Consider the following 60,068-nt stretch of genomic DNA (forward strand, 5'->3'; position numbering starts at 1 on the left):
GCCAAGCGCGAGGTTTTCTTCCGGTTTTTTCTTTATTTTTATGGGCAAACTATAAATATTAGGCTTCATTATTTGTAGGGGACATATTATTTTCTAGTATTAGACCCTTAGTTTATTTTCTCTTAATCTAGTTTTCACTCCAATTTGTTCCAAGCACTTATTTTTAGTTTCAATCAAAGCTCCAATTTTTAGTTCATCCTTTTGTTCTACAATTAGGTATTGCTTTCTATTTTTCTTTATTAATTACTTTTGATCATGTTTTCCATTATGTTGATTACTTTGTTATTTGTTATTATGCTTGAGTAATTTATTTTCTAGGGTTTGGGGATCCTTGAATAATATGAAGGGACATTGAATAATTGTGATTGTTGGCATTGTAATTAATTCCTATTGATTGGTTTATTTCACTATACAATTAGATTTGCGCAGGTTAATTGTGCTAGTTATGCAATATCAAGTTAAGATTCGAGAGATGCAATTTGATGTTTAGGCTTGTGTCAATAGGTGGAATTAGAGTTAATACGTAGCGAGAGCCCGTTAATTCTAAGTCTATGATTAGTATCGATTCGAGAGAGCATGCTAGTCTAATTAATTGCTTTGTTGATTATCGTGATTGTTTATTGTCCTGGATTGTTATTTGTTGGTGAACCTATACCCTATATTCCTTAATATCTTGATTCTTAATTGTTTAATTATCGCCGTAGTTTTAGCAAACCATCAACCAAACTCTTGTTCCCAATAGTCTAGCCTAATTGATTAATAGTAGAAAGAACACGGTTTCCCTGTGATTCGATCTTGACTTCCCTTGCTACCTAGCTAGTGGACTTAGGTTATCTTTGATTAGGTGATACGACTTTAGCATGTCAAATTTTGGCGCCGTTGCCGGGGAAACGGTTTTTTTTCTATTGTTGATTGTTTATCCTAGATTATTGTTTGTTACTATTCAAGGAACTCACGTTCCTTGAGACCGGATCTCACATTGTTTTGTAGTTTCTTTGTCTATGCCCAGGACCGTAGGTACTAGTAATCTTACTCCATTCGATCCTGAGCCCGAAAGAACCTTTCGTAGACGAAGAACTTTCATTGCATAGTGTGGGAATTATTCTGATTCTGATAATAATATTGGCGATCTTTTTACTTCAGATACAGATTCAGTATCAGAGATAGAGATGGGTGACGAAACTCCACCGCTGCAACCTACCCCACGGCTTACAGACTATTCTAAGCCAAGTTTGTCTGTGCTACCAAAGGCAATCATGCCTTCTATTGCAGCTGAGACCTTCAAGATTGAGCCTGCATTGATTAACATGATTGAGAGACGCCAGTACGGTGGCGAACCAGGTGAAGAACAGAATCTTCACATTCAGTCCTTCATCCAATACTGTTCCACCATCAAGCAAAAGGGATTGACTCCAGAGCAAACTATGGAGATACTCTTCCCATTCTCTCTGAGTGGGAAAGCTAAGTTGTGGATTAATGGGTTGAATCGGGCGGCTTTAAAAATCACTAATTGGGAGTCCTTAGCCCTTGCTTTTTATGTTAAATATTTCCCACCTGAGAAAACAGCTCGTCTGAGGGATCAGATATTAGGTATCTCTCAACAAGCAAATGAGAGTTTGTTCGAGGTTTGGGAGAGATTCAAGGACTTGCAGAGAGAGTGCCCGCACCATGGTTTGGATGATTGGTTCTTGATTCAACAGTTTTATAATGGTCTGGGTAATGAGTCTAGATGTCTTTTGGATTCGGCTGCCAGTTGGAGATTCATGCAACTTGAGGTGCCTATAGCTATGGAAGTAATTGAGGAGATAGCCATTCATAATGCCCAGTATGGGAATTCTAGAGGTCTATCTAACAAGGGTGGTAAGCATGATCTGAATTCTATAGAACAATTAACTGCCCAATTGACTGCTTTACATTATAAGTTTGATAATATGCAAGCAGCAAATGCTCAATCTGCCCAACCTGTTAGTGTAGCTGCTATGAGTGCCCAATCTGCTACTGTTTGTGAAAGTTGTGGAATGTCTGTTCATTATGCACAGGAATGTAGGAGCTCTATTGAACAATGTAACGCATTTCGATCCTACAAACAAAATAACCCATTCTCCAACTCTTACAATGAGGGCTACAAAAACAACCCTCTACTATCCTACAGGAGCAACAACATCCAGAACCCTCACCAAGTCCAACATCCACCACAATAACCATACCAACCCCCACATCAACAATCCTAGCTACCAACCACGGAACAACTACAACCAACAGTCTAGTGGACCACCTGGGTTCCCTAGACAACACACATCACCTCCACCACCAAAACCTCAAGCCACACAGCCTGACCCTATGTTAGTAGAGATGAGAAATATGATGCTACAAATGCAAAAATCTCTAAGTGAAAAGGATGCGAAGATCGATGCTCTTACTGCTCACAACAAGATCATTGATACACAGTTGGAACAGATGGCTACTACTATTGCAGGGAGACCCCCAGGCCAACTTCCTTCACAGCCCGAAAATAGGGAAACTGCAAATGCTATTACATTGAGGAGTGGTAGGGGTTATGATGGTCCTTTTATTCCAGATGAGGTTGATTCTGGGGTGTCTGCTAGTGGTCTGGTTAGTGAGGAAGTCCCAGAGATAGTCATGGATGGTAAGGAAGCTGAAAAGGCAGTCAAAGAGAATGAGGCTACAACTGAGGTTAAGAAGGGGACAGATATTCAAGTACCACCTATTGTACTCCCCTTCCCAAACCGGCAACTCAAGAATAAGCTACACAAGCAGTTTGGCAGATGTTAGGTTATGATACATATGATATTACATAAATCATGCGGAAACAACCATTAACCCAGGAATACATATTATTTACACATAATCATATAGCATAATTTAGATGCATACTCTTTGTTGCGTGCCCTCCCTAGCTGCGCCCGAACCGAACAAGAACAAGTCTTTAGGACTCCAAGTGTCGTCCCTCCGTAGATAGTCCACAGCACGTCCGGATCCGCCTTAAGATTGACCAACTAGAATCGCCCTTAAGGTACTAGAATTTTCGGCACTTTTGAGCAAGATGTGTGGCTGAATTTTTCTCTCAAAAACTCACTTTGAATACTTTGAAAACTCGTTATAAATTGTGAACCCAGGCCACATATTTATAGGGTTATGGAAAGGGAATTGGAATCCTATTCAGATACAAATTAATTAAACCTAGAATCCTACAAGAACTCTAATTTAATTAATTTATCAAATAGAATTAGGAATTTAATCATTAACCGAACTCTGCACGTTTTAGGAAACGTGCACGAACACAAACACTTACGCACACACACACGGCAGCCTCGATGGGCCGCCCATGCGTGCGTGCGAGCAGCAGCCCACGCAGCGAGGCCTGCGCGAGCCACAAGCCCACGCAAGCACCCGTGCGCGCTGCGCGCGCTGTGCGCGCTGCCACGACCTGCTGGGCCTGGCCTTGCGTTGGGCCTGGCGTGGCTGTTTGTGTGGCGCGCTTGGCTTGCTGGGCGATGGCCTGGCTTCGTGCTGGGCCCTCGTCTGGCAGGCCTCGTCCGATGCTTATTCGTACGATACGCTTCCGATTAAATTTCCGATTCCGGAATTCATTTCCGATACGAACAATATTTAACATTTCCGATTCCGGAATTAATTTCCGTTTCGAACAAATATTTAATATTTCCGTTTCCGGAATTATTTTCCGATTCCGGTAATATTTCCGATTCTGACAATATTTCCGTTTCCGGCAATATTTCCGATATGATCCATATTTCCGTTTCCGGTAATATCATCGTTTCCGGAGTATTCATTTCTTGCCTGTGACGATCTCAGCTCCCACTGAAACCAAGATCCGTCGATTCCGAATATCCATAGATAGAGTATTTAATGCCATTAAATACTTGATCCGTTTACGTACTATTTGTGTGACCCTACGGGTTCAGTCAAGAGTAAGCTGTGGATTAATATCATTAATTCCACTTGAACTGAAGCGGCCTCTAGCTAGGCATTCAGCTCACTTGATCTCACTGAATTATTAACTTGTTAATTAATACTGAACCGCATTTATTAGACTTATCATAGAATGCATACTTGGACCAAGGGCATTATTTCCTTCAGTCTCCCACTTGTCCTTAGGGACAAGTGTGCATTTCCTAATTCCTTTGTCGCTCGATGCTTGCTCTTGAACATAAGGTAAGAGTTGTCATCCTTATTATGTCCAGAGGTGTTCCTCGGTTTCAGAGTTCAACTGATCAATTAAACAGATAATCATAGCTTATGATTCATCCGAGCACGGCCATGCATTTCACAGTTTCTAGCTCTCCGAATGGCCTTGTACAACTTTTAAGCATCTCATCCCGATTTATGGGAGGACAATCCCAATCTTGCGATCTTGAGATTAGACTTCGTTTGATAGGTGATTACCTGAGCGTTGCCTTTATAGCCTCCTTTTACGGTGCGACGGTTGGTCAACGTCAAAGCAACCAGTTCTCAAACAAGTAATCTCAAATCACTCAGGTATTGAGGATTTAGTGTCTAATAATTTTAATGAAATTTACTTATGACAGATTTTCATCTCTTACAGTAAAGTTTCATAGGTCTTGTCCGATACTAGTCTTCCCAAAGTAAGTATCTATGCAAATGATTATGACATTGCCATGTCCATATAGTTCAAGAAACAGAACTACTAGTCATCTTGCATTCTAATCGTCTAACGTTTTCTATGCGTCCAATTTTATAGAAAACTCCGACTAGGGACCATTTTCAATCTTTGACATTCAAGTTCACTTGATAGACATTTCTTAGTCACAGGACTGGTCCTGACAGTCTATCTTGAATATATCGTCAAATTGAAGGGACTCATCATTTAATAAACCACAAATTAAATGGAAAAATGAATTCTTTTCATTTATTGTGAATGATTAACCAATAATGTTTTACAAAGATTTAAACTCTAAAACTTTAAAACATTAAACAGAGACATCAAAGCCATTCTCCAATATGCTTGATTCCCATAGCTGCAGTGTGCGAGTTGTGCTTCGCCTGCGGCAGAGGTTTAGTTAATGGATCTGATATGTTGTCATCAGTTCCAATTTTGCTTATCTCGACTTCTTTTCTTTCAACGAACTCTCGTAGAAGGTGAAATCTACGAAGTACATGCTTGACTCTCTGGTGGTGTCTAGGCTCTTTTGCCTGTGCAATAGCTCCGTTATTGTCACAATACAGGGCTATTGGTCCTTTAATGGAGGGGACTACACCAAGTTCACCTATGAACTTCCTTAGCCATATAGCTTCCTTTGCTGCTTCATGTGCAGCAATGTACTCCGCTTCAGTTGTAGAATCCGCAATGGTGCTTTGCTTAGCACTTTTCCAGCTTACTGCTCCTCCGTTGAGGCAGAAGACAAACCCAGACTGTGATCTGAAATCATCTTTGTCGGTTTGGAAACTTGCGTCCGTATAGCCTTTAACAATTAATTCATCATCTCCACCATAGACCAGGAAGTCATCTTTGTGCCTTTTCAGGTACTTCAGAATGTTCTTGGCAGCAGTCCAATGCGCCTCTCCTGGGTCTGACTGGTATCTGCTCGTAGCACTGAGTGCGTACGCAACATCCGGGCGTGTACATATCATAGCATACATTATTGAACCAATTAATGATGCATATGGAATCCCATTCATTCGTCTACGCTCATCAAGTGTTTTTGGGCACTGAGTCTTGCTTAGAGTCATTCCATGAGACATGGGTAGGTAGCCTTGCTTGGAGTCCGCCATCTTGAACCTATCAAGCACCTTATTGATATAAGTGCTTCGACTAAGTCCAATCATCTTTTTAGATCTATCTCTGTAAATCTTGATGCCCAATATGTACTGTGCTTCTCCTATATCCTTCATCGAAAAACATTTCCCAAGCCAAATCTTGACAGAGTTCAACATAGAAATGTCATTTCCGATAAGCAATATGTCGTCGACATATAATACTAGGAAAGAAATTTTGCTCCCACTGACCTTCTTGTATACACAAGATTCGTCTGCGTTCTTGATGAAACCAAAGTCACTGACTGCTTCATCAAAACGTATATTCCAGCTCCTGGATGCCTGCTTCAATCCGTAGATTGATTTCTTTAGCTTGCATACCTTTTTAGCATTCTTTGGATCCTCAAAACCTTCAGGCTGTGTCATAAACACAGTTTCTGTTAAATCGCCGTTTAAGAAAGCAGTTTTGACATCCATCTGCCATATTTCGTAATCGTAATATGCAGCGATTGCTAACATTATTCGAATAGACTTTAGCATTGCAACTGGTGAAAAGGTTTCATCGTAATCCATACCGTGGACTTGCCTGTAACCTTTTGCAACCAATCTAGCTTTGAAAACTTCAAGTTTCCCATCCTTGTCCTTTTTCAGTTTGAAAACCCATTTGCTTCCAATGGCTTGATAGCCATCTGGCAAATCGACCAAATCCCATACTTGGTTTTCAGACATGGAGTCTAATTCAGATTGCATGGCTTCTTGCCATTGCTTGGAGCTAGGGCTCGTCATAGCTTGTTTGTAAGTCGCAGGTTCATCACTTTCAAGTAATAGAACGTCATAGCTCTCGTTCGTCAAAATACCTAAGTACCTTTCCGGTTGAGATCTATATCTTTGCGATCTACGCGGGGCAACATTTCTAGATTGACCATGATTCTCACCAGATTCTTCTAAAGATCTCTGAGTTTCATCCTGAATGTCATCTTGAGCATTCTCTAGAGTTTGTTGTTCGACTCGAATTTCTTCGAGGTCTATTTTTCTCCCACTTGTCATTTTGGAAATATGATCTTTCTCCAAAAAGACACCATCTCGAGCAACAAACACTTTGTTCTTAGATGTATTGTAGAAGTAATACCCCTTTGTTTCCTTTGGATAGCCCACAAGGATACATTTGTCAGATTTTGGATGAAGTTTGTCTGAAATTAATCGTTTGACGTATACTTCACATCCCCAAATCTTAAGAAAAGACACATTTGGAGGCTTTCCAAACCATAATTCGTATGGAGTCTTTTCGACAGCTTTAGACGGAGCTCTATTTATAGTGAGTGCAGCTGTATTTAGTGCATGTCCCCAAAATTCTAATGGAAGTTCGGCCTGACCCATCATTGACCTGACCATGTCTAGTAAGGTTCTGTTCCTCCGTTCCGACACACCGTTCCATTGTGGTGTTCCAGGAGGAGTCAACTCTGATAGAATTCCACATTCTTTCAGATGGTCATCAAATTCATAGCTCAGATATTCACCGCCTCTATCAGACCGCAGTGCCTTAATCTTCTTGCCTAATTGATTCTCTACTTCACTCTGAAATTCCTTGAATTTGTCAAAGGATTCAGATTTATGCTTCATTAGGTAGACATAACCATACCTACTGAAGTCATCAGTGAAAGTGATAAAGTAGCTGAAACCACCTCTAGCATTTGTACTCATTGGTCCACATACATCTGTATGGATTAAACCCAATAGTTCATTTGCTCTTTCTCCAACTTTAGAGAAAGGTTGCTTTGTCATTTTGCCAAGTAAACATGATTCGCATTTACCATAATCCTCTAAGTCAAATGGTTCTAGAATTCCTTCCTTTTGAAGTCTTTCTAAGCGTTTCAAGTTTATATGACCTAATTGACAATGCCACAGATAGGTGAGATCTGAATCATTCTTTTTGGCCTTTTTGGTATTTATGTTATATACTTGTTTGTCGTGATCTAATAAATAAAGTCCATTGACTAATCTAGCAGATCCATAAAACATCTCTTTAAAATAAAACGAACAACTATTGTCTTTTATTAAAAAGGAAAATCCCTTAGCATCTAAGCAAGAAACTGAAATGATGTTTTTAGTAAGACTTGGAACATGGAAACATTCTTCCAGTTCCAAAACTAGCCCGGAGGGCAACGACAAATAGTAAGTTCCTACAGCTAATGCAGCAATCCGTGCTCCATTTCCCACTCGTAGGTCGACTTCACCCTTGCTTAACTTTCTACTTCTTCTTAGTCCCTGTGGATTGGAACATAAGTGTGAGCCACAACCTGTATCTAATACCCAAGAAGTTGAATTAGCAAGTATACAGTCTATAACGAAAATACCTGAAGATGGAACGACTGTTCCGTTCTTCTGATCTTCCTTTAGCTTCAAGCAATCTCTCTTCCAATGCCCCTTCTTCTTGCAGTAGAAGCATTCGGATTCAGAAGTGGGTTGACTGACCTTCCTCTTTGCAGATTTGGCGCCAGTTTGCTTAGTTGGGCTGGTCTTGTTGCCACCTTTCTTAGCATTCCTCTTCTTTCCAGATTTCTTGAACTTGCCCCCACGCACCATAAGCACATCCTGCTTATCACTTTTGAGCGTCTTTTCAGCGGTCTTCAGCATACCGTGAAGCTCAGTGAGCGTTTTGTCCAGACTATTGATACTGTAGTTCAGTTTGAACTGATCATACCCGCTATGAAGAGAATGGAGGATGGTGTCTATAGCCATTTCCTGAGAAAATTGCTGATCCAGCCGACTCATATTCTCAATGAGTCCAATCATTTTGAGAACATGTGGACTTACGGGCTCGCCTTTCTTAAGTTTGGTCTCAAGAATTTGCCTATGAGTCTCGAATCTTTCGACTCGAGCCAGATCTTGGAACATGTTCTTCAACTCACTGATGATTGTGAAAGCATCTGAGTTGATGAACGTTTTCTGCAGATCCGCACTCATGGTGGCGAGCATTAGACATTTCACATCCTTGTTGGCATCAATCCAACGATTGAGGGCTGCCTGAGTGACCCCGTCGTCTGCAGCTTCGGGCATCGCCTCATCTAGGACATACTCCTTTTCTTCCTGCATAAGAACTATTTGCAAGTTCCTTTGCCAGTCAAGGAAGTTTTTCCCGTTCAACTTCTCCTTTTCGAGAATTGATCGAATGTTGAATGAATTGTTGTTTGCCATATTAAAAACTACAATTGAAAAGAATAAACAAATAAATAACCATTCACAGTTTCTCTTAATAAACTTAAATTCTAGCATACATGCATAATTCAATGTTTATTAAGCATTTTATTCAAATTATGTGTTCCGGCAGGTGTGAATAAAAATGATTCCAAGATCCTAAAATCATTAAAGAACTAAGCACCGTTTGTCGACTTAATCCTAGAACATCTTAGGTAAGCAAAAGCCTTTTGCTAATAGTCTAGAAACTATTCTTGGTTGATAGGTACGTCTAAGAACTTATTAGGTAAACCTATCGAATTTGCCACGACATAAAAGGACTCCTTACTTATATCGTTGAGTTTCACCAAAACTAACATGTACTCACAATTATTTGTGTACCTTGCCCCTTTAGGACCAATAAGTAACACCTCGCTGAGCGAAAACTATTACTAGATTGATGTAAAGGATATCCAAGCAAGTGTATATTTTGGCATGGCACCTTTTAACTCAATTTTTAAGTTTGGAACTTAAGGCTCTTACTATGTTGGTTAGATTTTAAGTGAACTAAAATCCTTAATCATGCAACATAATCAAGCTTTTGATCTCATGCATTTTAAGACATATTTAAAAGCAATAAATAACTTAAAACATGCATAAGATATTTGTGATCTAGTATGGCCCGACTTCATCTTGAAGCTTTAACTTCAAAGTCCGTCTTGAAAATCTCCGTGGGAGGCACCATTTTCTTCAAATAGGATAAGCTATAACTAATTACAACTATTTGATGGTACGCAGACCATATTTGAATTGAAAAATAACTTTGGTACTTTAGACCAATTACATTCAAATTAATGGTACGCAGACCATATTTTCTATCCTATTTGGGCCATACTAGTCACTTCATAACCTGCAAAACAGTACATATACAATATATACCATTCACCCATTCATTATCATGAATGGCCCACTTAGCTGGTTAGTAAAACACATTATGCATCACGTAAATATTTGCAGCAATTAATCAAGGGCACCAATAATCTACCAATTATTCAGTCCTTATTAATTCTAATCAAGTTGTTTTAACCTTAAGGATTTGTAGACCTAATCAAGAGTTTATGACTAAAATACGCTCCCACTTAAACCAATAAATTCATATGCTTTACTAATTTTAAACATAAAAATGTATTTCTAGTCTAACCGGAAACATACAAATTTAATTAAAATTTAAAGCTCATATAAATTTATAATTGAATCCAAAAAGTTTAATTTAATTTCAGTCGTTATTAATTAATTCATGATTTTAATTTTAGTAAAATAATTAGAATAAATAACATTTATTATAATTACAATATTCAAAATTAAAATCCAAGAAAATAATTTAAATTATTAATTTTAAAATTAATTAAAATTACGTGAACTGAAATTTTCAAATTAAACATTCAAAACGATCTAATCGTAACGCAAACACCCTACGCATTGCACGCCCATGGGCCGCACGCATACAGCCATTGCTAGCCATATGCGCGCAGCCCATGCGCTCGTCGCATAGCTGCTGCATCTCCAGCGCAAGCCATCGCACGCTGTGGTGCTTGCTGCGCGCGCGCCAGCGCTCGTCGCACGCGAGCCATCGCTTGCAGTGCGCGCGAGCCATCGCTCGCTGGGCGCGCGACATCGCTCGCTGTGCGCGCGACATCGCTCGCTGGGCGCGCGACATCGCTCCCTGTGCGCGCGACATCGCTCGCTGTGCGCGCGAGCCATCGCTCGTTGTGCGCGCGAGCAACGCTGGGCGCAGCGCTCGTGGCTCGCGAGCTTGCGCTCGCTGCGCGCGAGGCTGCGCGCTCTTGCGCGAGGCAGTGCGCGTTGTGGCGCAGCTCGCTTGCTGCCCACACGCGACTGCCTTGGCTCGCCCTTCGCCCATGCCCATTCGTCCATTGCTCGTGGCCCACGACACAAGGCAGGGCTGCTGCCTTGTGCTCGTGCACTACGCCCTTGCTCATTGCATTCGTGCCGCACGGGCGACGAGCTCCCTTGCTCGTCGTCGCATGCCCGCATTATACAACACCCCTTAAGGGTTACACGAAGCGTCCATTGCTTTGTGCGTGCAAGTTATATGAACGAATCGCATAAAAAATTTAAAATTTATAAAATTAATGACAAATTAATAAATATTATTAATTTCATAATTTTAGGGCGAAAAATCGAAAATTTATTATCCAATTGATTTCCGATTGTTATGGATTCAAGTCTAAGTCATAAAAATTTAAAATTTATCATAAAATTACAATTTTTATGGTGGTTTTTAATCATAGGTTTCTAATTAAATTACAATTAATTATGAAAATCAAATTAATTCTAAATTATTCTAATTTTCAACAAATTAATCATAATTACAAATTAGATTGCATAATTAACAAGACTAGGCATTCAAACTTGTTAAACATATGCAGTAGGTCAATCAAAAATTCAAGATTTATCAACAAGAATCGCAAATATTTAATTTAACATCTTAAATTTACGAAATTTTGCATTCGAAAAACTAAAACCTTCGAAAAGTCATAGTTAGGCTTCGAATTTGAGAATTCTGGGTTCGGCAGAAAAATATTTTTTTTGTCAAAATTTTAGAATGCCTTTTACATGCGGAATTGACACAAAAATCACTCGATTTGGATGAGTAACGAAGAAACTGCCGAAAAACTGCGTACGTATAATTAAATAAACGCAATTTGCAATTAATTAACAATTACGAAAATTAATCACCCCTTTTAATTCTTGCAAATTTGTAATATTTAACCATGTTTATGCAATTTAGATTATGAAAATAATAAGGGGCTCGTGATACCACTGTTAGGTTATGATACATATGATATTACATAAATCATGCGGAAACAACCGTTAACCCAGGAATACATATTATTTACACATAATCATATAGCATAATTTAGATGCATACTCTTTGTTGCGTGCCCTCCCTAGCTGCGCCCGAACCGAACAAGAACAAGTCTTTAGGACTCCAAGTGTCGTCCCTCCGTAGATAGTCCACAGCACGTCCGGATCCGCCTTAAGATTGACCAACTAGAATCGCCCTTAAGGTACTAGAATTTTCGGCACTTTTGAGCAAGATGTGTGGCTGAATTTTTCTCTCAAAAACTCACTTTGAATACTTTGAAAACTCGTTATAAATTGTGAACCTAGGCCACATATTTATAGGGTTATGGAAAGGGAATTGGAATCCTATTCAGATACAAATTAATTAAACCTAGAATCCTACAAGAACTCTAATTTAATTAATTTATCAAATAGAATTAGGAAATTAATCATTAACCGAACTCTGCAAGTTTTAGGAAACGTGCACGAACACAAACACTTACGCACACACACACGGCTGCCTCGATGGGCCGCCCATGCGTTCGTGCGAGCAGCAGCCCACGCAGCGAGGCCTGCGCGAGCCACAAGCCCACGCAAGCACCCGCGCGCGCTGCGCGCGCTGTGCGCGCTGCCACGGCCTGCTGGGCCTGGCCTTGCGCTGGGCCTGGCGTGGCTGTTTGTGTGGCGCGCTTGGCTTGCTGGGCGATGGCCTGGCTTCGTGCTGGGCCCTCGTCCGGCAGGCCTCGTCCGATGCTTATTCGTACGATACGCTTCCGATTAAATTTTCGATTCCGGAATTCATTTCCGATACGAACAATATTTAACATTTCCGATTCCGGAATTAATTTCCGTTTCGAACAAATATTTAATATTTCCGTTTCCGGAATTATTTTCCGATTCCGGTAATATTTCCGATTCTGACAAAATTTCCGTTTCCGGCAATATTTCCGATACGATCCATATTTCCGTTTCCGGTAATATCATCGTTTCCGGAGTATTCATTTATTGCCTGTGACGATCTCAGCTCCCACTGAAACCAAGATCCGTCGATTCCGAATATCCATAGATAGAGTATTTAATGCCATTAAATACTTGATCCGTTTACGTACTATTTGTGTGACCCTACGGGTTCAGTCAAGAGTAAGCTGTGGATTAATATCATTAATTCCACTTGAACTGAAGCGGCCTCTAGCTAGGCATTCAGCTCACTTGATCTCACTGAATTATTAACTTGTTAATTAATACTGAACCGCATTTATTAGACTTATCATAGAATGCATACTTGGACCAAGGGCATTATTTCCTTCAGCAGATTCTTGGAAGTGGTCAAAAATTTGCAGGTAACGGTTCCTTTTACTGAATTGATTTTACAGGTTCCTGCTTATGTTAAATTCATGAAAGATATTTTGACCAGGAAACGTGCTATTTGTGAGGTAGAGACGGTAGCTTTTACTGAGGAATGTAGTGCTTATTTGCAAAACAAGTCTCCACCTAACCTTAAAGACCCCGGGAGTTTTTCCATCCCATGTAACATTGGCACTTTGTTTATTGATAAAGTTTTATGTGATTTAGGTGCTAGTGTGTCTGTCATGCCTTTGTCTGTCTGTACTAAACTGAATATGGGTGAGCTTAAGGTTACCAATATCACTCTGCAAATGGCCGACCGTTCTGTCAAATACCCCTTAGGTGTTTTAGAGGACGTCCCTGTTAGAGTAGGTAAATTCTATATACCTATAGACTTTGTGGTACTAGACATGCAAGAGGATTCTCAAATTCCCATTATCTTAGGTAGACCCTTCCTTCACACGGCGGGGGCGGTCATTGATGTTAAAAGTGGGAAATTGACATTGTCTGTTGGGGATGATAAGGTGACTTTTAATCTGAATAGTGCCTTAAAGAGTCCCATGCTAGAGGAAGAACAATGCTATCGAATTGATGTGGTTGGTTTTATTACGCGTGATAACGTCTCCCAAGTTCTCGAAAGAGATCCTTTGGAGGCAGTGCTTTGTTGTGAGTCTTCTGCAGGTGATAGCAGTTCTTGGAGTGCTGAAGTGGATGCTCTAGAGTTGGCTCTTGATGGTAAAGGGTCTGAACCAGGGAGCAGCAAATTGAAGAGGTTAGTTTGGCCGGTTTGTCCTGTTAAAGAGGTAAAGAAACCTGAACTTAAGCCTCTACCTGCTAACCTTAAATATGCATTTTTGGATGATGAACAACTTTGCCCTGTAATCGTCAGTACTGCACTTGATGCAGACCAGTTATTCCAACTTCTTATTGTGTTGAAAAGGCATAAAAAGGCCATTGGGTACAGTATTGATGATTTAAAGGGTATTAGCCCTGACTTTTGCATGCATAGGATACATCTAGATGAAAATCATAAAACATGCATTCAACCCCAACGTCGTTTGAACCCTGTCATGCAAGATGTTGTAAAAGCTGAAGTTATAAAATTGCTTGATGCGGGTATTGTCTATGCTGTCTCTGATTCTAAGTGGGTGAGTCCTGTTCAGGTAGTGCCTAAGAAAGGGGGGACAACTGTGGTCAGAAATGAGAAAAATGAGTTGTACCAACTAGGATAGTCACAGGTTAGCGCATGTGCATTGATTATAGGCGTCTGAATGTTGCTACTAAAAAGGACCACTTTCCCCTTCTCTTTATTGATCAAATGTTAGAAAGGCTAGCCTGTCACAGGTTTTTCTGTTATCTGGATGGTTATTCTGGTTTCTTTCAAATCCCCATACATCCAGACGACCAGGAAAAGACCACTTTCACCTATCCCTATGGTACCTTTGCATATCGTAGGATGCCCTTTGGTCTGTGTAATGCACCTGCTACTTTCCAACGTTGCATGATGAGCATCTTTTCTGAGTTTATTGAGTCTATCATGGAAGTGTTTATGGATGATTTTAGTGTCTATGGTACTTCTTTTTATTCTTGCTTGCTAAATCTGACTAAAGTGTTGAAAAGATGTGAAGAGTGTAATTTAGTCCTAAACTGGGAAAAGTGTCATTTCATGGTTGCTGAAGGGGTGGTCTTGGGACATTTAATATCTGATAAGGGCATTAAGGTGGATCGAGCTAAGGTCCAAGTGATTGAACAATTGCCCCCTCCAGTTACTGTGAAAGGTGTTAGAAGTTTTCTTGGTCATGCGGGATTTTATCGCCGCTTTATCAAGGATTTTTCTAAAATTGTTAAACCACTTACCCAGCTCCTCCTCAAGGATGCCCCGTTTGTGTTTACTGATGCTTGTCTTGAGGCTTTTGATAGGATTAAACAGGCACTGATTTCGGCTCCTATCATTCGTTCTCCCGAATGGGATCTTCCGTTCGAGATAATGTGTGATGCAAGTGATTATGCAGTTGGGGCAGTTTTGGGTCAGAGAAAGGAAAAGGTTTTGCATGCCATATACTATGCAAGTAAGACCTTAGATGAAGCTCAAGTTAATTATGCTACTACTGAGAAAGAGCTTCTAGCCATAGTCTATGCCTTGGATAAGTTTTGCACCTATCTGATTGGGTCCAAGGCGATAGTCTACACTGACCATGCGACTCTTAAGTATCTGCTCTCAAAGAAAGAAGCCAAGCCCAGGCTTATTCGATGGATACTACTGCTACATGAGTTTGATCTGGAGATTCGCGGTAAGAAAGGGGATGAGAATGTGGTTGCAGATCACCTGTCTAGATTGAGGTCTGATGATGGAAAAGTGTCTACACCAATAGATGATTCATTTCCGGATGATCACTTACTTGCACTTGCCAGTCAATCACCATGGTCCGCAGATTTTGCTAACTACATTGTAGGGGGTATTCTTCCGGCCGATCTTACATATCAACAGAAGAAGAAGTTCCTACATGATGTTCTGTTCTACTTTTGGGATGACCCTTATTTGTTTCGTGAGATTGCTGAAGGGTTGTACAAGCGTTGTGTTTCGGAATAGGAAGTCCAAGGTATTATCAGTAGGTGTCATTCTTCACCTTATGGTGGTCACCATGGACCGTCAAAGACTAACGCTAAGTTGTCACAATGTGGTTTTTACTGGCCTACTATGTTCAAGGATGCACAGGCTTTTATTATGGCTTGTGATGCATGCCAGAGGGTCGGCACTATTTCGAGGAGGTATGAGATGCCACAGAACGGGATCCTTGAGGTTGAGGTCTTCGATGTGTGGGGAATTGACTACATGGGACCATTCCCATCGTCCAAGGGTAACCTGTATGTCCTTGTTGCTGTAGATTATGTGTCCAAGTGGGTGGAAGTCGTTGCCTCACCTACTAATGATGCTAAGACGGTCATCTCTCTGTTCAAGAAGGTCATTTTTTCCTAGATTTGGGGTTCCGCGAGCTTTGGTTAGTGATGGAGGGTCACACTTCCATGACAAGCATCTAGATGCGCTCCTGCGCAAGTATGGGGTTTATCACCGCACTGGGCTAGCCTACCAGCCTCAGACGAGTGGGCAAGTTGAGGTCTCCAACCGGGAGATCAAATCTATCCTTGAGAAAGTGGTGGCGAAGTCCAGGAAGGATTGGAGCGATAAGATGGATGATACTCTATGGGCATACAGAACCACCTTTAAGACACCTATTGGTACCTCCTCGTATCGGTTGTTGTATGGCAAGGTGTGTCACTTACCAGTAGAAATGGAGTACAAGGCTTATTGGGCAATCAAACAGCTCAACATGGATGCAAAGTTAGCCGGTGAGAAGCGGTTACTTCAATTGGGTGAGCTCGATGAATTCCGACTATAAGCTTATAATAGTGCCCGGATTTATAAGGAAAAGACCAAGAGGTGGCACGACAATCACATTCCGCGTAGAGAGTTCGCGGTGGGCGACAAGGTTCTACTATTTAACTCCAGGCTTAAGTTATTTCCTGGAAAACTTAAGTCTAGGTGGTCTGGGCCGTTCACCGTGACTATGGTAAGCAAGTTTGGGTCAGTTGAAGTAGAGAATGATAATGGTGAGCGATTCAAAGTCAACGGGCAACGTCTGAAGTTGCACCATGATGGGGCCACTGTAGGAGTGGTTGAGGTCCATCACCTCAATCCCTCCGCCCCATAACCTGCATATTCGAGGTAACAAGGTCGAGCGGGACCTAGAAATAAACCAGCGCTTTGCGGGAGGCAACCCGTATTTTATTGCTTTCGATAGTATAGTTTTATTTTGTGTGTTTTGTAGTTTATTCTTTGCTTTAGAGTGGTAAGGAGAGGGTATTTTTATTGTTTTGGGTGTTTAATGATGTATAGGTGTTAGCTCCTAAGTACGAAGAGTTAGAAAACATCGTAAGGAGCAAGTTCGATAATGGCCCGACGGGAGAGAGCCGCCCGACCGGGCGCGTGTTGAAGAATGGAGAAAAGTCTCTCTCCGTCCGGTGGGCAGCCCTGCGCCCGACGGGTGGTCTGATACGGGTCCATGGGAGCGAAATCGTCCTCCGCCCTGTGGGCATCGGGCGAGAAGCGCCCGACCGGGCGCGTGCGGAAGGAACTTAATTGTCGCCCACCGCCCGACGGGCAGACGTGCGCCCGTCGGGCGAGTTTCGGGTTGCTGGCCCGTTGGGAGGGCGTTGGTCCGGCGGGGGACAGGAGATTTTGGCCGAATATACACGGGATCCCTCCTATTCTCTCCACTTTTCCTCTCACTCATCTTCTTCATCCTCTCACATACTCCATTAAACCCCAAACCCTAAGAACTTCAAACCTCCATATCTCCCTCATCTCTCACTCAAATTCATCAATCCACATACCAAATTCATCCTCATAACATCCTCTTCAACCTCCACCAAACAATTTTCACCCTTACTCACTCCCCACAAAAAACCCAATTTCCACCAAAAACCTCAAATACTCAAAACTCTTCAACAATGGGTTCTAGGCCAAAGAGGACTTGCACGTGAGCATCAAGGAGACAAGAGGAGGCTTCCACAAGCCGTCCACCACCACCACATCAGTTTGCACCCGATCCGGCTTTCCCGAACATAATCCTTGTTAGTGAGGAGCAACAAACTCGCCTTGCACACCTCAAGCTTCGGAAGGTAGTCCCAACTCGATTTATATGTCAAAAAACTTTGAATGATATGGGTATTGAGAGGGATGTTAAGAGATTATTTCATGGGGTGGGCATGAAGCATATGTTTTCCATGGTTAGGTTGACATTTAGAGATCTTACTCTTGAATTTCTTAGCTCCTTTAATGTCAGAAAGAATGGATACAAGGATGTCACTAGAGTTTCTTTTCGGTTGTTGAATACTAGTTTTGATATGTCTATTAAAGATTTTGGTGCGATATATATTTGGTTTGTTTGTTGAGCATAATAGGTTCCCCGGGGAGGGGCATCTTAATAGTACTGTGTGGGGGAAGTTGACTGGGGATTTCAATCCTAGTAGCATGCAACATTTGCACGCCTCTAGCGTGCAACACCCCGTCCCTTTTGTTTGGTTCCGGTTTATGGCCTTTACTATCTTTGGGAGGGACCAAAAGGAGAATGTGAGGAGCACGGAGTTGGAGGTGCTCGGGGGGTATTTTTTGGATGGTAATGAGGGCTATCGGATGAATTTGGCCCATCATTTGGCCATGTAGTTGCTTACTACTGCCACCCACCGCTACTTGACCGATATTGCTTTAGGGGGTCTGGTCACCCACATTGCCATACCGGTGGCAAACTTTGCTGAGAGGGACCATGCTGCGGTCCGGGGCAACAATCTGTTGGATATAGAGTACTTTGGGAGTCCTTACAGGGTACACTCTGAGTACGGGGAACTTCTTTCCGGTCATATGTCATGGATGTTCCAGAGGAACACCCTCTTTATTCTACCGGACACTACCGAGCTCACCGGTTTTGTGAGGGGTCAGTCCCATTATCTGTATGTAGGTGAGCAGGCACCACCCTTAGCCTAGCTCCAGCCCCAGCCACATCCCGAGGCCGCGCCTCGTACCTATTTCCGTAGGGGTGGGCGAAACTGAGTACACACTGTCCAACCTGAAACTCATTTTAGTGGCTTAAAACATAATTTTGTGTTTTATTTATTTCAAAGATAATACTGTTTCAATACGAATCAAATCATATTCAATTTAAGCTCAGTAATCAAATGGCAATAATTTAAAGCACATGAAATATTGAACATAACTTTGATGTTCATAATTGATAAATAAATCAAGAAAAGGTTTGGACTCAGTCACCAAGTGTTTCCCAAAGATTATAATGTTTATATTTTCAGAAGTTTTTAAATCCATTTATCAACATAACTAATCTCATCTCTTTTGAGAATCCATCACAATATTCTCAACCCGTATCTCAGAGTCTACCCGAGCTTAAACAACTAACACAACTCAACTTAGACTAATTCTCCATTCCGCAATGTAACATGAACAAAATCTCATGTTGAGGCTCACATCCAAATCACACATATGTATATTCCTTTTGACAACAATGAACATCAAAGTTATGTTCAATATTTCATGTGCTTTAAATTATTTCCATTTGATTACTAAGCTTAAATTGAATATGATTTGATTCGTATTGAAACAGTATTATCTTTGAAATAAATAAAACACAAAATTATGTTTTAAGCCACTAAAATGAGTTTCAGGTTGGACAGTGTGTACTCACTTTCGCTGACTTTGTACTTTGAACTTGTCCTGGTGGGGGGAGATTCCTATGTAGTGATTTTGCAGGTTTGGTAAATGCCGAAGTTGAATCAAGGCTCGTGAGCGGGGAAAGAATATGCTAGCTGGATTGTATAAATTGATAAGGTTGTAATAGTTTTACTTGTGAATTTCTTAAGTTAAAATAGGAGAGTTGTTCATGAGATTGATTTGATTCTTGGTGGATTAAGAGTTAAGTGTGATTAATGTTCAATAAGATATTCTACTTAGCATCTCGTAGAGAGCGGGCTGTTACACCTGCTCCCGACGGGCGGATTTCGAGCTGGTGACGACAACCCAGCAGGCCAAGCGCGCGGTTTTCTTCCGGTTTTTTCTTTATTTTTATGGGCAAACTATAAATATTAGGCTTCATTATTTGTAGGGGACATCTTATTTTCTAGTATTAGACCCTTAGTTTATTTTCTCTTAATCTAGTTTTCACTCAAATTTGTTCCAAGCACTTATTTTTAGTTTCAATCAAAGCTCCAATTTTTAGTTCATCCTTTTGTTCTACATTTAGGTATTGCTTTCTATTTTTCTTTAGGAAAATTTGGTAATATTAATCCAAGCTTTGGCCGGTTTTCTTTTATTAATCCCACCTACGACATATTTTTTAATAATCCCACCTTTACTACCCAACGACTTTTATTAGCCTTAAGTGACCGGTAATCGGTGAAAAAGTCATCGAGATGGTGATGAATTGATGATGATGACTTAATATATCGAGAGAGAGTACTTCCACGTAGGGACATATTACCGCCTACAATAGGTTTATGACGTGTTGGGCCCAATAAAAGTCGCTGGGTAGTAAAGGTGAGATTATTAAAAAATATGTCGTAGGTGGGCTTAATAAAAGAAAATCGGCCAAAGGTTGGATTAATATTATCAAATTTTCCTTTGCTTTATTAATTACTTTTGATCATGTTTTCCATTATGTTGATTACTTTGTTATTTGTTATTATGCTTGAGTAATTTATTTTCTAGGGTTTGGGGATCCTTGAATAATATGAAGGGATATTGAATAATTGTGATTGTTGACATTGTAATTAATTCCTATTGATTGGTTTATTTCACTATACAATTAGATTTGCGTAGGTTTAATTGTTGTAGTTATGCAATATCAAGTTAAGATTCGAGAGATGCAATTTGATGTTTAGGCTTGTGTCAATAGGTGGAATTAGAGTTAATACGTAGCGAGAGCCCGTTAATTCTAAGTCTATGATTAGTATCGATTCGAGAGAGCATGCTAGTCTAATTAATTACTTTGTTGATTATCGTGATTGTTTATTGTCCTGGATTGTTATTTGTTGGTGACACTCGTGGACAAACAATCATTTGCATCACCACATTTGCCTCGCGTATTTAAACATGTGACGCAATTGGCAGTTTTTAGTATTAAAATTAGTCATTTGCGTCGCAGAATTACTAATCTGCGACGCAAAATATTCACTCCTTTGCGTCGCAGAATTAAAAATCTGCGACGCAGATGATTCTAAGAGTCATCTGCGTCGCAGATTTGTAATTGTGCGACGCAAGGGAGTAAACAAATTTCGGAACTTTAATTAGTTTTTCATTTTGGATTTGGCCGCGTCTTCTCTCCTCAAGATTTACTCTAACCAAAGCAACGTCACTGACCTAAGTCTCACTTCACACCTCACTGCCGCTGCCATTCCCACCGCCTTCACTACCGTCGTTCTAGCCCGTCGTTCCGGCCCCTGCGTCGTTCTTCTGTTCAACCTCAACGTGCTGTTCGTCCTTATAGCGCATCCCACCACAAGGCCCCTGCCGTCGTTCTCTAGACGACGCATCGCACAATAAGGACAAGACCACGACGCTGGTCCCTGTTGACGCCGCCGACCACGCCGCCGACCACTCCGGCGGCGCCCCTGCTCAGTTGGTTTTGTTGAATTTTAAAAAGACTCCTAGAGAACCTAAAGAAAGTGTTCTCAAGCAAAGTAAGTCGAATTTCCCCTCCCTTTGTTATCGAATTTTTGGGATTTTATAAATTTGGATTTTTATTAGGGTTTGGGTTGATGAATTTTTGATTTTTTTGTGTGGGATTGGCAGAATCACCAGCTGAATTTTTTGCGGAGAATAAGAATATTGCAGGATTTGACAATGTAAGTTCCAAGCTCAATCCTTTACAAGTATTTAGTGCTTTTTTCTTCCTTATGTGTGTGATTTTTAATTAATTTTTGACCTAGGAATTGTTGTTTTATGGCCATCTAAGAGAAATGAATACGATCTCGCTTGAACTATATGATTCTCTTGTTGTTTGGTTGGACGCATAATTCGTCAATTGGTAGAAGGTACACCCGGTTGCATGCTAACAAATTTCATTAAATAATTTGGTTAATGAAAATAACAGCTTGCTGAAATAGCCAATTAATTTCTCTATTGTGAAATAGTGATACTGATATTTATTTCTTATTGCTCCTGCATCACTCGAATTGTATTGAAGTAATCGCCTTCTTCTACCGTGCATTCACTGAAATTTTACCAATAATGAGTCTCTACTCAATATTTATGGTACTGCCAACATGAAATTTGAGGGGAATTTGAGGTGTGTTAATAGGTTGTAGTGGAAAGTAATGCGGGTAATATCATTTCTAGAATTTCATATCGTGATATTGTTCTTTTGCAGCCTGGTAAGTCCCTGTATACTACTGTTAGAGAGTTGGTGGAAAATGCTCTCGATTCTGCTGAGTCTATATCAGAGCTTCCTGTTGTGGAGGTCACAATGTAAGTGGTTTCATTCTATGATTATGGCGTGTATGTAAAGTTGGCATTGTCCAAATTTGTTGATAAGCTTGGTGTTTGATCAAGTTGTTTTTAATTTAGCATCTGATTTCGTGCTTTTACCAACTGTTGTTATTGCAGTGAAGAGATTGGAAAAAGTAAGTTTAACGCCATGATTGGTCTCATTGATCGGGAGCGAGTTGATCAGGAATTATATGATGATTTTGAGACTGCTAAGGCTCGTGAGGTACGTGAACTTCCAGTGTCCTTTTAAATGCAAGTATTAATTCAAGCATGATTACTCTAGTAGTAGGCTAGTAGTTATAGAATACTTTCCATGTCTGTGGCTATGTTGACTCGTGGCTTATTCTTGAGTGTTCTCTTTACATCTTAATTTGGTCAGCCTGTTGTCCTAGTCAATGTTACTCAGACTCTTTATTTTACCTCAAGTACTCGTGTCGATCCTCGACCCGTGTCGGATCCAAGCATCGGTCAGCATCTTTATTTTCCATGCTATATTATGAATGGTATCAGGCTTATATGATTCGTATTAAACTTATGCAGGCTTTGATTTGGTCCAAGATGAGTACCAGACTACCAATAGAGATATCATCAGCATTGAAAGGCCAAAATTTACTATCATTCTGCAGGCTGGATATTGACATTCATAGGTATTATTAATATTGAAAGAATTTGTGGGTTTATACTTGTATTTCCAATGCTTGATAGGTTTATGCTTGACATAGTTCTACTAATATAGTGATATGCTAGTGTTTTTTATTGCTCCCTTGGAATACAAAGTACTTTTTTTTTAATCATTTATGTAATGATTTTTTTCCAGCAATATTCCCCACATTCACTTACATGAAAAGCGTGAAAACAAGGACCGTTGGCATGGAGGTGAAATTCAAGTTGTCATTGAGGGAAACTGGACTACCTACCGGGTATTTGTTACAATTTTCATATGATCTTTATCCGGACATAGCTTCTTCTGCTTTGCCTATTTGCACTTTAGTTACCAGCACTTGAAATTCCTGATATTTTCTAATAACTGGTACCATATTCATGCAGTCTAAGATATTGCACTACATGCGTCAGATGGCTGTAATCACACCTTATGCTCAATTCATCTTCAAATTTGTCTCAGAAACACCTGAGTATGTTGTCCCCTTTTCTTTAGTTTTCTGCATTTTTCTCTTGCCACATTTGGGCCTTTTCAATGCATGAGAACTCTTACTTTTCCCCAGAGTAGGCCTAATTCACTGAGTATGTTGTCTTCTAGGCATTGGCTAATCTTTTTCTTTTGATGCAGTAAAAATATGACGATAGGATTTGCACGAAGAACTGATGTAATGCCTCCGGTACCCATGGAGACAAAGTACCATCCATCTGCTGCTGATCTATTACTTATTAAGCGGCTTATTGGGGAAACTTCAAAGCAGAATTTGTTACAATTTCTTCAACATGAGTTTGTGAATATAGGAAAACCTCACGCTGAGCGTCTGATTGGTAAGTAATTATTAATGTAAATCACAGAATGATGTATTAATTACCTTGTAAGTAAAATGGAAAATAATGTTAAATTTGGGAGGTCGAATGAATTTGAGATGCGACAAAGTGAATTTTTACATTGAGGTTGTGTTGTACTTGTGATTCTCCTATCATTGGATGGTTATCCTTACCTTGTCCATTTCGTGCTCGCTTAGACACTATCAATCCTAGGACAGAAAGATCTGTTGTAAAGAAGGCTTTGTTTTTGAGGTTACTTACAGAAACACAAGTTTTGTGATTCCATTTTCCCAAAGTTTTTGTCTTGTTATCATAGTCACTAGTACAAAAAAGGGATATTGCCATGAGCCTAAAAGGGGTTATTGATTCGTATTAAGTGCGAAGCATATAGACTCGATGCAATTGAAGGCATTCAATTGCTTCGCGCGAGTGCGAAGCAATTAAGATTCCTATTGCATTGCACTTACCAATATTTCGAAACATTTGATCGTAGCAACTATTAAAACGTACTAGCAATTGCTTCGCGCCTATCAATTGTTCGAAGCATTAAAAGTTCCAATTGCTTCGAACTTATGAATTATTCAAATAAATTTATTTAAGTAATTTCTTTGGTCTCAATCATAAGCCCGAAGCAATATATGCAATTTTTTAATTTTTAAAAAATATTCCACAAAGAGGGAATAACACCTCCATTTTCAACGAGGCAATCTAGTATACCACACGTCCCATCATCTATCTCCAAAGCGCTTCATTTTGTACCAATAATAAGCAATTAAAATCAAAAAAAAATCAACTATCATAAAGTATTTCCCATGACCCATACAAAATCATTAACCATTAAAAATCCATAAAATCATCCTAAAACGGCATCTATTACAAGTTGTCCAAAACATCAAAATATTTCAAAACAAATAAACTGCAAGGGAAGATAAGCTTTAACAGTTACAAGTAAATATCTTAATATCTAATAATAGTAGCTTTTAATTCTAACAAAATACTATACTTCAGGAGAATACAAAGTCCAAAAAGTATAGAGCCCAACAAGTTAAAACTTCACGAATTCGCCGATTAGTATAAGGTTTAGTCACCTTAAAATCCTGGAAAGAAAAAAAAAACAATGTTAACATATATAATATCTAAAGATATCATTAACTTAAATCTATTTAAAAAATTCCGTACCTTGAATAGATTTTCACTTCCACTATATGAGTGGACTATGTCATACATGAACCTTGATGTAAAATACCCGCACTCAGTACCCCCGTCCTGTTGAGCACACTAGAGAAAACCAATTTAATATTTCACGGGTCAACAAGTCATTACTTAAATTAAATTTCCAAAAAAGAAATGATAAAAACTGTAGATATTTACCACAGTAGCACCCCATTGTAATTGTTGACCTTTACTTTTCCCACCATATGCCTTGTAAGTTTCGAAGGCACTGTTCAATGATCATTATTCAGAAATACTATGAGATAATTGTACAAATTAATCAATTTATAGATAAATGTTGAAAAAATAAATTATGAACTTACCTATCCAATACCACTCTTATTGCTAGGCTGCGTTTCTTCTTAATTGAATCAAATACGTGAACCGTATTTATGGTAAGGTAAATCACAAGAAGCACCTGATTGCTACATGTTTAAAGAACCAATGAACAAAATTAGCTATTGTTTATATGAAAAGGGAAATCCTATAATAATAAGAATGTCAATAGCGTGTGAATTAATATTTACCACTCGTACAAGAAACACTTTCCATGCCCTTATTTTGGAGGGCAACGACCTCTTAATTGGTAGTGTGGGATGTAATGCAAAGATCATTCATACTGGAGAGGGGGGAGCACCTTCTGACCAGTATGGTTAGAATTTTAGTATGTAATGTAAGGGGAATCAACTTGCCTAGTAAACAACTAAAGGTGAAGAATTTTCTTCACTCATATCCATGTGGGCTTGTTGGTCTCCTGAAAACTAAGGTAAAAGCTACTACTTTGGGATTTTGGTAGCTTCGATTGTTTGAAGGTTGGTGCTTCACATCAAATATTTCTTGTCACAGTGGGGGTAGAATCATTCTAGTCTGAATCCTACCTCTTATATTGTGAATATTTCTTTTCTTTACATTTATAGTTGTGTGTTTTTCGTGTGAGTGAGGGTGTGTGGTATGTGTGCAAGACTGCAGAGGTATGCAACATGTGTGCAAGCTAGTGTGACAGCAAGAATCTTAGTTGCTGTGTGCATGTGTGAGGCTTGCAGGGGCAGCAGAAACAAGCATCATATTTATTTGAACTTATCTAAACTTATTGACTCTTATCGGAACTTATTTAGAACAAGACTGAACAATTCAATCTGCATATATTTGCAGGAGAGGCACTTTAGGCACTTTCTACTGAGAACACTTGGAATTGATTCTCCTACTCAGAACACAATTACCAATTCCTTGCAACCACCACCTTGCAGGTTGCTTCATGGCTGTGATCTCATCGAAGATGGAGTGGTTTCTTGACCCTAGGACATTATGATAGTTGATGTAGTGGATTTTATGAACAATTTAGAAATATATGAACTTTGTGCTTGTATGCAATTGCCACCTCCCCTCAGCTCACCCCACCCAAATCTGGCCTTGTGCTTTGATCTTGTTATCCTAAATGCTTTTTTCCTTCCCCCAACAGGGTACGTAAATGAAAACAAGCCTAGAAAAACTGAGAACAGTTATAAGGAATATTGTAATGCTCATCAATGAGACATTGGTCAAGGAGATATTGAACTTTTTGTAATTTTTGATGGCCATGGAGATATTGAACTTTTAAGTTTGCTTCTTGTATGATTCAGTAGCTCTATGATGTTAAAGAAAATCCCTAGTACTGGGTTTTAAACAATAAACTTTGAGGAAGTTTGCAGTGAATCAAAAGTTTTGCTACTATGCTTTCCCTATGTAGGCAAGGAATAGAAAATTGAGATTTGCTAAGCAAAAATCTTTGCAGAAGCAACCTGACATGCGAAATTTTATGGATGAAGATGAAGCTTTGAAGCAGGTAACTTTATCAGGTCTCTGAGCACTAACTATATGATTTGTGGTTCTCTTTTGGGGAAAATTTTTAATATTTCTTGGTGAGAAGACTGAGAACACTCAAATAACCTCTCATACTGTTAGTTGTTTTGGGCAAGACTGGAATGCACTTAACAGGGGTGATTATACCTTTATACACAGATTATAGGGGAGCATGCAATCGTGGATTGAGTTTGACTGTTTAGGCTTGACAGGCTAAAGTGGTATCACCTAATCAAAGATAACCTAAGTCCACTAGCTAGGTAGCAAGGTAAGTCAGGATCGAATCCACAGGGAAACAATGTTCTTTCTACTATTAATCAATTAGGCTAGACTATTGGGAACAAGAGTTTGGTTGATGGTTTGCTAAAACTACGGCGATAATTAAACAATTAAGAATCAAGATATTAAGGAATCTAGGGTATAGGTTCATACTAGTGGAAAAAGGGTCATTTGCATCGCACATTTAAGTGCATTTGCGTCGCACATTGTGCGTGGCAAAAGCTCTCGACGCAAATGACTAAAAGTCATTTGCGTCGTACATTTGTGCGACGCAAATGACCCTCATTTGCGTCGCACATTAAGCAAATGTGCGTGGCAAATGACTTTTCAGGCACCATGTTGAAAAGTCATTTGCCACGCACATTAGCTTAATGTGCGACGCAAATGACTTTTCAGGCGCCAAAAAAAAAGTCATTTGCCACGCACAATAGCTTAATGTGCGACGCAAATGACAATTTGAGCGCCAAAAAATTAAGTCATTTGCCTCGCACAATAGCTTAATGTGCGACGCAAATGACATTTTTGGCGCCAAAAAATTAAGTCATTTGCCTCGCACATTAAGCTAACATGCGTGGCAAATGACATTTTTTGTTTTTTTTAAAAAATTTGTTTTTTAATATTTTAGTTTGTAAATTCCGACATCATCGTCTTTGAAATTAGATGCTTACCAATACCGGGAATACATTTATAAATAATACCTGTCACAAAAGTTTACGACGTAATTAACGTTCCCAATAAAAGGCAATTAAATTCGTCATAGATCAACCAACATGTTACAACAAACATAAAATTATTACAACAAAGGTAGCTAGCTAGAGATCGAGTTCATATTACAAATTAAGCTAAAAATTCGACATTGTTCATGAAGTAATCTGCCCAAAAATCTTTCACCTCATTAATCTCCTCCGGTGAATAAGGCAATGTTCTTGAAAAATCCTAAAAAAGTGTAAATAATTCAATTTATCAACGATCGATCAATATAATAGTTTTGTGTACTTCAATTTATTATATAAAGTACGTAGTTTATGAGAACATACCTTAGTAAGATCTTGACTATTACCATGATTCATTATTATGTCGTACATAAAACGCATGACGTAGTAGCCACAATCTAGTGATCCTGGTTGTTGAGCACACTACATGCATTAAAATAAATAACACAAGTAAAATTTCTATCACATTGTATGTTATAATTTTGAAAAACTTGATTCTTAGGTAAATAATAAACTAATTATACCTGTGCTGGAATCCATGTTAATTTAGTTCCCTTAGATTGTCCACTTAGTCTCTTTTAACTCCGAAAAGCACTACACATTCGATAAAATATGCAATTATATATACTTTGTTTACACATGTAAATGCAAAGAATATTTTACATGTAAGTGCAATTATAAATCACTACTTTACTTGTTTCCTTGGGTCATATTTAGGCAAAAATGAAGTTTAAGGCTCCTTATAATCTATTATATCACATTTAACGCTAATTGGGTCGTTCTAGGACATATTTGGGCAAAAATGAAGTTTTCGAACCCAACTTTGAACTAAAGAACCTAAGGAATGTTTTCAAACTTATTACACGTTTAATATGCATATTTACAACTTTCTAAGGCTCTTTACAATCTATTATTTCACATTTAAGGCTAATTGGGTCGTTCTAGGACATATTTGGGCAAAAATAACCCAACTTTGAACTAAAGAACCTAAGAAATGTTTTCAAACTTATTACACGTTTAATACAGCATCAAAAGCTACAAGGCCCAGGACTTTTTGGACCTGGCCAATACCGTGAAGTTTTAATAACCAAACACTTTCGTAATAACAAAATGAATCCTTTCGTGTAAATCTTTAAGATGAAAAACAGACTCATAGCAGTCTTTTCACTATATTCCTTCCTTTTTTCTGTTTTGAGAGACTACATCATCTCCACCTTTTCGTTCCTCAATTATTGACATCACTGCTCTACCTCAATGGCCAAGATCAACAATGTTAACATTAACAAAGCAGTAGGAACTACTTACTTGTTTAACATCTTTGCCACCAACGCTGACTCCAGCCTCCACAAGGAAAGGGTGGCCTTCAAATACTTGAGCACTGCACATAATGACATACAGCAGGATGTCAAGTAAAGAAGAAAACTTAATTAGTTCTCAAAAGTTGATACAATCCTGCCTGAGTAAGTAGCAACCATGTCGGGATGCAACTCTTTTATAATTCCTAAACGAAGATTGTACTCCCCTGCAGGGCTGAGACACTGCAATGCGAATAACTTGCTATAAAAGATGGACACGGATTTCAATGCAAATTGATAATTTATAATTAAGTGTGCTTACATCACCACTAGGATCACCGAATTTAGCCTGACGGAACAACTGGTGTATTCGAACTAGTTGTTGTGATGTAAGTGATTTTACAGCCATTTTGGGGGTAAAATCTGTGCCCATTTCTCCTGCAAATAGACAATAAACATCATAAAGGATCCATCTACATTAGAAAACTTGTATAGGCTAGCAAATATCCAAAACAAAATACATCAATTCTATGCAAATCAACCATCTCCATTAACACTCACTAGTACAAAAAGGGATATTGCTTCGAGCCTAAAAAGGGTTATTGATTCGTATTATGTGCGAAGCATATAGACTCGATGCAATTTAAGGAATTCAATTGCTTCGCACAAGTGCGAAGCATTTAAGACTCCTATTGCATTGCACTTACCAATATTTCGAAGCATTTGATCGTAGCAACTATTAAAACGTACTAGCAATTGCTTCGCGCCTATCAATTGTTCGAAGCATTAAAAGTTCTAATTGCTTCGAACTTATGAATTATTCAAATCAATTGATTTAAGTAATTGCTTTGGTCTCAATCGTAAGCCCGAAGCAATATATGCAACTTTTCTATTTTTAAAAAATATTCCACAAAGAGGGAATAACACCTCCATTTACAACGAGGCAATCTAGTATACCACACATCCCATCATCTATCTCCAAAGCGCTTCATTTTGTACCAATAATAAGCAATTAAAATCAAAAAAAAAAATCAACTATCATAAAATATTGCCCATGACCAATACAAAATCATTAACCATTCAAAATCCATAAAATCATCCTAAAACGACATCTGTTACAAGTTGTCCAAAACATCAAAATATTTCAAAACAAATAAAACTGCAATGGAAGATAAGCTTTAACAGTTACAAGTAAATATCTTCTAATAATAGTAGCTTTTAATTCTAACAAAATACTATACTTCAGGAGAATACAAAGTCCAAAAAGTATGGAGCCCAACAAGTTAAAACTTCACGAATTTGCCCATTAGTGTAAGGTTTAGTCACCTTAAAATCCTGGAAAGAGAAAAAAAAACAATGTTAACATATATAATATCTATAGAGATCATTAACTTAAATTTATTTAAAAAAATTCGTAGCTTGAATAGATTTTCACTTCCACTATATGAGTGGACTATGTCATACATGAACCTTGAAGTAAAATACCCGCACTCAGTACCCCCATCCTGTTGAGCACACTAGAGAAAACCAATTTAATATTTCATAGGTCAACAAGTCATCACTTAAATTAAATTTCCAAAAAAGAAATGATAAAAACTGTAGATATTTACCACAGCAGCACCCCATTGTAATTGTGGACCTTTACTTTTCCCACCATATGCCTTGTAAGTTTCGAAGGCACTGTTCAATTATCATTATTCACAAATATTATGAGATAATTGTATTAATCAATTTATAGATAAATGTTGAAAAAATAAAATATGAACTTACCTTTCCAATACCACTCTTATTGCTAGGCTGCGTTTCTTCTTAATTGAATCAAATACGTGAACCGTATTTATGGTAGGGTAAATCACAAGAAGCACCCAATGATTGCTACATGTTTAAAGAACCAATGAACAAAATTAGCTATTGTTTATATGATAAAGGAAATCCTATAATAATAAGAATGTCAATAGCGTGTGAAATAATATTTACCACTCGTACTGGTTCTGCGAGTAGAATCATTCTAGTCTGAATCCAACCTCTATTGTGATTATTTCCTTTTCTTTACATTTATAGTGGGCTTCATCAGTGGAATAGGGCTATTACTGGTTCTGCGAGTTCCCTTTGCAAATGTTTTAGCTATAATTTACTTTCTAAAGCATACTACGGGGACTTATGTGCAGGGTTAGCAGAACAGTGACAAAAAAACTTCTGATGCACGTTGTATGTGATGTCTTGGCTATAGCGTCTAGTGAGGAATGTTTGTTAGCTATCTCCCGAGAATACAGGGTGGTATTACTTGATTTGTCTATGCCGATTTGATGGCTTTGAAGTTGCTGTTCAAATAAGAAAAGGGTTCTCAAAGCGTCATGAAAGGCGTTAATTGTAGCACTCAATGGGAGTGCGGACAGGTTGACCCGAGAAAATTATGTCAGGGTTGGTATGGATGGTTGCGTATTGAAACCTATATCTGTTGATAAAATGAGAAGTGTTTTATCTGAGCTCCTAGAAAGACGAACTGTGTTTGAGCCGCTCTAGGTATTTGTAGAACACATGGTTCAGTGATATAAAGGAAGGGAGAAACATAGATTATTCTAGGCATGACAAGATAGTGCTGCCAAATTTCTCTCTTGTTTTTACTTTCTTTAATTTTTCTTTGTAACCAATCGGGTGACTGGAGGTGTTGGTGTCTGACATTCAGTTCCAGGTGTTCATTCAATGTATATACCATAGTGTTGAGAATATCACAAAACATTCAATGTATATACCATAGTGTTGAGAATAGCACAGAACTACAGAAGAGGCAGTTATCAAGCAATGCTAATTAAACAGATATAGAATAGCACTTTTAACAGATTGCCACAGGGGAGCTAAAATTGACAATTCTGTGGCAATTTTGCGGCTTTTTTTTAATATTTATTTTGGACAATCATTGGTAACTACAGTAGTTAACTACCAAATGTATGATATTACTCAAGTGTACATAAAATTTCAAGCTGCATGAAGGGCTTCAACTAAACTGAGATCAATCGTGGTGAGCTTTTGGTGTTAACTTTATCAAAGCTTGGCTCGAGATGTACTACCTAAGAAGCCTAGGCCAAACATGAGGCCTGATTAGTGATTACACTTGTTCTGCCTTTTCTTAGAGTTTCTATTTTTGACAACTTAGTTTATTTGAAAAGAATATACTTCGTATTTATTTTGATGTCAAAAATATTACTCCAACAACAAATATATTTCTTTTGATGTAAAAATAATACTCCAACAAATCTATATCTATCAAGAGTAGGTGTTAAGATTATCTTACTTCTGATGATATGGGGCTAGGATCTTTTGATTGTTTTCGGAAGCTGCTTTCATTACCCTTGCCATGTATTCACATGCTTCATCTATGTTCTCCGAACTTGCCAACAATGTAGTTGCTGAAATCAATTGCGGACACATGAATGTGATTGAGTCAACACTCAAGTTCTTGCATTTTTCGTGTAAGGCCCTAAACATATTGCACAAGAAAAAATAACCATTAGATATTAAAGTCCAGTTTTTATAACTATAACATAAAGATATTAAAATTTAATAAAGAAGTTTAAGATATCTGACATGATGAATATTTGTATGGTTGATATATTTAACCAAGCCCCACTGAGAAGTTGGACAACATCCTCCTTTGAGATATAGCTAGAAAAATTTTCCTTGTATCCGAATACCTCAGCAGCTAATTGAAAAGATATGGATTCCACACCAGGGGGTAGATCAGTAAGAATATTAGCGAGTCGTTTGCATGACTCACTCAAATGCTTCATTACACTATGTGAAACAAGCGGCGTCCTTTCCATAGTGAACTTAACAGTGTTTTGAGTATCAACAATTTTTTCCTTATCCCGCTTGTCCTGTTAAGAAACGCACAATTTAATTATAAGAATGCTTAGAAGTACCTATGAAGTATGCATTAAATTAACAATGTTTAGATTGTAGAATGAAGTAATCATTTCAGCTTAAATCAGTACGGATGTAATGATCATTTCATCATTTACCTGTTCTTGGTAAAGAGTTGAAGCTTTGTTACTATGACCCTAAGAGGCTAAGATTGTTAAAATGATACTCTAATATACATTCTCATAAATTATGCAAAAATAATCATTTTTTCTGTAATAGCAGGTGTGCCGCTACAACCTTACAGCTTATCCTGATTTGAGTCAACAGAAGACTATGAGTTGAGATGATCAAAGGAAGAGCAGACGAAGTTCTTTTTGTGCAGCTATTACATCTTCTATAATAGGTCTTTTTTAGGTGCTAATTTATATAAGGAGCAGGGGTGGCTATAGACATTTGGTACGACATAACTTAAATTACACAGAAATAAACACAAAAGCTCCTGGAAGATTAATCCAATACTTCGTCTAGTCTATATGTAATGACTGTCTGATATCTTAGTTCTGCTGCAGTGCATGAATAATTTAAGAAGACTTTACGTGCATGCTGAGTGCTGTAAATCATTAATTAAACAACATTGAATTATGAGTTACTCCTTCATCCCAATTTATCTTCGACTGAGTCTTTGGGCGCATATTATGAAATAATTGAAAACATTTAGCGGGTGAGCTGTGAGCATACAGGTTATTCACTGTGTAAATGAAGTGGGAGTGTGAGAGGTTGGTCCTAGGGGTAATTTGGAAGAGTTCAGTCATTATGTTTAAAATCTATGTGGTTCTAAATGGTTTCTTCATATTAACCAGGTATATGATATGTGTTATTAAAGAACAACATGAATCAATGCTAAACACCTATCATACTATTTTTTAGTGAGTTGATTTAGGGACTATATATAGTGTATATATAGCTGGTAATCTTTTCAAGTTCAATTCAAACTATTTAATTTTTCCAAGGTTGACTTCACAACAATTATTTCCGTTATAAAATACAAGGACGACATCACAGCATGTCTACAACTCTGCAAGGGAGGTCACTTATCTGACAGGAATGGGGAACCACTTTACCACAAGTATTGTAGACAATGATGACTGAGAATGTGAAGGTAACTTAAACTTGGGTAGGAAACAACATTAAATTGGACAGGGTGGTTTAGGAATCTTAAAACGGATGGTTTTTGATTTATTAATTATTAGTAATTACTGTGAGTTGAGGATGCTATGTGATTATGTCTTTTATTTTGACCAAACAATAAGGGTACCAAGTATATTCCAATTACTTGTGGCCTACCAAATAGAGTTGGCTATGTATAGGAGCATCATATAGAATTTCCCACAAAAGAATAGCAACAGGTAGAATATTCAGAGCATTAACAACGTGTTTGGGTAGGAAAAGGGAAGGGAAATAAGGAAAAGGGAAGTGGGCTACTTTTCTCTACAAATCTTGCCGACTTTTAAAGGATTTAGTTTATCTAATAGGAAAAGAAATAGGGTCATTCCATTTCCCTATCCTTCTCATCCCCAAAATTCATATACATAATGAATCAGTTACATTCTCTTCCCTTCTGTTCTGTTAAAATCCTCTTATCTTAACACATTGTATGTCAAATGTATACTTTTACATCAAGAAAATGCATTCAATTTCGAACAGAGAATTTATCCTCCTCAAAATATTATTAAAATCAATCACTTACCAAAGTATAAATAAATAAATCATACTCTATACCTGTACCTTCAACTTCATAGACGAATCAGGATCCACAACGATATCACTACTAACAGCAACATTAATCGCTAACGGTTTGTCGCTACTCATCTTGCGTCGCGGAACAAACTCCTAATAAGAGGTCAAATTGTCATCATTTATGCTTCGAGATTAATATTAAAATTACATGAAATTAGAATATTAAACAAATTACCTCGTCCCCTATAATCAATTTTCTAGGCCATTGGACAAAAATTTTTACGGCTCCCCCAACATCCTTCATCTCTAAGTTGGGTACAGGTAGAGGTGCAGTTTCATAGCCAGGAACACATGAGTTCACACTAACTTTCAAATAACCAGGCTTCATTGCAGAATGGTGTACTACATCTTCAGCATTGAACGGATATGCTACACCCCTAGCCACGACTACTAATTGTTAGGAATCATCAAGTTGGCACAGACGACATGCTAAAGGACTCTAAAACATTATTCACCCAGCATTAGTAAAGTACTAAAGTACAGTAAAATACTATAGTGAATTTAAGAATAATTTAATATACATATAATATATACTTTGTCCTTGACTAATGTCACTTTAACCAATTAGAAAAATATCATTTACAGCAATGACAACAGAAAAGGAGAAGTGCAACTTAGATCATACCTTCAACTCCGCAAATGGGTCAGAATTAGGCTCTAGCTCCACAGAAGGTGAGTTGCTACGACTCCGTGTAGTGGTTGTAGTGGTTGTGGTCTTTCCAATCTCCATCCCAACCGGCAATTTTAGACCTAATTTTGTCACCAAGTTCATGAATTTTTCCTCAACTACGGCCTCCATTTTCTTTTCCATCATAGCTATAGTTTCCTTTCGCACTTGCTCTATTCTAGCCTCAAAATCGCCTTCAATCTTTTTTAGTCCGGCTTGTGAGAAATGATCATATTCTCCATTATTTCGAACCGGTTTCCCCCAATATGCTTGATGGCCGATTGTTCCTCCAACTGCAACCACACGTCCACGACGGTCTTTCTTTCCAAGGGAACGGGATAAGACATCATCTTGCCTATGTGGAGTCCAAATTCCTTGCTCGACTTCCTGAACCTCCTTGTCCTATTGACAAACACATGCATTTATTAAAGAATTACAAAAACACATTTTTTAGCAAGAAATAAATATATTAATCGACGAACAAAAGTGTATGTACAAAGGAAAAACTACCGCAACTTACTATTTTTTCACCAACCAGGCGTGCTTCATCTTTAGGGAAAACATATTCTCCTTTTTCGTTTTTCTTTTGCCGGCCAAAAATCCAATTTAGATGTCGTTTTCTCATGGTTGAATCTGTACTTCCGACTGAAGGGTATCTTCCTTCAACCTCCCATTCAGTTTCCTTCTGTGAATAGCTTTTTTGCCCCATAAAATGAGGATGCAGATTGTGCGACTGACTCTTCCGTGCCTTCTCGCTTATTTCCTATTAGAAAAGAAGAAATTAGTGTGGCAGATTGTATATAAGTGTAGATGATTGAACATGATGAAGATTAGTGGGCAAGGTTGTTGGTGCATCTAATTACCGAATGCATAACAGTGTAATCATAATATATCATGCGTTGAATTGTGTTTTACCTTAAATGTATCGGTGGTCTTAGCTGCAACAAATTGCTGCCATATTTCTTCAGTGATGGCTTCATATACAAGGTAAGGTGGTTTGGCATTAGGCGAGATTTTTCTTGTCTTTGTGATATTTCCACTTACCAACTTAGCTTTCCAATCCCTAAACCGGTCACTCAAGTGTGCCATTACATACTTTTTCTTCAGTGGATTGTTGTCAATATGATACATAGTCTACATGGTAAAACAATAATAATTAGACAATCATTAGTAGAAAACTTTCCACTAGTCATGTAATTGGATGATGCATATAATGTAACAGTTGATCTATTCTTACCTTAATGTAATCCCAAAGGGTGTCTTGAAGACCTTGAGGTACCTCTTCCCATTTGTTTGTCAAAATACTGACCTTAGTATGCACTGTCTTCCCAATTTGTTGCCTATAGTCCTTCAACGAATGACCAGTTGGTCGATTAAATGAATCCCATTCTAGGAATTTTGGCACATTAGGGGACTTTAACCCTTTTACTTCACCTCAATACCTTTTAGTTCCTTTTTGAGAAATATCATGCTCCGTCTCAGTTGGATGCTCATAACACAAGGGATCATTGTCCCTAGACATCCCATCATTATACAAGTCTTCTATATCCTCCATGCATATAGACCTGCATTATTAAAAGAAAAAATAAATCATTAGAACAATACCCGACTTTTTAGGAGTTATCCTCCATGCATAAAGCTATGTTGATTTTGATGGTGAACTCTCTGGTTTCTTTGGGCGAGTCTACAGTTCAATTACTCTAGGAATTGATAAATATCTTATGAAGGGAAAATATTCAGTAGTTATCATACATCCCAAGAATAGATCAAATGTTAACAGTCAAAGGGGTTTCTATCTATGTGAAAGCTGCTCACACAAAAACTGTTCTTCCTTCCATATTAACTGAAATAATTTCTTGTGTGTTTTCTTCTTTGAAAAAGGTTTCTAACTTTTCTGTCGATTCAGTTAAAAACAAGTATTGCTCATCCTTTTAGACCTGATCGGAAACCACCTTTTTTATCATAAAAGAAACAGGGAACAAGAGGAAACAAAAAAGAGGAAGAACTCCACCTTGATATGGCCTGCTTATAGTGGAAACCTGGTGTTTTAAACTTTGCTATTCCAGACTTTTCACAGTAGCCTGATTGGAAGTAGTACTTTGTTTAGGTCTATTGTTTTTAGAGTAGCCTGCAGATGTACTGAGTAAATGAAGCAGTTGTTAATTTTGTAAATTAGTTGCTGCACATGAAGAGTTGATGATAACCACCGCCATTTTTAACAACATCCCACGTTGGAATCATGTCTCCACACAGTTTGGCCTCAACTAGATGAGAAAAACGAGCTATATCTAATATAGTTAAGAAATAATGCAACTGACCATTTGATATGGAATAATGCAACTGACCATTTGATATGGACTTCAGAAATTGACAATTGATTAATTGAATTATTCAAAACCAAACTATAGAAAAACCTTAGGATCTGACCATTTGGATGTTATATTTTACATTTATTTCCGTTTTTGTTATATTAAGGAATAATGCAACTGACCATTTGATATGGACTTCAGAAATTGACAATTGATTAATTGAATTATTCAAAACCAAAATATAGAAAAACCTTAGGATCTGAATCAATGTTTATTGAAATGTCCTAACATAATTGATCTATCATACATTAACAGAGAACTGTGGGAAGCCGGGAAGATCTAGATCTCAACCAAGGATCAGAAAGTAGTCTACTCTTATCACGTGTTGAATCGTAACTACCTTCATGTTGAATTAGGGGTTAATAAGAAAATAATCAAAAGATCAAAAGAAAGCGTTCCAAACAGATTTGGAGAAAAATAACAAACAACTTGCTTCAAAATATTAAGTGGGCTCAGAATAAGGAGAGTGCAAATTAAAAGAAAAATGATTTACATTCAGGAAGCAGTGAAGCACCATCAATCTGGATCAACAAATCTAGCTCTTTTTATGAATTAGTTTTGGACAATTATAAATAAATCAACTATAATAATACACAACTGTGCTTTCTTGCCAAAAAAATAAATTGAAATCAATTGTTGGGTTGGATATCACATCCTTCTATTTTTAAAGAATCCCTGTGATCATCATAAACTATTGGTAAACTAAAGCCAACCAACATACGATATACATCTACATGAAAGAATCCAAATATTCAATGAAATTATTTCCTGGGAAGATGTCACTTTAACCAAAGACCATTTAATAGGATCTTATATGGTCAAGTCCATATCAAATGGTCAGTTGCATTATTCAATATAACAAAAACGTATTTCTAGTTCATACTAAGTTCATCTACATGAAAGAATCCAAATATTCAATGGTGAGCCTATGCCCTAGATTTCTTGTAAGAGTTCTTTTATGCAAAATATAACAAAAACGTATTTCTAGTTCATACTAAGTTCATTGACCACAAGTAAAAAAAATCCTTCTTTGCATCAGATAATTGATAATAATAAATAATACAATTTTTCTTGTAAGGGTTAGGGAAAGTCAGATTCCAATGGAAATTAAAGTAAAGATCCAAGTCACATTAAGCAGAAGTGAAAACATTACTCAAGACACTCAAATGATACGGAATCAAAGACACATCTTAAAAGCAATTTAAAAAAAAATCATAGATGTCATCCAAAATAATACTAAAAAATCAAAGACCATACATAATAGTAAACATGTAATTCAAAATCATTTGGATTTTTCAACCCATAAGCCTTAACAATGATCATAACGCATATAATTTGCATCAAATGCATCTTCCCCGTTTGACTTAGGTAAGCCATTTGATAACGGCGGGTCCTCATCAAATTGATCATACTCTTCTTCGTCCTCCACATCACCAATACCAAGAATTCTTCTCTTTCCTTGAACAACAATAGACTTTTTTTTATCTTTGGGGTCAACAATGTAAAATACTTGCTTAACTTGTGCTGCCATGATGAAAGGCTCATTTTGATGACCCAAACGCTTAAAATCAACTTGTGTATATCCATCCTCAACTCTTCGCACACCACGCCCATTGTCAACCCACTTGCATCGAAATAGAGGGATTCTAAATTTGGTGTAGTCAAGCTCCCAAATATCTTCAATCACCCCGTAGTATGGCATAGTTACTTCTAGAGGGCTAGTATCTTTAGCATTAGTGTACTCTGTTGATGATGCAACCACACTTACACCACTATTTTGATTAACAGACTTGGCATCTTGGCGCTCCGTATAGAATGTATACCCATTGATATCATAACCTTCATATGAGTCAACTAGAAGCTCAGGACCATATGCAAGCCACTTAATCATTTCACAAACTACTTTTGGAGTTTTAGTGCGTTGAGACATAACCTTGACTTGGAACCATGCTATAAAAGTGTCATTGTGCTCCTTAGCTAACCACTGATCATCTTTCAAAGGATTCTTCTCCTTCAAATAAGCCATGTGATCATCTATATAGGGTTGAACCTTAGAAAGATGTTGTAGTACGTACAAATGAGCCTTAGCCTTCATCTTACGATCCACCACGATCCTTTTATGGCCAATTATACCATGACCTTCTAGCCTCTCTTCGTGGCGAGACTTCGGAAGTCCAACCGGTTCTAGCCCTGCTAGGTATTGAGCAACAAACCCCATAATCTCTTCAGCAATTGTGCCTTCAATAATACTACCTTCGGGATAGTATCGATTCCGGACTTTATCTTGTAAAGTGCCCAAATGTCTCTCAAACGGATACATGTTCCTCGCCCACACTGGACCACAAATCTTGATTTCTCGAACGAGATGCACGACCACATGTACCATGATATCAAAGAATGAAGGTGGAAAATACATTTCAAACTGACACAATGTGACGATAACTTCTGATTGTAGATCATCCAAAGTCGAAGGATCAATCTCCTTACTACATATAGCATTGAAAAAGAAACAAATCCTCGTAATGGCATTCCTCACGTGCTTTGGCAATATCCCTCGGATCGCAATTGGAAGAAATTGTTGCATCATAACATGGCAATCATGAGACTTCATAACCACCATTTTCAATTCGTTCTTGGACACGAGTCTTTTTATGTTGGACGAGTATCCAGATGGAACCTTTATGCCACGCAAACACTCAAAAAAACTTATTTTCTCATTCTTAGACATAGTGTAGCATGCTGGAGGAAGATATTTTCCTTTTTCCTTATCTTCAGGCGCCAGCTCTGGACGGATCTTCAATTTTTGCATGTCTTTCCTAACATTTTCACCATCCTTTGTCTTTCCCGTTATATTAAGAAATGTCCCAATAATACTTTCAAAAACATTTTTTTCAACGTGCATAAAATCGAGACAGTGCCTGACCTCTAAATGCCTCCAATACGGGAGATCCCAAAACGGGGACTTCTTCTTATAAAGGGCTCCTTTTACAGCCTTGTAAGGCTTTCCATAGACTGTGTTGATATCTTTGACCCGCTCGTACACCTCGCTTCCAGTAAGAGGAGGACGGGAAACTCGAACCTCTGTTTTCCCATTGAACGGTTTTTTCTTCTTTCGATAAGGGTGATCAAGAGGTAACAACCTACGAGTATGCCAGTATATGTTCTTCTTACAATGTTCTAAGTACTCTCCCACCATATCATCTTCACAAATCGGACATGCTTTTGCTCCCTTGTTAATATAACCCGATAAGTTTCCGTATGCCGGAAAGTCATTCACAGTACAAAATATCATAGCACGCAAAGTAAAGTTTGTTTCAGTGTAAGAGTCAAACACGGGAACACCTTCATTCCATAGCACTTTCAAATCATCAATAAGTGGTGCTAAGTAAACATCAATATCATTTCCCGGATGTTTTGGCCCTGATATCAAAAGGGACAACATGATGTATTTTCGCTTCATACAAAGCCAAGGAGGGAGGTTATATATGGATAAAAGAACCGGCCAAGTGCTGTGTTGAGTACTAAGTGTGCCAAAAGGGTTCATTCCATCCGTGCAAAGACCGAGCCTTAAATTTCTCATTTCCTTACCGAAATCATCGAACTTCTCATCAAAATTCTTCCATTGTGGAGAATCGGCGGGATGTCTAAGATATTCATCTTTCTTTCTCCCTTCTTCGTGCCACCTTAAATTCTTTGCTTCCTTCTTATTCGCAAACAAACGTTTAAATCTTGGTATTATCGGAAGATACCACAACACCTTTGCCGGAGGTCCTTTCTCATCTGGTGTACCATCCACTTTCTTCCGCTTGTAGCGCGAGAACCCATATCTTGGACACTTGTGAAGATCTTCATACTCTTTCCGATACAATATACAATCATTCGGACATGCATGTATCTTTTGGTAATCAATACCCATAGGACAAAGCATCGTTTTTGCTCGATAGTTAGATATCGGAATTTCATTCCCTTCCGGAAACATATCTTTCAAATCTTCCAATAGAGAAGTGAAACTCTGATCACACCAGTTGTATTTTGATTTCTTATTATACAGCTTCAACATAGCAGATAAGATGTTGTACTTAGAGCAACCAGGATACAATGGCTTACTCGCGGCACTCGATAAAGTCTCATACATACTAGGTTGATCATTGAGATAGTCTTCTACATCCTGCATCATCTCATTTATCTCATCATCCTCAACGTAGTCCAGCTCATCATTATCCATATCATCGCTACCATTATCGTCATCATGGATATCATTATCACCTCCGAAGTTGGTTCCTGAGTGCCCATAGTTAATATTGCACTTCCCATGGTTAACACTCTCACCATGCCATATCCACCTTGTATAGTTCAACCTAAAGCCACGACGAACTAAATGTTCCCTAATCTGATCAACATTACGAAACCTCCTAGAACAATCACAATTAGAACAAGGGAAAAGTATTGACTCGTCACCATTCTTCAACTGATACGCAACTGCACATGCGATGAACTCCTCAACCCCTAGAATGTATTGACTCGTAGTTCTTGAACCGTACATCCAATTGCGATCCATTTCTAACAACTAGAGGCAAACACAACAACCATATTAAACAGGCCCGACTATTAAGAGGCCTATCCGGACCTACATCACAGGGCCCAATTATTTGGGCCCTAAAAAAATTTGCTGCAGTTTAATACAAAGGAAACGATTCTATTTCCTGAGTAATTACTCGTCCCTTGTGAAAAGACTACCCCATTACCAAAAATTTCAAGTTCTCAGTTTCTCACCGATTAATTGCTTAGTTATCTCTTCCATAAAAATCCTCTAGTCCATCAATTATGTTCATAATTTGACTAGAACTTGCATTTGCTAAACTAGCTTCACAAATACAAACTCAAAACTGATTCTAATCATGTAGGACTATTTATAGTTTCATAGTTGATGCAACAAGGAATAAAAGGGAATTTGTTCAAACAAGTTACATATATAGACAAAGACAATTAGACAACTACTAGTATTAGTTTGAAATTTTTGACATCTTATAGTAGGTGGTCCAAAAAACCTCCTTGTGCACTCGTACTTAATCAAATTCAACATAGGAGCTAAATAAGCCTTACTTTGCAACAAAACACAGGGGGGGATTTGAAATAATTGAAAATGGACATAAAATGAAGAATTTGAATTAATTGACCAATGGAACACCAATTTATAGTGTTGAAAGTGATTAAATATAGAAATTAACCATTTTTCAATTTCGACAAGCCAATCATTGAAATATATTCAAGTTCACTAACAACAAGAAATCAAAACTATAGGTCTGAAACTCGATGATAATCCAACAAAATTACATACAAATATATACCCATGCAAAAAAAATGGCATTAAAGAAAGAGATCAAAGAAAATAAAAATGTTACCTTAATCAACAAAGAATATCTATCTTCTACTACTAGTCACCAACACCTAAAACAAGAAGAAGAAAAAAACAACAAAAAGAACCCATTAATTAATATTCAAAATTTGAAAAAATAAACAAAAACGACATGAAATTAAAATCTTTAAAGGGTGCCCATACACGGGACGAAGTTAATTTTTTGTTGAAACATTAATTAAATGGTTTGGGCAAGTGGTTAAGATAAGGACAAATTATTTTTACCACCTTTTTTTCACCAAGTTAATTTATAGTTTAGTTCAAAATTTGGTTCGAAAATGTGGAATTTTACCCTAAATATGACATAGAATGACCCAATTAGCCTTAAATATGGAATAATTGATTAGAACGAGTCTTAGAAAGTTATAACTATGCATATGAGACATGTAATAAGTTTGAAAACAATCCTTAGGTTGTTTAGTTCAAATTTGGGTTCGAAAACGCCATTTTAGCCTAAATATGACCGAGAATGATCCAATTAGCCTTAAATGGGGAATAATAGATTAGTAAGAGTCTTAGAAAGTTATAACTATGCATATTAAACGTGTAATAAGTTTGAAAACATTCCTTAGGTTCTTTATTTCAAAGTTGGGTTCGAAAACGCCATTTTTGCCTAAATATGACCTAGAACGACCCTATTACCCTTAAATGTAGAATAATAGATTGGAAAGAGTCTTAGAAAGTTATAACTATGCATATTAAACGTGTAATAAGTTTGAAAACATTCCTAAGGTTCTTTAGTTCAAAGTTAGGTTCGAAAATGTCATTTTTGCCTAAATATGTACTAGAACGACTCAATTAGCCTTAAATGTGGAATAATAGATTGGAAAGAGTCCTATAAAGTTATAAATATGCATATTAAACGTATAATAAGTTTGAAAACATTCCTTAGGTTGTTTAGTTAAAAGTTGGGTTCGAAAATGTCAATTTTGCCTAAATATGACCTAGAACGACCCTATTAGCCTTAAATATGGAATAATAGATTGGAAAGAGTCTTAGAAAGTTATAACTATGCATATTAAACGTGTAATAAGTTTGAAAACATTCCTTAGGTTCTTTAGTTCAAAGTTGGGTCAAAAACGCCATTTTAGCCTAAATATGTACTAGAACGACCCAATTAGCCTTAAATGTGGAATAATAGATTATTACGAGTCTTAGAAAGTTATAATTATGCATATTAAAAGTGTAATAAGTTTGAAAACATTGCTTAGGTTCTTTAGTACAAAGTTGGGTCGAAAACGCCATTTTAGCCTTAGAGGGGGAATTCTTAGAGAATGTGCTGAGAATTACAACCAAGCTGCTCAACTGTTTAATTCTAAGCTATCTGATGAACTTGATTCTCTCACTCAAAAGCTTCCAAACCCAAAAATTGTTTATACTGACATCTACACCCCTTTGTTTGATATGTACTGTATCATTTATGTTCCTTCAATAAGAGAATTAAATTAGTAGTTTCTGTAAGTCCGTAACTACGTACCATGAATGCAAGAGTTGAATATTAATCTATTGTTGATCAGAACTGTGCAGATCAGTGCACGGAACTGATCAGTTCTGATCAGAACTGTGCACTGATCTGCACAAAACTGATCTGAGCTGTGTAGATCAGTGCACAGTTCTGATCAGAACTGATCAGTTCTGTGCACTGATCTGCAAAGTTCTGATCTGAGCTGTGCAGATCAGTGCACAGAACTGATCAGTTCTGATCAGAACTGTGCACTGATCTGCACAGAACTGATCTGAGCTGTGCAAATCAGTGCACAGTTCTGATCGAAGCGCAGAGTTTTAAAGGAGAAAGATAGTTTTGGGGTAAGGGATGGAAAAGGACTCTGTAATGGAAAATTAAAGGAGAAATTTTTGGATTTTCAGTGCTGAAGGAGAAAGTTTTAGGAGGAGAAAGATTGGATTTTTCAGAAAATTAAAGGATTCATGTTTCTATTGCTGAAAATTCAGACACTTCTATAATGTCTTTTGCAGAAAATTAAAGGATTCATGTTTCTATTGCTGAAAATTCATCTTCGCATATGTCTTTTGCCACAATCACAAACTCCAACACCCCAATATATGCAAACCGCTTTTTCTTGGATTCACATGTATCTTCTTTTGCAGAAACATGTGAAATACCCACTCTTAACAATTGCCAATTATATACCTAGTATTTGGAAATTAACATTGTTTTGCATGAGCGGAAAACCCTAGTTTCCTCTCCTTCTTCTGCGAATGGCGAAGGGGAAAGGGAACAAGAATAAGAATAATAGTAATAGTAATGCTATTGTTCAGTCAATGGATGTTCTTGGCAAGGGTAAGAAGCCTGGTGAGCAGCGCACACCAAATTCACCAAAAACACCGGTGCAAGGTTTTGCCCTAAATACGGAGAGTGGGAGTGCAATTTCGAAATTTGCACTTGATACACCAGCAGATGACAGTGTGTTATTATCTCCAAGTGCAGCGATGGAGGAGATTGTGCAAGGATCGAGGGCAAAAACGATAGAGGTCCTGCAGACTACTCCATGTGAAGAGGTAATTGCTCAAACCCACGTAAGTGCAGATGTGAATGTGGATAATATGGATGCTTATGATGATGATTTGATTGAAATTTGTGATAATGACATAAAAGATGAATTGGAATATTGGTCGTTAAGCGTGATCATGTGTATTTATGGAGCAAACCCTAGAATAGGTATGATTGATGGTTATGCACGTCGATTATGGGGTAATTTAAACGTTGACAAGATCATACCTATTAAGAAGAGTTTTTTTATGATTCGTTTCCTTAATAAGGAGACAATGCAAAAGGCCCTTGATGCTAAGTACCTACTGTTCGATAACAAACCTGTATTCATTAAAGAATGGCAGCATGATGGTATGGTGCTTGATGTTGAGGAATTTAAGAGGGTTCCAGTATGGGTGCACCTTCCAGCCCTTCCCCTGAGGTACTGGGGCTGCTTGTTAAAATTGCTAGGTAAGGTTGGTAAACCTTTACACCCAGATCAGGCTACTACAAATAGGGATCGAATTGCATATGCGAGAGTGCTAGTGGAAATGGATATTGATAAGGTGTTCCCCAAAAACATACAGTTCAAAAATGAAAAGGGTGTAGTGGTTAGTCAAGAACTAGAGTTTGAATGGAAGCCTCCTACTCAATGGGAGAATGATGGTCAAGGGCTACACAATGTGAAGCAGAAAAAGGTTTGGAGACCTATAAAGAAGGCAGTGGTAAGTCAAGAAGAAGAGACAACTCAACCAGAACAGCAGCCAACGAATGAGGGGGATGGTTTTGTCTTAGCTAAGAAGACAATGTCAGCCAGGAGGAATCATAGCAATAGAGAGGAAGTGGGCACATCGAATATGTTTGGATTAATTCAAGCTGATGAACCGGTGATCGGTGTGGATGATATGGATGCAGGAGATCAAGAAATGAATGTGTTAGATGGACAATCTGTTCGTGATGAATGTAAGGGGGCTTAACAGCGCCCAAAAGCAGAAAGAGGTACAAAACCTCTTTCTTACGCAGCAGGCGGGCATTGTGTGTTTAATTGAAACCAAGTTGAAGTCTGCAAGTTTTGATATGGTTTATGCGAACTTGTTTCAACAGTGGTGTGTTACTTCGAATTTCCATACGCATAAAGGTGGTAGAATTCTGGTGGCGTGGGTAGAACAGAACTTTGGTGTGAATATAGTCCATGTTTCGGATCAAATTATCCATGTCGAGGTGTATAATAAGGTCTACAAGAAAGCTTTTCAGTTATCGGTTGTGTACGGTCATAATGACAATGCTAGCAGGTTGGCTATGTGGAGGGATTTGGAGAGAATTGGTGCAAATATGGTGATGCTGTGGATAGTAGTTGGTGATTTCAACAGTCCACTACATTATGATGATAGAGTGGGGAGCACTGTGAGTTATGCTGAGATTAGAGACTTTCAACAAATGGTAAATAAGTGTAACTTGGTAGATTTAGCTTGCACGGGGCCTCGGTATACTTGGAACAACAAGCAATTGGGGAGCAGCCGTGTTCTTAGCAAGATTGATAGGAGTTTAATTAATGATGTTTGGATTGAGAATTGGCCTAATTTGATTGTTCATTTCTTACCTGAGGGCTGGTTTGATCATAGTCCCATGGTTATCCGTTTTGACAAGCAGTGTGGTAAGGGGAGGGCTTCTTTTAAATTTTTTGATATGTGGACCTCTCATCCAGAGTATTTGGACACTGTGAAGCAGGCATGGAACATTGAAGTGACTGGAGTTCCTATGTTCAAAGTGGTTAGGAAGCTAAAATCATGCAAATATCACTTGAAGAACTTGAATAAGCAGCATTATGATAAGATTGCTGATAAACATGCAAGGGCTAGGGGGGATTTGGAGGACATCCAACAGCTACTACACAGGTGGCCTGCTGATCCCATTGTTGCTTCTTATGAAAGATACGTGGCTGAGCAATTTAAAGAGGCTAACAAGGCCTATGGGAGTTATCTTGCACAAAAGGCTAAGGTGAAGTGGCTAAAGGAGGGAGATGAAAACACATCCTTTTTCCATAAGATTATTAAAGTGCGGCAACACCAACAGAAGATTTTGCAAGTTAATGCAATGGATGGTACTGTAAGATCCACTCCTGATGAGGTTGTTGATGCATTTCAACAATTCTATGTGCAGCTGCTTGGTTCCACATCTACTGAGAGGCAGAATATTCAACCGGATATTATCAAGATGGGGCCCACTGTTAATAATGAGCAAGCTAATTTGCTATTACAGGCTTTCTCGGATGATGAGATAAAAGGTGCCATGTTCTCTATTCCCAATTTCAAAGCTCCGGGACCGGATGGGTTTAACTCTACCTTCTTCAAGACAGCTTGGGGTGAAATTGGAGGTGAGGTATGTACGGCTATCAGAGATTTCTTTTCTTCTGGAAAAATGTTGAAGGAATTGAACTGCACAAAAATCACGTTAATTCCTAAGGTGAGTCACCCTACTTCTGTGACTGAATTCAGACCTATAGCTTGTTGTAACACATTGTATAAATGCATTACCAAGCTTATTTGTATGAGACTGAAGAGAGTGTTACCTCAGATTATCTCCCCTAACCAATCTGGTTTCATTGAAGGTCGGTAAATTGTTCACAATGTTAGTATCCTTCAGGATTTGGTAGGTGTGTATAACAGGAAATCCGCTCCTCCTGGATGTCTTCTGAAAGTGGACATTAGGAAAGCATATGATTCTGTGCATTGGGAGTTTTTGAAAGAGATGTTAAAAGAGCTGAATTTTCCTAATAGGTTTATAGACTGGATAATGGCCTGTGTTACTACTCCCTCCTATTCTCTTTGTATTAATGGCTCTACCAAGGGTTTCTTTCATGGTAAGCAAGGACTAAGACAGGGGGATCCGATGTCTCCATTTCTTTTTGTGATTTGTATGGAGTATTTGTCTAGACTCTTGCAGTATGCTAGCTGTCAACAGGGGTACCAGTTTCACTACAGGTGCAAAGTTGTGAGGCTCAATCACCTTGTGTTTGCTGATGATTTAATCTTGTTCTCCAGAGGGGATGAGTTCTCTATTATGCAAAATATGAGGGCTTTGGCAACTTTCGCTAAGGTTTCAGGTTTAGCAGCAAATTCTGGTAAATCTGCGCTCTATGTTTGTAATGTTCCTGATGAGATCAAAAGCAGTATTCTGGATAAAACAGGCTTCATGGAGGACAAATTGCCTTTTAGATATCTTGGGGTAAAGATTAGTGCCAAGAAGCTTTCGAAAGCTGATTGTGAATTCATGGCTGATAAGATTGGAGCCAGGATCAGGTCCTGGGGGAGTAGGACGCTTTCTTATGCTGGGAGAGCTCAGTTGGTGAATTCTGTTTTGCTTAATCTTCATACTTATTGGGCCTCGATGTTTATTATTCCTAAAAAGGTGATAGATATGGTCATTGCTAGTTGCAGGAGCTATCTTTGGGCTGGTCAAGTAGGCTCGTCCAAGGCACTTTTAGCTTGGGATTGGGTGTGCAGACCAAAGAATGAAGGAGGTCTTGGTTTCAAAGAAAGTCATGCATGGAATCTGGCTCTTCTTGGAAAATACGTGTGGAGTATTGCGAAAAAGGAAGATAATATGTGGGTTCGTTGGATTAATCATGTATATTTGAAGCAACAAACTTGGATGAGCTATTGTCCTCCAGCCAATGCGAGTTGGTATTGGAAAACATTGTGCAAAGTGAAGGACCATTTCAGGTCTGGTTACTACCAGGACAGATGGGTCTTCAACCCCCGAGGTTATTCTGCTAAAACCGGATACCAGTGGCTTAGAGGAGAGAGGCCGAAAGTGGAGTGGGCATGCTGGGTTTGGAGTCGTTTTAACATTCCTAAAACCAGGTTCATATGTTGGCTCATTATGTGGAACAGGTTGCAAACAAAAGACAAACTTCATCGTTTTGGAGTGATTGATAATGATACTTGTCCTTTGTGTAATCAGGAAGTGGAGAGTATTGATCATGTGTATTTCAGGTGCAACTACTCGCAAATGTGCTTGACTGAACTGTGCAATCAGCTGGGGATTCGTAGGAGTTTGGCGCAACTTCCTGATATGGACCAGTGGTTACGGAGGCCAGCTGAAGGAAGATTTAAGGTGGGAGTTATAAGGGCCTGCATTACGGCACTCATGTACTAGATATGGATACAAAGAAATGAAGTAGTGTGGAAGAAGAAGCTAGGAAGACCTGAAGCTCTTATTCGTTTCATAAAGTGGCAATGTTATTGGAGGATCATGCAGATTCAGCCTAGGAAGATTAGTGTGAATAATCAACGGTGGTTTGATAAGTCTTTTAGAGATTTGAGTAATTAATGTTTGTAAGATGTTGCTGCATATGATTGAATTCCCCCTTTTTGAACCCTTCTTAGAAGGTGGCAATAGGGGAGAATTATGATGCTGGAGCAACGTCTTAGTGGTGAAGTTTTGTTTGTGTTCTGTTAGTTTTGTGGCATGCAGCTGTAATGTTTTGACATTTTTGGTTTGTTTAATATAGTTCTAATTACCTTTCTCAAAAAAAAAAAAACAATTGCCAATTCTCATTCAAGATTATACTTTCACCTTAGACTTAGCTAATTGCCAAGAGTTTAAGTAGTTTGACAATTTACCATTTTTATATTCAGGAATACAAACAGACTGGATAACATCATAACACATTTGTTTCGTACTTTTTACACGACTTATTTTCACTAAACTTGACTTATTTTGGATACTCTGACCTATCTTATTTTGGATACTCCGGCCTAGCGACCAACCATTAACTAACTGATAATTATATTGACACTCCAAACTCTACAATAAAAGCTAAAGGATTTTTTGGTATTTACTACCTTGAAAATACACCATTTTTGTATTTACTACCTTATGAAAATTTTATTTTAAATTACTACCTTAAAGTTCCAATTTATTTTTATTTACTACCACTTTACAATTTTCTCATTTTAAAATTGAGATATCTCTTTCGTTTCTTAATCATTTTAAGTGATTTAAAGCCCATTCTTCTCATTTATATGTAATGATTCCATAGGGATCTTGCTTTTAAAATTTTGTAAAAGATAAAACGAATTAAATATTATTTGTAAAAGTTTAAAATATATATGAATTATCAAACGAATTGTTTTGCAATGTCGTTCTCAATGAAATCCCTATAGAGAAAGGAGAATAATGATCTTTGAATCACATTAAACGATTAAGAAACGAAAGAGATATCTTAATTTTAAAATGAGAAAACTGCAAAGTGGTAGTAAATAAAAAAAAATTGGAAGTTTAAGGTAGTAATTTAAAATAAAAATTTCATAAGGTAGTAAATGCAAAAGTGGTATATTTTTAAGGTAGTAAATACAAAAATTTCCAAAGCTAAATAATACAAAATATAACTAAAGTTTTTTTTTTGACAAAAAATATAACTATAGTTGAGTGCCACAATTCTCTTTAACCTATAACAACATGCTCCTTTGATAATCCAACTAACAAATATATGTTGTTGCTTTCACACATCTATTCTAACTTTCTAAGGCTAAGCTTGATTTAATACAAGCAATCATTCATACTCTTCACCATGAACTACAAGAAGGATATTAAACTACATTTATCAACTACCCTACTACTCCAACAGACCATACCAGCGACAACCAAACAGAACCAACACACCATCAGAAAGAATCCAGCAACCAGAAACCACCAACAACCAAACACTCAAAACGGAGTATAACAAATAATTCCAAATCAAATCGCAATAATTTCTAGTTAGGAATTGAGAGACATGAAGTTACTTAGAGCATTCAAGGTACATCAAATCACCAAATCCTTTGAGAACAGAATAATGTTCCAATTTCAATGGACAAAAGGGGGAAACTGTTATGCGTGCTAACCTCTAGAATCTCCTTCGCTATGTCTGACTTGTTCACTTTGTCCAGGACAGGAACTTCTCAGCTAAAACTTCAACTTCTGAACCAACTTCAAAGGATAGCAGGAGCGCCCTTCTTTATCTGCGATATGAGTTTCAACAAATTATTAGTTTCCATCCTCTTTAAGCAATCAATCTAAAACAATTAAACCAAATTAAAATTCTAATTATTTTATACAAGAATAATCAGTTATGGTAAAGAAAAGCAGTAGTCTTTTGCAATGAATACCTCACAACACCACCAACGCCATTGAAACAGACATTTGGTGGGCAAGAAACGCGAAAACCCCCCCTCAATTCCGACTAATTACATCATAAATAATAGGAAATTAAACCGGTAGTGCAACTAACCTTTCAATTCCGATGAATCTTCGAATGAATCTTCCAATTCCAATGAACTCGAGTGCAGAACCGATCGATGAAAGTAACAGCTTACTAGCAGCAACAATGGTGGGTGGTATATTTTGGTTGTTTTTTCTAATTTACTTTTATGATTGAATTTTCTTGCGCATATTTATGATGTTCCATAGTGAATCACGTCGCCCTGTGACCGGAGAAGTGCGCCGTAGAGACCGGAGAAGTGCGCCGTGGAGACCGGAGAAGTGGAGAGAAGTGGGAGTTAGTAATGGAGGTTGCTCGTGGTTCTGTACTTTTGAGGAAGGAGGGGTAGAGGCCAGTCGTGGGTTAAGGTATACTGGTATAGTAATTAGTAATTACAGCTTGGAATGGGCCATCAAATGAATTGAACTTTCGCGTGGCCGATTCAATTGGGCCTGCGCAGCTTGCTTACATAAAATCCAAGAATTTTATTGCACCGTTTATAAATAGGCCCGAAGCGTTTTCTTTTTGGCGGAAATATTAAATATTTTAGCGGATTTATTTCATGCTTAAATGCTTCGAACTCTATTAAGTCCGATGCAATATACTTGACAGAATCTCAAAATCTATCAAATGCTTCAATCCCAAAAATAGTACTGAAGCAAATGTAACTTAATGCTTCGAGCATGTTTAGGTTCAATGCATTTAAGGTGAAGCAACATGCATTTTTTAGAGATCTAGATAAGAAGATCGAGTCCTACAACCATCAATGAATTACTTATACAAAATTAGTTCCTTCATGGCCACAAAACATGCTACAAAGCCTACAAACTTATAACATTATTGATGCCGCATATGCTATTATTTGATGTCTATCTAAAATACCTAAAGAACCCTTCAAAATTTATCTACTCTTTGAAAAATTAAATATTTTCAAATATTAATATTCCCTTCGTCCAGGAATATTCGCACCGGTTTGACCGGCAGGTAGTTTATGACAATTTAATTGACTTATTATTTAATTTAGGTACTTGGTAATTGATTTTGGGTATTTTTTTAATCCGTAATATAGTTAGTGGGAAATGTGTCAACTTTTTGAGGGTGGTGCAGCCGGGGAAGGGGTGAGTTTTTTTAATGTTCTTTTGGATGCTGGGAATACAAGTGGGACCTTACGGAAGTGAGAGAAATAATATAAAACTAGCTTTTGAGCCCGTTCATAGAACGAGCAGTTGTATAGTGGTTATTTAATCTATCTTTTAAAATTCTAATGTTATTGAGTTTGTGATTTTAAAGAGAATATATGATTTAAATAGAGGTAAATTTTAAAAGTTGAAATAATATATAAATTAAATAGTGTATTAATATTGAGTGTTAATCGAGAAGATGAAGGGGAAGATGTTGAATGAATAGATTGGTGAATTGATGTTGTATGAGGAATATGAAGTGAAAGAGGCGATTAGAATTGTATAATATATCAAACAACAAAGAAAAAAATAAAATTAAAAACCAAATCGATGGAGGAAATAATGGATGACACGTGTCATCTAATCAAATGTGTTGACACGTGTCATCTAATCAAATGTGGTTTCGCTTTTTAAATACTACTAGGTATACATTAGAAAAATATGTCATTTAAATAAACAATGCAAGTATTCCGAAACGGCTTTGTAAGGAAAGCGGTGCGAGTATTCTGGGACGTAGGGAGTATCCTATGAGTTATCATATGTATTTTTTGAAATTTAATACAATGTTAAATATTTTCAATGTTAATCTCTATTATATAAGTGAAGGGCTGAGGTTATTATCATAATTACACTTTTGGTGTCCCCTACTGAATAGCCTAAAATGCCCTTTTTCATTACAAAATTAAATTAACCATTTATTAAATCAAATTTTCAAAAAAACATTTATATTAGTGTAAGTTGCAAAATACAATAACAGAATACAACATATTAATATTAGGAATGAAAGTAAAAATAAAAAGTCAAAAGAATACCACATTGTCAAACTTTGGAAGAGCTATTTACGGAATATTTGAAATTTGACATAATTTGGAAGCTGTTGATTATATTTTTTATATACTCCGTATATAATAAAATCAGTACTTTCATTTTTTTTTGCCGAAATTTCGACTTATATATATAAAAAAAAAATGGCCAAATGGGGTCTATTACGGAGTATGGTCTAAGTTATCGATGTTTGACAATCTTTGTTCTATGAGGGGACGAATGAAATGTTTTCTTTTTAGTATTTCTCTTATTACTTATACTATCTCTAAATCTCTAATCAATATTAAATCACTACGGCATCGAGATACAAAATATTATATCCGATTCCAAAAAATTTCAAATATGTTTTATTTTTTCTTTTTTCGGTGCAAATAAGCCATAAGGCAATACAAATTACGAATGAGGAGACTCGAATTTGAGACCTATTATACAAAAGCCTTCGGTTTTAACCACTAGGACAAGATATCATTGGTCCAATTTGGAATATGTAAACATACAAAAATCTACATATATATATATATATATATATATATATATATATATATATATATATATATATATATATATATATATATATATATATATATATATTGTTTTCTAATATATTTTCGCACGCATCGCGTGCATATAAGACTAATATGTTAAATAGAGTATCATTCATGTTACAGAGTAATATATATTTCAATGTTAATCTATTAAAGTTTTGTTTGAACATACCACAGTAGGGGTGCGTTCTCAACGTACACTACGGGAAAACACGGCGCTTTTCGACGCTTTTTTGGTCATATATCGACGGCTTGAAGCGTCGAAAAATAGCATATCGACGCTTCTTTGAACAGTCGAAATATTCACGGTCGATATATATTTCGACGCTCTATGTCGTCGATATTTACTCCATTAAGACGCTTTTTTCAGTCACTATTTTCCATATTTCGACGCTTTCTTTGGTCGACATATTTCGACACCCTGTTGCGTCGCTATTTGCTCCACTTTCGCGCAATACGAATGCATTTTTTGACTCTTTGCTCCGTCATTTCTCGTGTTTACATTTTCGTTCCCCCAAATCAAGACCCTTTTGAGGGTCACAATTTGATAATATATTTTTACCGCCAAACAAATTTAGACTCTTCTAAGCGTCACAATTTACTCTAAAAATATATATTGAGCACAAATAAAAGCACAATCAAATATAAATATTAATATACTATGTTATCATAAAGCTGCTTTAATTTATACTTAACAATAATGTAGCATACAAATAGTGATAATACCATCCATACGATAATTTGCACCGTACGTCTAATGAAGCTGAAATAAAAACAATTCCTCGCATGATTTTTATACATTAATCAAGATAGTCCAAAACTAGAATAAAAATAATTTCCTAATTAACTAGGACTAATTAACCGAGTAATTCGTATCCCCGTGCTAGCTTGTTTCAAGATAACTTGTTGATCTCTTGATCACGTTTTACCATTTACACTTGAATCAACAATATCTGCAAAGAAATTTTAATGTGTCAAACATATGTTTCTTTGGTAAATAAGCAATCTAATAACCAATGTAAAAACCAAAACATCGTTTTTCCTGCCTCAAAACAACCTTAGGCAAACAACAAAAAACATTCATCGAAAAAGAAAACTACCCGACTTTGGCCATCATAAAATCCAGCTCTTCTTTTCAGATGGTCTATTTCTTAATGGAAGAATCAGTAGTGTCGGCTACAGAGAAGAGCACACACATAGTTACTAATCTAGCTAGGACGGAGATGTTACTGACTTATAAGAGTCCGGCTTTCTCGCGGACAGTAGTTTTAGATCCAGCTGTAGAAACCAGTAGTTTTAGTCCCAACGCAACAACAATAACTCTCAAGACATAGCTGTTGAACATAAACTAGTAGAGCTGAAAAGAAGGACATCAAGTCAAAGGCAACCTCTAACTCACACACACCAGAAACTAAACAGCACAAACCCGCAACAGAAAAAAGACAACAAATCCCAGACACCTGTAGTCAACAAAGTCACAACAAATGCAGCAGTAACAGTTCAGAGAAAGGAACTAGACTGCACTAATCTACTCAGCAGTAGTAATCACTCAAAATTCTAACTTAATGTGCTAATATTGGTGTACCAAACTGTCATTATGCAGTAAATAAAAAAAACAAATAGTAAGTATATAAAAAGTGTAAAAGAAAAAGATAATACCCAGTGTAACAACAACAGGGAAGGAGAAATTCACCAATTGCTCCAATTATTGTCCCAACAATAGACTGCCGACTATTGAAAACAAAAATTAAATAAAATAGAAAATAAGTAGTACACCATTTTATCCTATTGCAAAACAGAGAACTAAGGATCACGACTACAATTCATCTTTGTCCTTGAATTAAGAATGCAGTTATACCATTGGAAAAACGTGAAATAACAATATTATGAACAATTAGACCATTGAGAAGTCCTATTTTAAAATCTTACTTTGATCCGCTACCTGTATGATATCCGACATAAATTAAATTTGTGTAGTATAATGCATACCTGCAGCCTACAGAAATAGCAAATAGTTCTTTATGCAGTAATTCAATCAATTAGAGAAGCTTTTGGGATGAGCGACTATTTAGTATTTACGTATTACGTGTATCACTGTTTCTAGGTCTGTGCAAGATTTTCCAAGACCCTTTTTATACCTAGGACAATACTCTGAGAAATTACCTTACTTTTGGCAACAGTGTCCATGTCTCATGTCTCGACCTACTTTTCACCATTGCCACCAGAATCATCATTAATCTAAAAAAAGCATTTTAATATGCCACATTTCAGGTACGATACGCTACTGTGTAGCTGATGTAACTCTTATCAGATCAATTCTGATCAGTTCTGTTCTGATCAATTCAGTGTGAGGATGTTCTTAAGAGAGTAATTCTCATTGCGAGGCATTCTATTGTGTGTCTCAAGGAGGAAGAGTTTGTTTTATTGTTTATCATCCTTTAATCTTCTTTCCTTGGTTCTTTACCTTCGGCACTTATCACCAGCCTTGGCCTTATTCCATGAAAGATCTTTTAACTTGGAAAGAAAAGAAAGGTTGGCTTGCTTAAGTGGAAGATGATTCTAGTAGCAATCTGGAATTGCACATGGAAAGAAAAAAACGAAAGGAATTTCAGGACATGACTTCCCCTTGTCAAGGTCTCAAGTTCTTTTCCCGACATTTAATTTTGTAGTTAAACTAAATCATGATAGTTTGAAGGCACTAGTTCTTTTTCAAGTTTTTGCTTACCCCCTCCTTTTCTATATGGGTGGCACTCCATCCATGACCTCCAAATATATCTCTTTATGACTTGCAAAAACAAGTATTCAAAAGCAGTTGCTTGTATTTTGGTCACGAAATAAAGGAAGAACACATAGGTAAACCCCAAGTATAGTAAAGTACGCATGAACCAGACATTAATAATAGTTTTGACTATTAACTATTTCCACCGGTAATTGAATCTCGAATATGTACACTTTTAAGTTTACAGACACCACAGACATACATATGAATAAAAAAAGTAACTAGAAATTCAACCTTATAGGAGCTTAAATGTGAGTTACAGACTAAAAGGCTCCCAAAGACACGAAATTGCACCCTTAGAGCTCAGGTTTCAACCGGCTAAAGGGTTTACATCATCACAGAAAGCATGCTTACAAGAGCCAAGGGCCACTATCACAAACATAATTCCAGCAAATTTATTTCTGCTTCTAAGTTCAGACCCCAGCCAAGAAAAAAAAGATGCAGCAAATATATGAAGTATAAAGAAAGAGAAAAGTAAGAGTAAACCGTAATTGTGCTTCTTGAATCAGCCATTAGAGTGTACTAATCCGACATCGTGCTTTCGTCTCTTTCGGACGACCATTGAAGTTCCCAGCTTGACTTGCTCTCAGGTTGTCTTAACCTTTCAATTGTAAGGACATTCATTTTTAAACAAGAACTGATCTACCTATTTGATACCAATTATCAAACTACACTAGCAGTAAAACAGGGGGGGCCAGGAAGGCAGGAGCACAATGATCAGTCATCAAACAACCATTCTTAAAGAATAAAATCATTTTATAATCTCAGGAATTGCAGACGTACTAATAAAATTGTCGTCTTCCCATGTTTAATACGTATGAAATATCCAAATTCGTTCTCACTATGATACCCAAGTGCTTACAATATCTAGCAAGAAATTCTATCCAAGTAACATAATTCGTTGTATAACACACCTACCAAATATACTGCCACAAAAATCTTAGATTAGTAACACCATAACACTGAAGTATTGGAACATCCAAGGTTGGCCAAACACCCAACTGATTTTAACAAAGAATCAAAGTGCACTCGACTTTATATCTACTACATAGTATATTTTAGTATCTAAACCAATAACAATGAGTTATACATCATAAAACTATAGGCAAGGTAATAAAATCAAGATTGATTAAACTAAAATATTAAACAAATACTCATATTCTGTTATAACAAAACATTTTCACACAAATTAAAGCAAGAATATACTTTGACAAATTCAAAAAATCACAAATGAATTAAATATAACTGAATAAAGAAAAATTTTAACCAATTTTAACCCTTCTCATGTCATACTAGAGAAAACCAAAGCTTGTCCGAAAAATAGCGAAAAAACCAAATCGTAAGTTAACAATTAAATACCAAAATTTTGAGATTATAACCCTAACTATTTCGAATAAACCCTAAATTGTGAAAAAGACGAAAAAATGGGAGAAAAGGAAGATCTATGCAAACAAACTTGATTCCTACTTCTAAGTTTAGACCTCTAGCCAAGAAAAAGTTTTAGCAAACATATAAAGTGCAAAAAATAGATAAAAATAAGAACAAACCTAGCTTAATTGTGCTTCTTGAATCCGCCATTAGAGTGTACAACTCGAACATCGTGCTTTCGAATCTTTCGGCAGTCCATTGAAGTTGGAATTTTGAGATCCTTGAGAAAACCCTAGAAAATCTGAAGAAAAAGGTGAGAGAAATGCAGGAACAGAAATTATGAAATCAAATCTGCAAAATTATAATCACTTTTGAAACGCATACGAGAGTATTTGGTGGAGCAGATAGATTTACAAAATATTAAATTACAACAGTTATCTACTTGCATTAGTATAGAAATAAATCATGGCATGTGCATGTGATTATGTGATTGCATGAGTGGTGTATTAGAATGATGTGCAGGTTAACTTGAAGTTATAGGAGAGACTATAATTGTTAATCTTTTAGGAAAACTTAAGTCAGGGATTTTACACAAACTATGGATTGAGCAGCCTGAGAATTCTCCAACATGATTAGCCACTAAGACATATTCTAAATCCGTCATATCTCCTTTTTTAGAAAGCTTAAACTTTGCAAGTGATTCTTGTTAAACTTCTGCTAAATTTTCCTTTTGGTTAATCATCTGGCATATGGCTATTGTTTTATTTCCAAATATTTTATTGATGTTTAGTCAACGTGCGTAGTGATATGGAATGGTAAATTTCAAGTGTTATCTGACAAACAATTGCTTGTAAAATTACATAGTCACATTTCTCAGCTTTTCACAAATCGTAGTGATGAAAGTAAGGTGAAATAACAATAAGTGAATGTGTCTTCTGAATTTACTTGAAAACAATTGCTTGGCATATCCACATATACAGAACAACGATGGTGGGATGGTATAGTTGCATAAACAATAACTAAATAAATGAAGGAAATTACCTAGTCAGTTTATCTGGTTATCAAAGTTGTTTATCTAAATTTTACTTCAGAAGAAAATCAGGTTACCGTATCAAAATTCGAGCCTTGAGCATTTTTTTCTTTTTGGTAAATAAGATATATTTATTACCAAAAGGTAGAAACCACACAACATTCAACCAACGAAACAAGAAGAAAAAGGCGCACAAACCCGCAACCCAAGCTAAAACGCAAAGCAACAGATGAAAAAAAACAACAGTCAAAACTACAAACAAGCCATCCGCAGCTACAACAAAGACGAAGCAGCAGCAGCAAAGAGTAGCAGCAGAGCCTAGCAAAGAAAGCAGCAGTGCAACCAGAAAAGAAGCAAAGCACCAGAACCACGCTTCAGCAAACAGAACAGCAACAACAACAGAGAAGCACATACCAGAACTTGCAACAGAGTGAGGCTGCAGAAAGCCTGCAAAACAGGCACAAAGCCAGGCAGCCTGTAGGT

The 60,068-nt window shown here is 37.4% G+C and overlaps 2 protein-coding genes, 1 long non-coding RNA gene and 1 other non-coding gene across 4 annotated transcripts; 1 reads left to right on the forward strand and 3 right to left on the reverse strand.

Moving 5' to 3' along the window:
• Positions 1 to 1,568: 1,568 nt before the first annotated feature.
• Positions 1,569 to 1,675, reverse strand: LOC130464540 (small nucleolar RNA R71). The gene has a single exon (XR_008924940.1). It is a non-coding gene; the product is annotated as a small nucleolar RNA R71 (small nucleolar RNA).
• Positions 1,676 to 21,122: 19,447 nt separating this feature from the next.
• LOC130463236 (DNA topoisomerase 6 subunit B-like) lies at positions 21,123 to 23,685 on the forward strand. Its single transcript, XM_056832309.1, has 7 exons — positions 21,123 to 21,549; positions 22,074 to 22,171; positions 22,310 to 22,415; positions 22,733 to 22,839; positions 23,010 to 23,112; positions 23,240 to 23,325; positions 23,481 to 23,685. Exons 3-7 carry the CDS (start codon positions 22,341 to 22,343, stop codon positions 23,683 to 23,685), a joined length of 576 nt encoding a protein of 191 aa, XP_056688287.1. The 5' UTR covers positions 21,123 to 21,549; positions 22,074 to 22,171; positions 22,310 to 22,340.
• A 4,059-nt stretch (positions 23,686 to 27,744) lies between these two features.
• LOC130462406 (uncharacterized) lies at positions 27,745 to 29,461 on the reverse strand. The gene is made up of 5 exons (XR_008922532.1): positions 29,338 to 29,461; positions 29,026 to 29,258; positions 28,245 to 28,314; positions 28,045 to 28,143; positions 27,745 to 27,943 (listed from the first exon to the last, which is right to left on the reverse strand). It is a non-coding gene; the product is annotated as an uncharacterized lncRNA (long non-coding RNA).
• Positions 29,462 to 39,018: 9,557 nt separating this feature from the next.
• Positions 39,019 to 42,267, reverse strand: LOC130463237 (uncharacterized). The gene has a single exon (XM_056832310.1). The coding sequence runs from the start codon at positions 42,265 to 42,267 to the stop codon at positions 39,019 to 39,021; it is 3,249 nt and encodes a 1,082-aa protein (XP_056688288.1).
• Between the last annotated feature and the right edge of the window lie 17,801 nt (positions 42,268 to 60,068).

The sequence above is a fragment of the Spinacia oleracea genome, chromosome 6 (genome assembly GCF_020520425.1).
Source record: "Spinacia oleracea cultivar Varoflay chromosome 6, BTI_SOV_V1, whole genome shotgun sequence".
Classification (NCBI taxonomy): Eukaryota; Viridiplantae; Streptophyta; class Magnoliopsida; order Caryophyllales; family Amaranthaceae; genus Spinacia; species Spinacia oleracea.

Excerpts from the sequence above, each read along its gene's own strand:
- LOC130463236 (XM_056832309.1), top strand. The coding sequence starts at position 22,341 with ATGATTGGTCTCATTGATCGGGAGCGAGTTGATCAGGAATTATATGAT. Across the intron at positions 22,416-22,732 it reads AGACTGCTAAGGCTCGTGAG|GCTTTGATTTGGTCCAAGAT; the intron begins GTACGTGAACTT and ends AAACTTATGCAG. Across the intron at positions 22,840-23,009 it reads CTGGATATTGACATTCATAG|CAATATTCCCCACATTCACT; the intron begins GTATTATTAATA and ends ATTTTTTTCCAG.
- LOC130463237 (XM_056832310.1), bottom strand. The coding sequence starts at position 42,267 with ATGGATCGCAATTGGATGTACGGTTCAAGAACTACGAGTCAATACATT.